This window comes from Lepus europaeus, chromosome 19 (genome assembly GCF_033115175.1).
Source record: "Lepus europaeus isolate LE1 chromosome 19, mLepTim1.pri, whole genome shotgun sequence".
NCBI lineage: Eukaryota > Metazoa > Chordata > Mammalia > Lagomorpha > Leporidae > Lepus > Lepus europaeus.
In genome coordinates, this window is record NC_084845.1 from 5,388,110 (window position 1) to 5,454,835 (window position 66,726).

At 56.9% G+C, this 66,726-nt stretch overlaps 6 protein-coding genes across 6 annotated transcripts; all 6 read left to right on the forward strand.

Moving 5' to 3' along the window:
• Positions 1-29,840: 29,840 nt before the first annotated feature.
• Positions 29,841-32,074, forward strand: LOC133747563 (sialic acid-binding Ig-like lectin 14). The gene is made up of 6 exons (XM_062175893.1): positions 29,841-29,877; positions 29,952-30,335; positions 30,521-30,799; positions 31,163-31,210; positions 31,609-31,866; positions 31,935-32,074. Exons 1-6 carry the CDS (start codon positions 29,841-29,843, stop codon positions 32,072-32,074), a joined length of 1,146 nt encoding a protein of 381 aa, XP_062031877.1.
• A 3,793-nt stretch (positions 32,075-35,867) lies between these two features.
• On the forward strand, positions 35,868-38,297 carry LOC133748035 (sialic acid-binding Ig-like lectin 14). The gene is made up of 6 exons (XM_062176558.1): positions 35,868-35,904; positions 35,976-36,359; positions 36,545-36,823; positions 37,584-37,886; positions 37,955-38,090; positions 38,216-38,297. The coding sequence occupies exons 1-6, from the start codon at positions 35,868-35,870 to the stop codon at positions 38,247-38,249; spliced, it is 1,173 nt and encodes a 390-aa protein (XP_062032542.1). The 3' UTR covers positions 38,250-38,297.
• Positions 38,298-42,395: 4,098 nt separating this feature from the next.
• On the forward strand, positions 42,396-44,835 carry LOC133748036 (sialic acid-binding Ig-like lectin 14). The gene is made up of 6 exons (XM_062176559.1): positions 42,396-42,432; positions 42,506-42,889; positions 43,075-43,353; positions 44,139-44,441; positions 44,510-44,645; positions 44,767-44,835. The coding sequence occupies exons 1-6, from the start codon at positions 42,396-42,398 to the stop codon at positions 44,798-44,800; spliced, it is 1,173 nt and encodes a 390-aa protein (XP_062032543.1). The 3' UTR covers positions 44,801-44,835.
• Positions 44,836-48,421: 3,586 nt separating this feature from the next.
• LOC133747564 (sialic acid-binding Ig-like lectin 14) lies at positions 48,422-51,521 on the forward strand. The gene is made up of 7 exons (XM_062175894.1): positions 48,422-48,454; positions 49,251-49,337; positions 49,393-49,765; positions 49,951-50,229; positions 50,601-50,648; positions 51,056-51,313; positions 51,382-51,521. Exons 1-7 carry the CDS (start codon positions 48,422-48,424, stop codon positions 51,519-51,521), a joined length of 1,218 nt encoding a protein of 405 aa, XP_062031878.1.
• Positions 51,522-55,449: 3,928 nt separating this feature from the next.
• LOC133747565 (sialic acid-binding Ig-like lectin 14) lies at positions 55,450-57,885 on the forward strand. Its single transcript, XM_062175895.1, has 6 exons — positions 55,450-55,486; positions 55,559-55,942; positions 56,128-56,406; positions 57,269-57,526; positions 57,595-57,730; positions 57,852-57,885. Exons 1-6 carry the CDS (start codon positions 55,450-55,452, stop codon positions 57,883-57,885), a joined length of 1,128 nt encoding a protein of 375 aa, XP_062031879.1.
• A 4,237-nt stretch (positions 57,886-62,122) lies between these two features.
• LOC133748468 (sialic acid-binding Ig-like lectin 14) lies at positions 62,123-64,575 on the forward strand. Its single transcript, XM_062177263.1, has 7 exons — positions 62,123-62,159; positions 62,232-62,615; positions 62,801-63,079; positions 63,428-63,478; positions 63,914-64,174; positions 64,243-64,378; positions 64,513-64,575. Exons 1-7 carry the CDS (start codon positions 62,123-62,125, stop codon positions 64,544-64,546), a joined length of 1,182 nt encoding a protein of 393 aa, XP_062033247.1. The 3' UTR covers positions 64,547-64,575.
• The last annotated feature ends 2,151 nt before the right edge of the window (positions 64,576-66,726 follow it).

Genomic DNA, 66,726 nt, shown 5'->3' on the forward strand with positions numbered 1-66,726 from the left:
CCCCTGGGACTTACAACCCACGTTCCCATCAGCCCCTGGGACTTACAACCCACGTTCCCATCAGCCCCTGGGACTTACAACCCACATTCCCATCAGCCCCTGGGACTTACAACCTGCGTTCCCATCAGCCCCTGGGACTTGCAACCCACGTTCCCATCAGCCCCTGGGACTTACAACCCATGTTCCCATCAGCCCCTGGGACTTACAACCCACATTCCCATCAGCCCCTGGGACTTGCAACCCACGTTCCCATCAGCCCCTGGGACTTACAACCTGCGTTCCCATCAGCCCCTGGGACTTGCAACCCATGTTCCCATCAGCCCCTGGGACTTGCAACCCATGTTCCCATCAGCCCCTGGGACTTACAACCCACGTTCCCATCAGCCCCTGGGACTTGCAACCCACGTTCCCATCAGCCCCTGGGACTTGAACCCACGTTCCCATCAGCCCCTGAGACTTACAACCCACCATTCCCATCAGCCCCTGGGACTTGCAACCCACGTTCCCATCAGCCCCTGGGACTTGAACCCATGTTCCCATAAGCCCCTGGGACTTACAACCCACATTCCCATCAGCCCCTGGGACTTGCAACCCACGTTCCCATCAGCCCCTGGGACTTACAACCCACGTTCCCATCAGCCCCTGGGACTTGCAACCTCACGTTCCCATCAGCCCCTGTGACTTACAACCCACGTTCCCATCAGCCCCTGGGACTTACAACCTGCGTTCCCATCAGCCCCTGGGACTTGCAACCCACGTTCCCATCAGCCCCTGGGACTTGCAACCCACGTTCCCATCAGCCCCTGGGACTTGCAACCTCACGTTCCCATCAGCCCCTGGGACTTACAACCTGCGTTCCCATCAGCCCCTGGGACTTGCAACCCACGTTCCCATCAGCCCCTGGGACTTGCAACCTCACGTTCCCATCAGCCCCTGGGACTTACAACCCACGTTCCCATCAGCCCCTGGGACTTACAACCTGCGTTCCCATCAGCCCCTGGGACTTGCAACCCATGTTCCCATCAGCCCCTGGGACTTGCAACCCATGTTCCCATCAGCCCCTGGGACTTACAACCCACGTTCCCATCAGCCCCTGGGACTTGCAACCCACGTTCCCATCAGCCCCTGGGACTTATAACCTGCGTTCCCATCAGCCCCTGGGACTTGCAACCCACGTTCCCATCAGCCCCTGAGACTTACAACCCACCATTCCCACCAATCCTGGAGACTCCCGTTCCCATCAGTCCCCTATTGGCACACGTCCATCCGCTATTGGCACACGTAACTCACACCCCTCACACACAGGAGCCACGGCTCTCCTCAGCTCTTGACACTCAAGTTCCACCACTCTCATCTATGGTTCCTTGCTTCAGCACTCTGGTAGGAATGGAAACTTCCTGTCCGCCCCAAGGCCATGCTCACGTCCCTCAGATGGGCACTGCTAGACCCGAGCACCTGCTTTGGCCCACTCTGAGTCACCTGTTTTCCTACTGTAGAAATGGAGGTGCTGGGCCATGCAGAGCGTCAAGGTAGCAAGACGCCCTCGTGAGGGAGCAGCGCCCAAATCGAGATAATCCCCAGCACCCCCAGCGCGTTCTCCCATGTGGAAGATCAACCCCGACCCCGGGAGACCCCGAGAGGGACTCTGGGTCCCTGCAGGTGGGATTATCCTCAGCACAGAAACATCAGGAGATCCAAGGCAACAGATGCTCCCGTTGTCCCATTAAGTAATCAAAACCAGTAACTTGCCCCTGGCAGAGTTGTAGGATCCAGGGACCATGTTTACACTGGGGTCTGGAGCTGGAGGGTGGGAGTGTGGGGACAGACAAATCTCGCTCCCGCTATTAACTCTTTGGGACACAGGGCGTGCGAAAATGGGTGTGGTTTCGGGGGCACGGCCTTTCTGGGCTCTGCCTGCTGTTAGTCTGATGAGTGAAGGGCATTCAGTGTTCTGTCTTTCACATCTGAGCAAAAGGCAGGGAGGCTGTTTCTGGGGTTCAAGGACACTGGAGGGGGTGCTGTCAGCTGCCATGCTCTGCCCCTGCCTCGGGTGGCTGAGTCTCTCCTTCCTGCGGGAGACCCACTCCATGTGACTCCAACAAGAACATTTCCACCACCCCTCCCTGCCTCCCCCCTCCCCTCCAAGAGTTGGTCTGCACCTAGGATGCAATGCAGACTCATGGGAAGCCAAGGTGATACACTTGACCTTGACACCTTAGTTTGGTGTCTTCTGAAAGGCACCAGCATTGTGTGTGCAGCGTCATGTTCTCCACGCACAGGATAACACCACGTTAGCCAGCCTCGGGGCCGTCTCAAGCCAGAATAGTTAGTTTGACTCGGGCTCAGCCGCTTTGCTGGCTGTGTCTCTTAAGCCTGAGTTTTGCCATCAGTAAAATGAGTAGGATAATAATAGTGCCTATAAGACAGCGTTGTGACATGAGGATTGAAGGAATTAATATACATAAAGTGCTTGAAATAGCGCCTGGCACACGCTTAAACCGCATAGGGGGATTACTTGATGATAGCCTTGCAAGTACATTCTAATTTCTTCATCCACACGCCCAGAACTTTATATAAACAAGGTAATTTCTACGAAGGGGATATTTTGACTGCTTTCCTCTTTATTCTTTGTTTACTTTAAGGGACCCCCCCCTTCCCGCCCACCCCCTAGGCGTCTCCTCTCCTGAAATCACCCATCAGGCCTGTTACGGGTTGATTTGTGCTCTTCAAGAAGATGGGCTGGAATGGAAATCTGTTCTCAGCACTTGTGAATGTGGTCTTATCTGGGTTATTTATTTTTTTTACCAATATAATCAAGTTAGGATGAGGTCCTACTGGGTTCCGGGGGGCCCTGTCCAATGCCTGTAGAGGGGGAGGTAAGTCTGTCCCTCCTTTGTTCATGGTTTCACTCTGAAGTTTCATTTGCCGCTGGTCAGCCAGCATCATCCCAGCTCCAGCATCCGTCTTCCAACAGGAGGTCAACAGCCTGATGTGACACTGCGGTGCCAGTGTCTGTGTCGCTCACGTCACTTCGGCTCATCCCACGGGCATTTTATCACCTCCCATCGTCCTAAGAATGAGGAGTGCAGCACAGTGAGAGACTCCGATTGTGAGAAAGACAGGGAGGGAGAGAGCACGGTGGCACGGCTTTGATTCCCGCATACTGCTGTGATTGTTCTACGTTAGCATCAGCTGTTGCCAATCTCTTACTGTGCCCACAATTTTAAAAAGTAAACTTTATCATAGATGTGTGTGCATTGGAAAGAACATGGTACATTAGAAAGAAGTTCATTCCAGAGAAGGTTCTGTCCCGTGCACAATTTCAGGACTCCATGCTTGGAGTCTGGGATGGTATTCACCATGGGGAAGACACAGAGGTGACGCTCTGGGAAGAGCATTGTGTGCAGGTGGGACAGGGAGGCCAGTGATGGGTCAGCCAGACAGGGAGCACTGGGCACTGTAGGCAGCCGCCAGGAGTCGCAGCAGGTAAGGGAGAAGCCTGCAGGAGGAGCCTGGCCCTGCTGCAGCTTTGACTTCCCAATGCAAGCAGTGAGGAAATAGCGTCCCCAGGAAAGCAATAGAGTCGAGGCAGTCTGTGTGCTGCGCCACGCTTGACTGCATGCTAAATCAGTGCAAACACACACACACACTGGGTTGCATTAAAATCCATCTTCAGCTTCACTATCCAATTTTTTTTCTATTTAACTGCAGCCTTGCCTCAGTCTTTTTTTAGCCAAAATATGGACTGCCAACTTGAAGGTCAATTCTGGCATCCCTGAACTCGTGTGGGCTCAGTGGACACGGGATTGATTGGGTCACCATTGTATCTAACCAAGGCAATAGCATTAGTAATAGGAGCAAATGTTGGTCCCATGTAGTGTTAAGATCTTAATAGTTATTTCTATTTTAAAAAATTCTTCAAAATATTTATTATTTACTTGAAAGGCAGAGTTACAGAGAGGGGGACACGGGGGGGGGGAGAGAATATCTTCCATCCGCTGGTTCACTCCCCTTAATGGCTGCAATGGCCAGGGCTTGTGGGGGGGGCCAGGCTAAAGCCAGGAGCCAAGAACACCATCTGGGTCTCCCATGTGGGTGGCAGGGATCCAAGCACTTGGGCCATCTTCCACTGCTTTCCTGGGAGCATTAGCAGGGAGCTGGATGGGAAGTGGAGCAGCTGGGTCTCGAACCAGCACTCATACGGGATGTGGCCATCGCAGGGGGCAGCTTCCCCTGCTGCACCACACCAGCCCCAATGGCTGCTTTCCAATTTAAGCCTTCTAATGTAATTTGGAGTGAAAATCTTGTGTGCTCAAGGCTAAAATTGTATCCGTGCGTTTAAGTATATATGTGTGTGTGTGATTACGTCATTGTAGGAGTAAGAGGTTGAAATCATGATGATTGTGAAATCTTGGAGCCTGCAGGGCGGATTTCAGGAAATCCGTTAGGGAGCTTCTGCGATGAACACTTGTAGGAGGATGAGAGAAACAGGATCCGGCAGTTGCAGGACCTGAGTTACTATGTGGGCATCACAAAGGTACGGGAAGTGCTGGCGCTGGACGGCTCCACAAAGCTGTCCTGACCTGGGACAAGGGGACTGGCCTTTATGCCGCACGTTGACGCATTCAGATAGAAACCTGTAGACAGACCAAGTTCAACAGAATTGCTTTAAGCAGAGAACAAATCGCTCGACCACAGAAAAACCAAGGAGAGATGGGACCTGATTGTCCAGCTAGGCACTGGCATTCTCTGGCCCTGGTCTGATCAGTGGGCTGTTTGTGATGAGCTGAAACCCAGCTATCTGTTGCAAAAACATATATTCTACTGTGTTAGTTGTATGGTTTGAACGGGTCCTTCCTGTAGCATATTTTAGAAACTTAATCCAAAAACGATTACTGCGTTACTATCTGAGACCTCTTCCAGAAGTTCCTGAGAAACTACTGTTACTTTATGTGAACTTTTCGTAGCACCTTTGTGCAACTAAGGAAATAAACTAAATGCTGCCATGATATGAAGTGCGCCTCAATGACTTAATTAGGTACTATTAGGAAGAATGTTATCTCCTCTTGAACCAGCCGGTGGTGGCTGTAAAAATGTAAGTAACGGCACGAGATAGAACAGCAAAGATTAGCCAAGATGGAAATCCAGAGATCACGTTTGTGATTGGCAGTTTTCGTTGTGGAATTGTTTGGTTTCTAGCATTCATATTGTGAAAGAAAATAATCTTTATAACTTTTTTATTATTTTCACTTATTTAGTTCCATCTAAGCCATACATCTGTCAAGAAAAAATGTTATTTGAAAGTTCTTCACATTTGGGATGATGAATTCTACAAAGATTGACAAGTTTGCTTATTTAAATTTCTTGAAATGGACATAAAACCCTCTGAACTCATGTATAACAACTTCTCTGGTAGATCGTCTGTGCAGACATAATAACGAGAGCAAAGAGCATGGAAAAAAAACAGGAAGATGTTGGAAATGAGGTGCCCTAAACACACTGTGTTCTCACTAATAAAACTTCAAAACAGCAGACTTCACAAGAACACTTGGAAAAGACGAATTCTTTATAGTTGGGGTCTGTTGAAGCCGAAACCTTAATTCAAAGCTGTCAAATTGACTGTGTAACCCTGTCAATCATTTTCAGAAGTAGAAGATGAAGGATTTCCAAGGTTTGCCCAAGTTATGATTCTTAAAAATTCTTTCTAGAAGACATCTTTTGAAAAAATTAGTCTGGACTGAATTAAACTATACACAGGATTTTTCTGTGTACTTCTTCTGAACCTTAGACATGAAACATTTGCACACAAACAAATCATCAGGTGTCTTTTTAAATATGATTTGTGATGAATTTAACCATATTTCTCCTCGATTGCTGAGATATTTTGGGGACTTACAAATAGTTCGCCGCATACTGAGTGTGAATTATGGAAGGGATGCAGAATGGGAAATCAGTCATTGTCATTGGTAATGGAATAAGAATGGTAAAGGTTATGAGGAATAAGAAAGTATAAGCATACCGGGAGTTGTTCGCACCTGCTAGTTGTGTGTCTAGAAATCACTAGAGCTCAGGGGAAGGATTTTCTGGCCGTATGCAGAAAGATGGTGGGACACGCTTTCAGCATCCTTCTTAGTGTATTCATACAAGGTGTTCAAACAGGTTGGCAAAACGGCTCTTGCATGTTCACGGTCCACTTCAATGAAACACAGATACAGGTCCGCACTCCGCGGACGACAGTCTCAGCACAGCAGGACTCGGGACCAAGAAGAGCTGCTCGCAGAAGAAGTGGCTTATTTCATGCAACTACTGAAGCCGCAGCCAGACCAGCCTGCTTTGAGAACGGGCATTTTTCACTTGTGAGACGTGCTGTCAGACTTTCTGTAAACGCTGAAAAATCAGCTTTCTGCTCCTGCCAAGGTGTCGAAGTGGGTGGGCAGCTGTTGAAAGTGGAGATGGAATTGGAAATTCAGATGTCATTTTTTTGCGGTGTAGGTACAGGGGTCTCCACTCCCTGGCTTTCGTGCCCCTGCATCACGGCCTCCCTTGAGAGCGCTGTGGACAAGCAGTGACTTGCTTGTAACTGATGGAATATGGCAAAGTGATGGGATGCCGCTTCCAAGATTAGATTACAAAAGATTGCGACTTCTTTCTAGCAAACTTTTTCAATTGCCTGTTCACTTTTCATTTTTAAAAATTTGATTTATTTATTTGAAAGGCAGAGACAGAGAGAGACAGAGGAGAGAGAGAGAGAGAGAGTCTTCCATCCACTGGTTCACTCTCCCAGTGGCTGCAATGGCCAGGGCCAGGCTGAAGCCAGGAGCCTGGCCCTCCCTCTGGGTCCCCCCATAGGTGTGGAGGTTCCCGGGCCATCTTCTGCTTCTTTCCCGGGCACATTAGTGGGGAGCTGGATAGGAAGTGGAGCAGCCGGCACTTGAACCAGTGGTCATATGGGATGCTAGCATGACAGGTGCTGGCTTAACCCACTGTGCTACAGTGCCAACCCCAACTTTTCCTGTACTAATGAAATTAGTGGCTTTATTTGGAGTTGCTGTTCTGTTGAGGCCCACGTGGCAAGACACTGAGGGAAGGCTGTGGCCAAGAGCCTGGCAGGACCCAAGACTCTCCTGAAGGTACTGAGCGATGCTTCAAGCCAATGAATGAGCTTGGAAGTGGTCCGTCTCCAGCAGCGCCTTCGGATGAGACCACAGACATCAGCAGGCCAGGGGGGACGCGTGACACATGGGGCCAAGCCATGGAGATGACGCAGTAAGGGGCGCATGTTTTGTTGCACTTCCTGGTTTGGGGAGTACTTCGTTGTGTACTAATAGATAATGAATGCGATTTTGACAGATGGAAAGTCAATTATCTTACTCTATTGCCATAATTTTCACCCCAAGTGGTTATGTGAAATAGCAAGTAGCAAGTACAGGCAAAAAAAAAAAAAAAAAAAAAAAAAAAAAAAAAAAAACCTCGAGAACAAACCCTTAAGAGAGGGCAGGGGTTTTCACTGGTGGCCATGGGGAGCAGCCCTTCTGCTGAACACAGCTTCGAGAGATGGCTTTGGCTCGGTGGTGGAGGTGTTGCTAGGGACACTCACGCGCCGTACTGCGGTGCCTGGCTCCAGCCCTGTTCCCACCTCTGCTTCTGATCCAGCTGCCTTCTGCTGTGCACCCTGGGAGGCAGCAGGTGATGGCTCAATCGCTTGGGTCTCTGCCACCCACGTGGAGCACCTGGATTGAGTTCTTGGTTCCCGACTGTTTCAGGCATTCAGGGAAAGAATCAGCAGGTGGAAGATCCTTCTCTCTCACTCCATGCCTGTCTCTCTGCCTTTCAAATAAAAAGAAAATAAATAATTAAGAAAATTTGTTAAGTGCTGGAAGAAATGCCAAAAAGAGTGAAAATCATGGGAGATTCACCAATCCAGTGAATTTCCCAGCTGAAATGTAGAACGTGAGACCTCCAAGAAACAAGTACCACACCCGAGGCTGCTTTCGACTCGTGAGCATTTGCTCATTTGATTATAACAACGAGCTGTGGTTTCCAGCAGTCTCCTAGGCCGGGGGGGCACAGGGATAAAAGCGAAAGGCAACTGGAGCCAGACCCATGGAGGAAGCACACTTAAACCCTCTCTGGAGGAAGCCACGCCCATTGCAGAAGGAAAAGGATCCCAGGTGAAAATCTGAGGTCCCTGAAAGCAAAATGTAGTGAGTGTGCAATGCACCAGTCGGAATCTTAATAGGAACGTGGCGGCACATTCAAGGCCTTAATTAAACAGGCCAATGAGGGGCCAGCCACAGTGACCGTATTGTATCAGCCCATCTTCCGTAACTGTAGCGGCATAGCCAAGGCTGGGCACTGTAGGAAGAAAAGAGGCTTCTTAGCCCCCAGTTTTGGAAGCAGAGCCCACATGGCGTGGCCCTGGCTCGGGTGCAGGCCCCTTGGCGTGGGTCACATCACAGCAGGTGGCATCACAATGGGACCAGGTGTGGGGAAGATGGGAGGCCAGAGGACCAGGGAGGAGCCAGGCTCACTCACTCACGACAGCCCCATTGGGGGTACTCACTCCAGGCCCTGGAGCACCACCTTAGTCCAAGGTACCTATACAACCGAGGGCAATGCTCCCAACTGGCTTGCTGATGGCCACCTTGCTCAGGACCAAGCTTCCGACCTGGGCACCTTTGGGAGACAAAGCCACACCCTGAGCACAGTGTGTAGGAGTTCAAGAAGGGCCGGCAACACAGCTAAAGGTGAGCAACTGTGGGAGCTGCCACCACCTGTCGACCTGAGGCTGCCAGAAGCGTGTGCGAACCACAGCCCAGGAGGAAGGGCCACTGAGCACGGGCGCAGCGCTGTGGCTGCAGCCACTTCCCCAGAGACAGACATGGCAGAGATCTGCACAACAGCAAAACCTCATCCTTCTTCCCATTGACATTTTTACAACAATAAGGATATCTTTTTCTTTTCTTTTCTTTCTTTTTATTTTATTTATTTATTTATTTATTTATTTATTTATTTTTTGACAGGCAGAGTGGATAGTGAGAGAGAAACAGAGAGAAAGGTCTTCCTTTTTGCCATTGGTTCACCCTCCAATGGCCACCGCGGCTGGTGCACCGCGCTGATCCGAAGCCAGGAGCCAGGTGCTTCTCCTGGTCTCCCATGGGGTGCAGGGCCCAAGCACTTGGGCCATCCTCCACTGCACTCCCTGGCCATAGCAGAGAGCTGGCCTGGAAGAGGGGCAACCGGGACAGGATCGGTGCCCCGACCGGGACTAGAACCCGGTGTGCAGGCGCTGCAAGGCAGGGGATTAGCCTCTTAAGCCACAGCGCCGGCTGATATCTTTTTCTTAATTATTTGTGCTTATATGTGACTGCCTTTTAATGTCACTGAGATGAATTTAAATCATTCACCCCAAATTTAATAATTCATAGAAAATGAATAAATATTTTGACACGATCTATTTTTAATTCCTAATGAAGCAAATATTGATATATATGACATGAGTACTCAGAAGCTTTTTGGGTTACTTGGTATCTTTTTTAATAGCAGAAAGGAGTTCCCAGACCAAACAGCTTGAGGACTTGTGTGTACTACCAGCAGATGCGTGAGCAAGAATGGTGTGAGTCATGGTCTCCATCTGCAGGCAAGCCGAGTGTCCACTGGCCATCACATGGACAAGCGCAGTATGGTGTAGCCACACAGTGGAATACTATGCAGCACTGAAAAGTAATGAGCTACCGCTACCCAGCAGCAGGGACGACCCTCACCACAGAACACTGGGTGGAGGGAGATGCAAGTTAGAAGGGAACGCAGAGAGCATTGTCCCATCCTTATAAATATGTGACCGTAAGTACAGATAAAAGGAATCTACAGCATTAAAAAGAAAAGTGAGGACACGTTTATATAGTTTTTAAACAGCTGGCATATTGCTGATTTCTGCAGAAAGGCGGGGTTGTTGTCGCAGAAGCCACCTGTAACCGCAGGACTGCTCCCTGTAGCGGTAGTCACGGGTTCGGGAATAAACAGGCTGCACGCGTCTGTATGCGCTGTACGTCTCCATGATTAGACCCAAGAGAGGCAATCTGACTTCCGGTTCTGGGACTCTGCCGAAAGAAGGTTTCTGAGGAGTAGACGGAGCTTCGGCTTGTGGTGACAGCTTTAGTGACATTACATCATCCCCTCTGACCAGACCTTCCTGGAGCGGAAGTAATCCTCTAGGTCAACAAGTTTCTATTGGTGAGGAAGCAGAAGCTAGTTCAGAGGCAGCGTCACCTTTGCCGGGATCCTTTGCTGGCACAGCGAGCGTCTATCTGGCATCAGAACTGTGCCATGCAGAGGCAAAAATGGCAGCCGAGCGTGCTGAGAGATCACTGTTCCCAAACCCACGTGTTAAAAGTAGCTGCTCTCCATGCTATTTTATTTGAAAGATTTATTGATTTATTTGAGAGGGAGACGGGGGGGGGGGTGGTATTCCATCTGCTGGTTCACTGCCTGGATGGCTGCAACAGCCAGGCTTGGGTCAGCTGAAGCCAGGAGGCAGGAACTCCTTCCGGTCTCCCACATGGGTGGTAGGGGCCCAAGTACTTGGCCCCCTACCCAGCTGCTTTCCTGGGTACATTACCAGGGGCTGGATGGAAATCAGGGCAGCGGGGACTTGAACCGGCCCTCCCTGGGGAGAGTGGCATCACGGGTGACACTTCAGCCCGCCGCACCCTCCTCCTGAGGGCTGACCATCCAGCAGGTGTTCCCCAGGGGCAGTTGACACCACAGTGGACTCTCGCGGCTCACTTCCTGGGGAGCGTCCACCCTGTTGCCTGTGTTTGCAGGTTCCGCCTTTGCTCTATAAAACTGGTGGGTACAATGGGCTCATGGTCTGGTCTCTGCCGGCTGATCCCACCTTCCCACTTTCCGCTAGGTGGAGCCCCCCTTGACTGAGCCGTCTGCCTTTGTGGCCAGCATGGCTGCTCCTGCCACTGAAACCAAGAAGAGACCAAGGAGCTGGGTGGGGATGTGGTTTGGTCTCTTGGACTAATCACCAAAAACCAACCAACCCTGCCAACTTTGATTGTGAAACCAGGAAGCAAAGGCTTAATTCTCATTTCTTAAAAAAAGTTGCAAACATAGTACAGAGAGTCCCACAAACCCTTTGCTCAACTTCCCCTAACATTAACATCTTTTATTAAACAATGTGTTGTTCCTTTTCTTTTCTATTTATTTATTTGAAAGTCAGAGTTATACAGAGAAAGAAGGAGGGGCAGAGAAAGAGAGAGAGAGAGAGAGAGAGAGAGAGAGAGGACTTCCATGTGCTGGTTCACTCCCCAAATGACCACAATGGCCAGAGCTGAGCTGATCTGAAGCCAGAAGCCAGGAGCTTCTTCCAGGTCTCGCCCAAGCACGCAAGGACCCAAGCACTTGGGCCATCCTCTACTGCTTTCCCAGGTGCATTAGCGGGGAGCTGGATTGGAAGTGAAGTGGCTGGGTCTCAAACCAGTGCCCATACAGGATGCTGGCACTGCTGTTGGCAGCTCTACCCTGCATGCCCCGATACGTGTCTTAATTTGTGCCGTGTTCAGCAGTGGAGGTGCCACAGGTTTTCAGCCAGTGTCAGCTGCGTGGGCATTCCCTCTGTTGGCAGTTTCCTGGTTTGGTTTTCCTACCATGAATTATGGTCAATTAACTCCCCTGCACTGCTGCCTTTGTCTCAGCGGGTAGATGCCCAAGACAAGATGAGTGTGGGGATGGACGGCTAGCAGATGAGGCCAGGTGGCTCCCGCATCCACGCTGCTTTCACTCTCACACTCATGTCTGGAGATTAGATAACTCATCGTCCTGAGTGACATCTTATCTTCACTGAAAACTCTGGACGTTTTGAGTCTTTGTTTCGTGTTTTTTTTTTTTTTTTTTTTTTTTTTTTGACAGGCAGAGTGGACAGTGAGAGACAGAGAGAAAGGTCTTCCTTGGTTCACCCTCCAATGGCCGCCGCGGCTGGCGTACTGTGCTGATCCGAAGCCAGGAGCCAGGTGCTTCTCCTGGTCTCCCATAGGGTGCAGGGCCCACAGCAGAGAGCTGGCCTGGAAGAGGGGCAACCGGGACAGAATCCAGTGCCCTGACCGGGACTAGAACCCGGTGTGCCGGCACCACAAGGCAGAGAATTAGCCAATTGAGCCGCGGCGCCGGCCTCGTGTTCGGTCTTTTGAACTTGCTTTTCTATGAATTTCCTAATCACGTTCCTTGCCCATTTTGTATTGGATTATTTGGTCTCCCCTCTCCTTTTTTCAGAATAGAGATTTTGAGTTTTATCTGCCACATGTGTTGATACCCTGATCTCTAGTGCCCGGATGTTGGTTTTCGTATATTTTGCCATACAAACATATTGAGATCTATGTGGATTTTCAAGGGTCCCCTTTTTCCTAGAACTGTTGAGTCTCTTGTCTTCATTAAGGAAGTTGCCGCCACAGCCACATTGCCACATAGTTTTCTTATAATCCCGCTATAACTTTTTTTATGTTTCCGTCTGGCATGCATTTGTGTATATAATGTGAGATAAGATGGGAGTCCAACTTTATATTTTTTCCAGATGGGTTGAGTTTGCCAAGCTCATTTATTAAATAAACCCTTTCTTCCCACTGAGAAGAACTCACCCTTACCATATTTAGAATTCTCTAGTATACTCTAGATGTCTTAAAATAAATTTATTTTAATTCCATTTTTTCCTTGTATTTTAAAAAGATTTACTTATCTGAGGGAGAGAGAGAAACCACATGCTTCAGGCCAGAGCTGCACCGAAACAAAGCCAGGAGCCAGGAGCTTCTTCCAGGTCTCCCACATGGGTGCAGGGGCCCAAGCACTTGGGCCATCTTCCACTGCTTTCCCGGGCCACAGCAGAGAGCTGATTGGAAGTGGAGCAGCCGGGTCTCAAACCAGCGCCCGTATGGGATGCTGGCACTGCAGGCTGGGGCTTTAACCCGCTGTGCCACAGCACTGGCACCAAAAAAGGTTTATTTGGCTCAGGACTCCGGTGGCTGGGAGATCTAACAGCACGGTGCCGGCATCCTGGCGAGGGCCCCTGGCTGCATCACAACACAGAGAAAAATTGGAAAAGCCATGGGTTGCATGCCAAGGGGTCTGGCACATGGGGTGGCCTCAACCGAAAGCAACTCGCTCCCCTGAGAACCATGCGGGGCCCAGGAGAGCTATGTTAGTCCCTGCGTGATACCTTCCACGCCACTTAAAGAGCCCAACACTGCAGCAGCAACGCACTAAGGCCCAGGTTTTCAGCTCTGGAGCCCTTGGAGCACAAACCACAGCCCAGCCACAGCGCTGTCTAAGGGCAAAGTGGAGACCGTCAGATAGAGAGAGCTGGTGTCTGCAGTGGGCGGTGAGCCATGGGGAAGGGGCAGCCAGCAGCCATGGACGCGCACACCGCCCTGTTGGCCCCTCCGTGAACTGCCGAGCGCGAAACCCTACCTTTGCTCACCTAATGGTGGGGATTGCGAACAGAGAGCAGGGTGGAAGCCTGGAGACTCCTGCCACGGAAGAGACAGGCAACCAGTACAGACCGGGAGGGAGAAAAGGTGGGAGTGTAGAAAAACACAAATCCCGCCTCCAACGTAGAGTAAAAAAAAAAAAAGTTGACAGCAGCTTAATTATGTGAGTGGGGGTAGTTTAAGATATGAAAGTTAAAAACTAGAACTGGTACCAGCGATGTGGTAAGCACACACTAAGCATCCGCCTGCAGTGCTGGCATCCCGTATGGCCACCGATTCGAGTCCTGGCTGCTCCACTTCCCATCCAGCTCTCTGCTATGCCCTGGGAAAGCAATAGAAGATGGCCCATGTCCTTGGGCCCCTGCATCCGTGTGGGAGATCCAGAAGAAACTCCTGGCTCCTGGTTCCTGGCTCCAAATTGGCACAGCTCCAACCATTGTGACCATCTAGGGAGTGAACTAGTGGATGGAAGAACTCTCTCTCTCTCTCTCTCTCTCTGCAGGCCATATGGGGAAACAAAATTTCAAAATAGTAAAATACTAAGTATAACATTATAGAACTGGTAAAATGAAGATCAAATATACATGCCCTAGGAATATGTTCGAATATGTATATAAGCAATCTCGGGGCGGGCATTCGCTCTAGTGCCGAAGATGCCCCTTGGGACAGCCATATCTGATACATGCCAATCAGAGTGCCTGGGTTTGAGTCCCGGACCCACAAACAATCCAGCTTCCTGCTGAGCTACAGCTTGGGGAGCAGCCCGGGATAGCTCAGGTAAACGGAGGCCGGGATTCGTGCCTGCCTCCTGGCTGCCGCCTGGCCCGGCTCTGGCCGGGGACGGTGCTTGGGGGTGAAACGGGGTAGAGGTCTCTGTTGGTCTGAGTCTCTGTCTCCCTGTCTAATAAATAAAACAGAGCCAACTATGATGTCAGAACATACAGTAAAGCCCGGTGTTTGCTGGGACCGTATGCCATAACAAAACAAATTGACTCAGAAAGGTTTTAAGTGCAAGGATAGGACAAGATATATCAGGAAAATGGAACGAGAAACTTTAATACACGAGAATTAAATTTAGGACAAAAAGTTATACATAAGAGAAAAATATAAAATATGCACAGGAATGTTGTAACAGCTGTAATTACCTACATACCAAATAATACAACATCACAATGTAAACAGCAAAGCCTGTAGAAAACAACGAGAAAGACACAAATATTTATCAACAATAAGAGATTCTAATTCACATCTCCCAGCCAGGGCTGATTCAATGGACAAAATAAGTGAAGATGTAGAACTTTAGCTTCTAGCATGGTGGCCACAGTAACACGGCTGCTTAAGATGGAACTAAAGTGACATCAAGTTGAGAATTCAGCTACGCAGTCACACTAGCTAAGTCACGTTTAGTTAGTGCCTAGTGTATTTAAAGATTTATTGACTGATTTCAAAGATGGGGGGAGAGAGAGAGAGAGGTCTTCCATCTGCTGGTTCACTCCTCAAATGGCCACAACAGCTGGGGCTGGGCCAGCCTCAAACCAGGAGCCAGGAGCTTCATCCGGGTCTCCCATGTGGGTGTAGGAGCCCAAGGACTTGGGCCATCTTCCACTGCTTTCCCAGGAGGATTAGCAGGGAGCTGGATCGGAAGTGGAGTGGCCAGGACTCAAATCCGTGCTCACAGGAGATGCCGGTGTCCCAGGCAGAGGAGGCTCAGCTCACTGCACTGCGATGCCACCCCATTATGATTTTCCAGGCACCGTTCTTTCAATGTAAAAAAGTTATTTATTTTTATAAATTAATTGGGTAATTACTTCAGGTAGGGGTGATTTTCCCTCCCTCCAGCAGATATTCAGCAGGGTCTGGGGACATTTTTATCTGACACACTGGGCTGGGGACAGGTGCTACTGGCATTCATTGAATAGAGGCTGGGGACCAGCAAAGCAAACACTCTCCAGCGCACAAGATGCCGCGTTACTCCCCCCACGACCAAACGTCAGCACTGCTAAATTTGAAAACTCTCGTATATAACTCGACACTTTGATGAGTTACTGCATTGCTCCTAATAATTCCTCCAGTTAATTTTTACTTTTCCAGGTATACAATCGTCTGAGTTGCAAACAAACAGGTTAGATCCTCTTACAATACTTACATCTTTTCTTTGGTTCTCTTTTCTGATTGCATTTGGCTAGCTCGCTTGCAACAATGTGTGTAGTTAGCAGCTGAACTATCCTTCCCTGGGAATCTCATGGTGCCAGGAGCTGTGGTAGAAGGTCCTACTTCCCCTCCCCCCATTAAGGACCTAAGAGCTGGGGTCAATGATGTGGTGCAGTGGGTTAAAGCCTGGACCTGCAGTGCTGGCATCCCACATGGGCGTCAGTTCAAGTCCCAGCTGCTCCACTCCCAATCCAGCTCCCTGCTGATGCACCTGGGAAAGCAGCAGAGGATGGCCCAAGTGCTTGGGCCCCTGCACCCACGTGGGAGACCTGGAAGAAGCTCCTGGCTCCTGGCTTCAGATCGATGGCCAGTGTAGCCATTTAGGGAGTGAACCAGTGGATGGAAGACCTCTCTCTCTCTCTCTCTCTCTCTCTCTCTCTCTCTGTCTCTGTGCCTCTCTGTAACTCTTTCAAATACATTTTCTTAACAATGGAGCTAAAAGCTAGGTCTTTGCTTTCCCGGAAGCCTAGCAGCTGCCGTGCAGGGATCTACGTGAGTAGCCTCACACTGGCCCCGAGAAGGACCGAGCGCTTGCTGGTGCCTCGGTGCCGGCCGCGCCTGTCCCCGGGCAAACTCGGCAGTTGTTCCGCTGTCATTGTCTGCTGGGGTTCTGACCCACTTTCTAAACTCGGCCCTTTAGCTTTCTCATCCGATCCATCAGCTGCTCAGTGTCCTATGAATGCAGTCCTTTTTTTTTTTTTTTTTTTTTGGCTGAAATTAATCCAAAGTGGTTTCCTTTGCACCAAGAATCCCACTGTCAGAATGTTACATGATGACGGGGCAGCGGGCGCTGCTGTCTCATTCCTGACTTCGCTGGACGCCGTCCCTCGCTTACGTTCACTGACCAAACTCCCAGAGTCCACGTCTTCTCCGCTGGTCCCAGCCCCGTGACCGCTCGGTCATCCTGGCTCACCTCCTTCCCTATGTGCAAACCCCTTTTCTGAGGGTAAGAAGCCAGTTTCAAATTATCCACAGGTCGCTCATCTAACGGACGCCCTCCTTCCCGGGATGTCCTCTTCTGCTCCCCACCCCGGGCAGAGAATTCCCTCACTCCCACGCCAAGCTCTGACATCCGTGGTGGGCACCTTGGTGTGTGCTCGGGGCGGGATGCCTCTCTGACATCCTTGGGCAAATGCCTCTCTCACCCCATCCTGGGCCACCTGTCTGCACAGATCTGCACTGGCTGTGTCCCAACTTAAGGCTCTAGGACTCTGTTCACCAGAGAAGGAAGAGAGGCGTGGGGAGGGGGTAGGGAGGAGGAGGGGGATGGGAGGCAGGGGGAGGAGAGAAGAGGAAGTTCTGGGTGTCTGTTGAATGTGGACTCGAGAGGGTTTCTGGCTTGATGCAGGTGTAAAGAAAGGAGGGGAGGTAAGGGGGCCTCCTTGGTCTTTGGCCTGAGCAGTTAGAAAACGGAGCTACCATGTACTGAGGTGGGGAAGGCTGTGGGGGAGCAGCTCAGGGCGGAAAACCAGAGTGAGGTTGGGACACGAGGAGTTTGACGTGCGAATTGGACGCCCAAGCAGCACGTAAGCGCGAGTCTGGAGCTCCAGAGAGGGGCCGAGGAGGAAGCGTGGAGGAGGGGTCGGCAGTGGCGGGGCTACGTTAAGCTTTAGGGGCCAGCAAATACAGCAGAGAAGGGGTGCCGGATGCAGTGCTGCCTGGGCCGGTGTGACGCTGTGCACGGGAGCATTGGACTGGCTGTGGTTTTACGTGATCGGAGAGGGAGACACAATTCTGGATTAGGGAAATAGTCTTTTTTTTTTTTTTTTTTTTTTTTTTTTTGACAGGCAGAGTGGACAGTGAGAGAGAGAGAGACAGAGAGAAAGGTCTTACTTTGCCGTTGGTTCACCCTCCAATGGCCGCCGCACCGCGCTGATCCGAAGCCAGGAGCCAGGTGCTTCTCCTGGTCTCCCATAGGGTGCAGGGCCCAAGCACTTGGGCCATCCTCCACTGCACTCCCGGGCCACAGCAGAGAGCTGGCCTGGAAGAGGGGCAATCGGGACAGAATCCGGCGCCCTGACCGGGACTAGAACCCGGTGTGCCGGCGCCGCAAGGCGGAGGATTAGCCTAGTGAGCCGCGGCCCCGGCCGGGAAATAGTCTTACACCAGCGGGTTTACGGGAGGAAAGGCGCCTGAATTTTAACAGATGCCCTTTCAGCATCTAATAAACCCGAACACAGTCTACTGCAACCTGTCTATGGGAATGTTTTTAAGTGGATTTTGCAACATTCCATCATTTCTATATTCCTAGATGATACCCATCCGGCTTTGATTTTTAGACATGCACTTGTGGTGTCTGCTGCAAATTATCTGTCTGGAATTTTCTCCATCATTACAGACAGCATGGGGCCAGCACTGTGGCACAGCAGGTTAAACCACCACCCTTGGAGCTGGCATCCCATATGAGTGCCGGTTCCAGTCCCGGCTGCTCCGTTTCTGATCCAGCTCCCTGCTAATGCACCCGGGAAAACAGCAGGAGACGGCCCAAGGGCTGGGGTCCCTGGCTGGGGTCCCTCCCACTCACATAGGAGACCAAGATATTGTTCCAGGCTCCTGACTTCGGTCTGGCTTACCTCCAGCCGTTGCGGCCATTTGGGGAGTGAAGCAGAGGATGGAAGATGTCTCTCACTCTGTAACTCTTTCAAATAAATAAATAAATCTATTTTTAAAAACGTATTGGATCCATTGTTTAAAAAACTGATTCTCAGTATGATTCACTGTAGTTTTCCCTCTGAAGGCCACTCTGTTAGCGCTTACGCTGTGTGATGCTGGCTCTGTTCGAAAAAATATGCAGCTTCTTCTTCTTCTATTTAGTGTTCTTTTAATCAGCATCGTCTATTTGCTGATAGTTTGAAACAATGTGTTTTGGTTCTGTCAACCTTTATCTGACCTGGCTAATATGTCATCTCGTTCTGAGAATACTTTTTTAATTTACATCTTAAGAAATGAATGCGTCTCAGGTTTCCTAATTGTCAGCAAGAAACTGAACAAGAATTCTGTCCACAATCTGATTCCCCCAGAACCCTCATCTTCCCACTCATCATTTCCAATCAGCGGTCCTTGCCTTACATCCTGACTTTTCTTGATCCTGGAGTCTACCACTGGGTTTTGTTTTCCGTGTGCCACTTATTTTACGCCTGTCATTAAATTTTGTTTTTCATTGCCATCTTTTCTTCCTTGGATTTTCTAGTGTTGTTTTTATCCTATGTCTCTTAAGAAAGCTTTCTTTTAAGTTGGGAAGCTACTCTCCTACCATTGTTTTGTGTCGTTGATCGTTGAAATGCTCCTTTCCATTAATTTTTTTCAGGCTATGTTACTTCTGGGTTACTTAGTCATTCGCCAGAAGTTGGGGCTGGAGCATTGGGCTCCTGGTCCCCACGACCCACCGCTGAATGTGCGACCTTGACCAGCAGGGGGCACACTTGGACTTTGCTCACGGCCTCCCCTTGAGCAGGTGTGGAAATTAAGCTGGGTGAACCTCCAGCCACAGGGGTTTTTGTTTGAGGGTCAGTGCACCTATTTTTTTTTTTTTTCAGGAATTACAAAAGCAAAAGATTTTAGAAAAAATCAGGTAAAGAAAATGTATGTGGTAGGCCTGGGGTTTGAAAAATAATGGAGTTCTTAGACTGACAAAGGGTACCTTCAGGGCCACTCAGATCAGGCAAAATAACCTTGCCAGGGCCGGCGCTGTGGCACAGTGGGTAAAGCTGCCGCCTGCAGTGCTGGCATGCCAGATGGGTGCCAGTTCGAGTCCCGGCTGCTCCTCTTCTGATCCAGCTCTCTGCTATGGCCTGGGAAAGCAGTGGAAGATGGCCCAAGTCCTTGGGCCCCTGCACCCATGTGGGAGACCTGGAAGAAGCACCTGGCTCCTGGCTTCGGATCAGCGAGATGCGCCAGCCGCAGCGGCCATTGGAGGGTGAACCAACGGCAAAAAGGAAGACCTTTCTCTCTGTCTCTCTCTCTCACTGTCCACTCTGCCTGTCTAAAATAAAAAAAAAAAAAAAAAAAGAAGCGCCTGCTCTTTCCCGAGTTTTCCTCTAGGAAGCCCACTGGGTTTGGCCCAGAAAGACCCCCTCCACACACACACACAATGCGAAATGAATCCGGAGCCTTCCCCAGGAAGCAGGCCTGTGCTCCAGGGGCAAGGGATTTACTGCAACCTCCCCCCACCTGGGGAGGGTGCTGCTCTGAACCCAGCATGCGCCAGCCTTCCCCTCCCGGCTGAACTCAATGGGAGGAATCACTTGGGAAGGCCGCAGCCGGAGGCCCTGACCCACCCAGGGGCTGAGAGTTAATCTGTGCCGGGCTGAAAATGGCCCCCAAAGACATACAGATCCCAGTGCTGAGAGCCTGTGCCTGTGGTTTACATGGCCGAAGACCCTTAAGTTAAGAGTTTTGAAATGGGAAGGGTTTTTTTTTTTTTTAAGATTTATTTTATTTATTTGAAAGACGGTAGAGACAGACAGAGAGGTCTTCCATCCGATGGTTCACTCCCCAGTTGGCTGCAATGGCTGGAGCTGTGCTGATCCAAAGCCAGGAGCCAGGAGCTTCTTCCAGGTCTCCCACATGGGTGCAGGGGCCCAAGGACTTGGGCCATCTTCCACTGCCTTCCCGGGCCATAGCAGAGAGCTGGCCTGGAAGAGGGGCAACCGGGACAGAATCTGGTGCCCCGACCGGGACTAGAACCCGGTGTGCTGGCATCGCAAGGCAGAGGATTAGCCTGTTAAGCCACGGCGCCGGCCTAGAGCAGGCGCTTCTACAACTGAAACCTCAAGGGTTTCTCCGCGCCGAGCCAGTCCACACCAGACTCCACAACCTGCCGAAGTCACCGTGTGCGTGTCTCTACCCGCCTGTGGCCCAGCAGCTTCCCCGGAGGTGCCCGGCTTTTAGCTGTAAAGTTCTGGCTGGCCAGTCTCCAGGTAGGTGGATGGCAGCTTGCTCTGTGACTACAGCTCTCTTGTCGGTTCTCAGTTTGTTCAGCTTTTTCTTCTTGTTTTTTTTTTTTTTGTTTTGTTTTATTTTTGACAGGCAGAGTGGACAGTGAGAGAGAGAGACAGAGAGAAAGGTCTTCCTTTTGCCGTTGGTTCACCCTCCAATGGCCGCCGCAGCTGGCGCACTGCGCTGATCCGAAGCCAGGAGCCAGGTGCTTCTCCTGGTCTCCAATGGGGTGCAGGGCCCAAGCACTTGGGCCATCCTCCACTGCACTCCCTGGCCACAGCAGAGAGCTGGCCTGGAATAGGGGCAACCGGGACAGGATCGGTGCCCCGACCGGGACTAGAACCCGGTGTGCCGGCGCCGCAAGGCGGAGGATTAGCCTGTTGAGCCACGGCGCCGGCCGCTTTTTCTTCTTGTACGGGTGGGGGTGGCAGCTTCTAAGCTCTTTGTATATCAGTGTGGAAACCAGCGGTCTCCAGCTACATTTCTGTTCTTCATTGGAAATTTTTATTTGAAAGGTAGCTGAGAGAGAGAGAGAGAGAGAGAGAGAGAGAGAGAGAGAGAGAGGATCGTTCCCCTGCTGGTTCACTCCCTAGCAGCCAGGGCTGGGCCAGACCTAAGCCAGGAGCCCAGAGCTCAGTCTGGGTCTCCCATATGTGTGGCAAGGACCCAGCTACTTGAGCAGTCACCTTCTCCCCCTGGGGGTGCTCAGGAGGCTGGAATTGGGAGCAGAGCAGGGGCTGAAGGCTCTGCTAGGCGATGCAGACATCCAAAGCGGCGTCTTCATGGCTCACCTAACACTTGCTCTCCTTTTCAGACATTTCTTCGGGTGCATTTTTGTTGGGTGATGGGCCATGCCCATCTGCACTTGGGGACTGTCGTCACGCTCAGCTTAGCAAGGGAAACCCGTCAGACATGCTGAGTTCACCTGGTCCAGCAGGGGGAGCCCTTGGGCTGCGGTTTCTCCCCTTTCTGCCCGTGAACTTGACCTCTGCCGGTATTCGGCTCTTTAGGTCCAGGGTTCCCAGAGCTAAATCCCTATTTATGGTAATTGAGTGAAGAAAATTACTGTATGGGAAAAAACAAATGGTGCTTGGATTTTCGCTCCAGTGGAGGGTGGGAGAGCCTATGATCCTAAACTGACCCTATGGGCAAGATGGAGCTTCCAACTTGGCAAGGAAATCTGGGCTTCCGGGTTCGTGCGATTCGTCTCCCCATGTTTCAGTGTGGGAAACCGAGTAGCTGAAATAGCCTCAAACCGTCCTCGTCAAACGCAACGCAAACAGAAGGTAAGCCCAGCCTGCTCACTGGAAGTCGAAGCGAGGGAAGACCCCCAGCATCCAGCCCAGGAACCCAACCCAGCATCTCAGCAAGCAGTCAGGCAGCCAGTGACTACCCACAGGTCACACTTGTCGGAACCAGACCGATGGCTCTGGCAGCCTGTCCAGGGAGCTACACCCTGCAGCAGGACTTAGTAAAAGCTGATGGCTTCTGAGAATTTCCTCCCTGGCTCCTACTTAGGACCAACCGGAGGAAGTCCAATGTGTCCCCCAGCCCAGTCACACAGGACTCCTGCTTCTAGCTGACCCACCCACAGCGCCCCCCCTGCCAACGGGCTCCGAGCAGGGCACACCCGAAGCCGCCCCTTGGGCCACTCAAAAGCTCTCCTGTTCCTCTGCCTGCCTTGGAGTTTTGGCCAAGACACAAATGGTGACAGCTGCTCCCTTGCTGTACCCACCTCTGAACGCACAGCCTTTGCTTGTTCTCATCTGGTTGATCTTTGCTTACTTCTACAGTCGGTTTTGGTTGTATTTTATATTAGTGGGCGTCAGCTATGTCGTTGTTAAGAAGAAGAATGGCTCTCTTTCTCTACTTCTCTCCATCTCTCTTCTCTCCTGCTCTCTCCTCTCTCTTGTCTCGCTCTCTCTTCTCTCTGCTCTCTCTCATCTCCTCTCTCATCTCCTCTCCTCTCCTCTCCTCGCTCTCTAGTCTCACTCTCTTGCTCACTCTCTGCGCTCTCTGCTCTCTCTCGACTCTCCCTAGCCTCCTCTCTTCTCTCCTCGCTAGCTCCTTTCCTCTCTCTCTCTCTTTCCTTCTCTCTGTTACACTCTCCTCTCTTTCTCCTTCTTTGCCCCTTCCCTCTGGTCTGCTGGGTTTTCCCCAATAAACCCTTTCCCTTAAAAAAATTTAAAAAAAAAGAAGAATAAAATTCTGGACTTAGCAAGGAAAGAAAAAACATTGTATGTTGAGGTTGCTAAGATCTACAATAAGCTATTGTTATTCATCTGTTACTATGTGTGATTTTTGAATTAAAACTTTAAAAAGATTTATTTATTTGAAAGATGAAGCTACACCTGCAATCCTTCACACTTGCTTTCTGGTGTTTACTGGTCATTCTTATTTTTTTAAAGATTTTTATTTATTGATTTGAGAGGTAGAGTTACAGGCAGTGAGAGGGAGAGACAGAGAGAAGGGTCTTCCATCCGCTGGTTCACTCCCCAAATCGCTGCAACGGCTGGAGCTGTGCCGATACAAAGCCAGGAGCCAGGAGCCAGGAGTTTCTTCCAGGTCTCCCACGCAGGTGTGGGGACCCAAGGGCTTGGGCCATCTTCTACTGCTTTCCCAGACCACAGCAGAGAGCTGGATCGGAAGAGGAGCAGCTGGAACTCAAACCGGCGCCCCTGTAGGATGCTGGCACTGCGGGTGGAGGATTAACCGGCGCCATGGTACTGGCCCCTGGTTATTCTTATTTTATGTTTGAGGAAGCTGAGAACTGGACCAACTGAGTGGCATGCCATTTTCCCCTTTTTTGTTAAGGTAAAGAGAACGGATTTTATGAATTCCATGTGCAGTTCTGGGGGGGGGCAGCCATCCCCCTTCACTCCCCTGCTCCCCTCGATGGCTCTCTCCCTCCCCTCTCTCCCTCCCGCATCGTGTGTTTGCAGGGACATGGCTTTGGTCCACTCCACATTCACGGACCTGGTTTGGGGGTCGTGGAATTCAACAAGTGAGGAGTGGAGGGTCCACATGCCTCAGAACTGTTTGTTCCTCATGCATTTCTCATGTTCTGCATTGGCTGCCACGTCTCAGGGCAGGTGTGTGGTGTCTGTCTCTTTGAGCTGGCTTCTTTCACTGGGCGTGGTGGTGCCCAGTGGCGTCCACTTCGTTGTACGGGACAGGGTTTCCCTGTTTTTGTTTTGTTTTGTTTTGTTTTTGTGGCTGAATAGTGTTCCATGCTGCGTAAGCGCCACATTTTCTTTGTTCAGTCATCAGCTGATGGACATCTAGGTTGATTTTTTGTCTTGGCTGTTGTGAATTGAGCTGCAATAAACACAAGGGCCCCCTCCCCAAAAGGAAGAAGTAGCATCTGTCAGAATCTTCCCCAGACGTCCACAGATGGATTGCAAACTCTGAACATTGAACACAAGTTTCCTGGGGGGGGGGGAGGGTTGGTGACTCCCAGGACTGAACCAGAGCAGACAAGGAGATGTGGACGTGGTAGTTAGGGAGAGAGGCTTTATTGGGCAGAACTCTTTGGGGTGCAGGCCACATCAGTTGGGTTTAAACTGGCTTAATGGGAAATAAAAACACCAACCATTGCCCAACTTAGCTGAAAAGCTCTGAGAAAGACTGGATTCAGGCACAGCAGTTTCTAGACTTGGCTGATGTTCCCAGAATCCCTTTCCTGGGCTAACAGCTTCCTCTGCTGGGTTTGTTCGCGGGCAGGTGCTCGCCAGGTGTTTGAGCAAATCCAGCTCCAGGCTTACATTTCCCCGATTCAGGGAGCCCGGGAGAAAGAGGGCAGCTAGTTTCCCCGAAGGTACAGCAAAAGTCCTGGAATTCCGATTCTCCGGAAGAGTAGGACGAGAGCCCATCTGTGAGCTGAAGACCGTGGCTCAGTGCTGTTGGTGATGGTTGATGTCGGGTGGTCAGTGCTGGTCCCCAGGCACCTCCAGAGCAGGAGGCAGAGCTGACCACGGTGGGAGGGGGCTCACCTGGAGGAAAGTCAAGATGGGGCCGTCAGGTGACGAGTTGGGCGATGGACAGTCAACAAAATGAATGACCAAACCAGGGCGTGGGAGGGCAGAATCACCAGGCAGCCCTGGGTTTCCCTTAATCTCAGGAAATCCAGGATTGCAGAAGTGAGGGTGAGAGCAAGCTTTCCAGTGGTTATAAGACTGATGGATGGGCTGGCACCGCAGCTCAATAGGCTAATCCTCCACCTGCAGCGCCGGCACACCGGGTTCTAGTCCCGGTCAGGGCACCGGATTCTAGTCCTGGTTGCCCCTCTTCCAGGCCAGCTCTCTGCTATGGCCCAGGAGTGCAGTGGAGAATGGCCCAAGTCCTTGGGCCCTGCACCCGCATGGGAGACCAGGAGAAGCACCTGCCTCCTGCCTTCGGATCAGCGCAGTGCGTCAGCTGCGGCGGCCATTGGAGGGTGAACCAACGGCAAAAGGAAGACCTTTCTCTCTGTCTCTCTCTTTCACTGTCCACTCTGCCTGTCAAAAAAAAAAGACTGATGATGGGTCAGACTCAGGTTTGGAGCTACCGCTCTGATCCTGAGAACCTGGCGCTGTGCTGCTTCTACATCAACTCAGATCCCTCAGAAGCCAACTGGGGGCCCGCACTGTGTTGGGCTCTTTGCTTTTTCCCTGTAGATATTATGGGAAGTCAGCCCTTTTCTGCTGAGTCAGGGTCCTTATAACTTCCAGGTTCAACTTCCTTCCTGCTCACCCATCTCGTCTATGTCCCTGCCCCTTAACTGATGAATCTGAGCACAAGGTTAGAGAAGGGGGGTGGGTTTCAGGGAAGGAGGCTGGCCCTAAGGTCCAGATTTGCTTCTTGTGTCTATGATGTCACCTGGGGCAATGGCCAGAGTGGGTGAGGCAGAAAGTCTCACCCACCGAGATGGAGCCTGGACGTGGATGGGAAGGCACATGTGGCCTCCGGCTCTGATGCCTGACACAGGCCACTTCTGCAGGACAGAGGTTTGTTCTAGCTCATGGTTCTGCAGGTTCACAGTTCAAGATTGTTCTTGCGGGGAGTCCCAGAGTCACCCAAGCAGGTCGTGGAAAGACAAGAGCTGTGTGCCTCTGTGATCTACTATAGATCCACTGTGAGCTCACTGTGCCTGTGTGATCTACTGTGACCCCCTGTATGCATCACTATGCCTCCATGATCTACTGTAACCCACTGTGTGCCTCACTGTGCCTGTGATCTACTGTGACCCACTGTGTGCCTCACTGTGCCTCTGTGATCTACTGTGACCCACTGTGTGCATCCCTGTGCCTCCATGATCTACTGTGACCCACTGTGTGCTAACTGTGCCTCCATGATCTACTGTGACCCACTGTGTGCATCCCTGTGCCTCCATAATCTAACACTGACCCACTGTGTGCCTCACTGTGGCTGTGTGATCTGCTGTGACCACCGTGTGCTTCACTGTGCCTCCATGATCTACTATAGATCCACTGTGCACCTCACTGTGCCTCCATAATCTACTGTGACCCACTGTGTGCCTCACTGTGCCTCTGTGATCTACTGTGACCCACTCTGTGCTCACTGTGCCTCCATGATCTACTGTGACCCACTGTGTGCATCCCTGTGCCTCCGTGATCTACTGTGACCCACTGTGTGCCTCACTGTGCCTCCTTGATCTACTATGACCCACGGTGTGCCTCCGTGATCTATTGTGACCTGCTGTGTGCATCCCTGTGCCTCCGTGATCTACTGTGACCCACTGTGTGCATCCCTGTGCCTCCGTGACCTACTGTGATCCACTGTGTGCATCACTGTGCCTCTGTGATCTACTGTGACCCCCTGTGTGCTCACTGTGCCTTTGTGATCTACTATGACTCACTGTGTGCATCCCTGTTCCTCTGTGATCTACTGTGACCCACTGTGTGCCTCACTGTGCCTCTGTGATCTACTATTTATCCATTGGTGAGTCTAACCCAACACAATTCCACCCAATCACCTCCCAGAGGCTCCACTTCTAAGCACCATGATTGGATTAAGAGTCCATCGTCTTAGTAGCATTAATGTAAGACATTGGGGAACCAACCCTTTAACACATGGTCAGCACCCAAAGTAGTATCCAAACCAAAGCACCAGGTAACTTTCCCTACTCCTGGCATATGTCACACTCTGATCTTCAGGTCCATGAAGCCCTAAATTCAAGCTTCCCCTGTTCAAATCCCACCCCTACTCCCAGCATGTGTGACTTTCTGGGTTTCAACACATTCTTCAATTCTGGACTGAAAATTCTTCTGTCTCTTGTCAGCCCCTCCATGATTTTAAGAGGATTTCATTTTGTCTCAAAAAAGGAAAAGTCTGGCCAACCAAATGTCTGGGTGTGCTGTGAGACACAGAGTTACTATCTGTTTTTAGTTATTTTCAGTGGAAACCTGGGTTTGATACCCAGCTCTCATAGCCCCTGGAGATGGTCCTCATCTCTTTTCCATTTTAAATCTCACATATACTGACATCACTCAGGCTCATGACTCCAAATGCCATCTGATGGTAATCACTCCAGCCAGAAGTCTTTCCTAAGCTCCAGCCTCATGGACATAACTCCCTCCACTTACTTTCCACTCTGTCTGATATGCACATCCAACCCAACATGTTCTGAAGCTGAACTCTCAGTTCTCTTCCTTAAAAACCACCTTGGTTCTCTGCTTTAAACATTAAATGCTGGGGCCAAAGACGTCGGCTTCATCCCGACCTTTCTGCTTCTCTTCTCTCGCCTATCAACACACACTGCTAGCTCCATCTGCTCCTCACCACCTCCTCTGCGTCATCACCATCTTGCCTCCAGAGTGTTGCCACAGCCTTGCCGGAGTCTCATCTCACTGCAGGAAGCAGAGTGAGCAGTGGGAGTTGATAGAAGCCTGCCCCTCCACTGCTGAGGTGCAGGACTATCTTCTCAACGCGTTGGTTGGAGGGTTCATCAAGAGTCAAGTTGATTGGGCCCCAGGACTTGCGGACACCTGGTCACTGATTATTCTGGCTGTTTCTTTGAGGGTGTTTTGCTGCTATGGGGTAAAGCTTGCATTGGCAGGTTGCCATCCCTGGGGTGGATGTGAACAGAACCCAGAGCTGTGAGCACCGGAAAGTTCTTCAGCCAGCTGCCTTCATGCTGGGACCTGAACTTCTTCCTGCCTATGGACTTGAGCTGAAACAGTGGTGTCCCCAGGGTGAAGAGCCAGGCAGCCCTTGGTCCAGAGCACCTTCAGCTGCCACAGGCAGTCTTGAGCCTCGTCAGTGTCCCTGATGACATGAGCCAATTCCTCTACCCACAGGGCACAGATTTCAAGACCCCAGAGGATTGATTTCTGGAGCCACGGAGAGTGCATGCACCAAGCGCTTTTACCTTTTCACTTGCAGGAAGCCCTTCGTGGCTTCTCTGTTGCACCAGACTCGCCGGCTCACTGCTCCCGCGCTCTGGGCCACCTGAGCACAAGCGCTGAGCCGCTGCGACCACTGATGTGACAGCAGAGTGACAACTGGGCGGCAGCCTGGAGCCCAGCAGGCATCTGCCGGGCCAGGGGTGACTCACTTCCCGGGGCAGCAGAGCAGGCAGGCCCGAGATTTCATAATGGTGCACAATTTTAAAACATGAACTGTTTCTTTCTGGGATTTTCCATTTCTCTCTCTCTCTCTCTCTTCCTCTCTCTCTCAGTTCTCCTTTTCTAGAGAACCCGGAGATGCTCGGTGAGAGTCGGCTTCTTGCGAAAGCCCCCAAATCTGTCCACCCTCTGAGCCAGGCGGCCTCCCAGAACCGCCCCTGTGTCATCACCCATCCATCGTCCCACCAAGGGGGCATCTCATGGTTTCCCCAGCTCGTCCCTTTTGCTCCCACCCTGGGACCAGAGTTGTGCCATCTGTGCATGTTCAGGGACCACTTTTGCCAATATCCAAACAGGACTCATCCCCTCACTTCCTTCGTAGCTTTATTCAAATGTCACTTTTGTGAGCGGCCATCTCCAGCTGCATTTGTAAAAATTTCAGCAGTCCCCAACAATTCCTCTTTGGTATTACAATTTTTTTTTTATCCTCAGTGGTTGCTTCTCCCCATGAGGATTTTTTGAAAATATTTATCTGTTTAAAAAGCAGAGTTACAGAAAGAGAGAGCTTCCATCTATCTGGTAGTTCACTCCCCCAAAGGGCTGCGTCAGCCCGGGCTGGGCCAGGCCAAAGCCAGGAGCCAGGAGCTTCCTCCAGGTCTCCCATGTGGGAGCAGGGGCCCAAGCACTTGGGCCATCTTCCGCTGCTTTCCCAGGCCACAGCAGAGAGCTGGATGGGAAGCGGAGCAGCCTGGAGTTGACCCGGTGGCCGTAAGGATGCTGCAGGCGGTGGTTTACCCGCTATGCCACAACACCAGCCAACACCCCGCTCCACCCAGAGAGGTTTTGATCCACCTCCCATCCTGAGAGCTTATCTCTCATTGTATCCGCAGAGCCTGGCCTGCGACAAGTGCATGGGAAGCGTTAGTGGAGGGAGTGAGTGCCCAGTGCCGGCCACTCTCTGGGCGTTCTGCACAGCAGAGTCCACTGAACCCACACAGCGTATCGGTGGCCATCTCCATGTGTCAGACGAGCAGCTGAAACACAGAGGTGCGGTCACTTCTGTAGAGCTGCAGAGCTGGTGGCTGAGGGGTCAGAGTTCCAGCATGGCTACTACACGCCCTCTGCTGCCACAGATCCAGCCGGGACGACACCGCCAGGGCTGGAGTCTGAGGCTCCCTGAGGGTGAGGGGGACGAGAGTGGCTGGGGTCAGGAGACCCTGTGCGAGTGATCTATTTGTCCCTAGGAACTGGCCTTCTATCCTGGACGATGACCCTCGGCACAGCCATACCACAGGACAGCAAATCTGCTCTTGGCTCACCCCGAGGGTCCACACTCCAGATCCCAGGGAGCTGGCATGTGGTGTAGATGGCAACACTGCTCCCGAGGGGGCCACTGCACACCTCCCAAATCTAGACTTGGAAGTCAGGACGAGCCTTCCACATGCAGGGGCTACTGGAGTAGAGTGGGAGCACAGATGGTCTCATTGTCCTCACCACACCCCCCAAACCCACATGGGGCCCAAGTTCCCCTTTGGTGGGGGCCTAAGCTCTCATTCAGCCCATGGCTTCCTGTCCAGCTGCCTTGGCCGCACCCCACATTCCGGGCACTTCCTTCCCTCAGTGGGTCCTGGACCGCAACTCTATGCTGCCCCTGCTGCTGCTGTCCCTCCTGTGGGGGGGTGAGTGGGCCGGGGGAGGGGGAGGCACAGGTGGGGGCCGGGCTGCAGCTGAGTCTCTCTGTCCCCCTGCCCAGGGTCCCTGCAGGAGGCTCCAGGGTACGAGCTCCAGGTGCAGCGGTCGGTGACGGTGCAGGAGGGGCTGTGCGTCTCCGTGCCCTGCTCCTTCTCCTACCCCATGCCCTCCTGGGCTTCCTCCAGCCCAGTCTACATCTTCTGGTTCCGGGATGGGGACCACATTTACTATGATGATCCTGTGGCCACAAACCATCCACAACGGCCAGTGAAGACGGAGGCCCAGGGCCGATTCCACGTCTCCAGCGACCTCAGGACCCCCAACTGTTCCCTGAGCATCAGAGACGCCAGGAGGGGGGACACAGGGTGGTACTTCTTCCGCGTGGAGACAGGAGGCGATGTCAAATACAACTACCCTGAAAGGAAGCTGAATGTGCATGTGACAGGTATGGCAGGGGCCCCGGGAGAGGACGGGGACGTGGCCACCCCCTAGTAGGTCAGGGACAGGGTGGGCTGGGCTGCTGAGAAGGGGTGTGGGGGCAGGACCCAGCCTAGGGCCCCAAGCCCGGGTCTCTCTCAGGGTCGCCCTGGTTCCACCACTCCGGAGCCCCATACCTGCCTCTCTGCCCAGCCCTGACCAAGAAGCCTCACATCTACCTCCTGGCGCCCCTGGAGTCCGGCCGCCCCACACAGCTGACCTGCAGCCTGCCGGGCTCCTGCCCCGGGGGGAGACTGCTCTCCTTCTCCTGGGCGGGGGAGGCCCTTGGCTCTCAGGACCCCGGGACACTGCGCTCCCCACTGCTCACCTTCACGCCGAGGCCCCAGGACCATGGCACCAGCCTCACCTGTCGGGTGAACCTCCAAGGAGCTCAGGTGACCACGGAGAGAACCGTCCAGCTCAATGTCTCCTGTGAGTGCTGGGGCAGGGGAACGGCTGGGCCCCCAAGGGCGGTGGGAGTGGGGTGTGTGCATGTGTGTGTGTGTGAGTGTGTACATGTCTGTGTACATGTGTGTGCATGTGTGTGTGCGTGTGTGTTGGTGCTTGTTTGTGGGTGTGAGAGTGTGTGCAGGTATACATGTGTGCATGTGTGTGACCGTGTGCATGTGTGTAGGAGACAGAGACAACGCTAACCTACCAAAGCTTCCGTGTGGATCTGAGCCTGGGAGTGCGGGTGTGGCGTGGGTCAGCAGACCCCAGTTCTTCCTTGGGTTCCTCCCGGGTCCACGCCCCGCCCACCCTCACCTCTGAAGCAGGGCCCTATCCCCCCAGCAGATGGTCTGCAGAACCTCACTGTCAGTGTCTTCCTGGGAAACAGCACAGGTAGAGAAACCCTGTGCTCTCTGGCTGTGCTGGGGCCCCTGCAGGAGCCCCTCCCTCCCTCCCTGCCCCACCCAGCCGCTCACCATGGTCCTGCGTTGGCAGAGGCAGCCGGAGGTTCAGCTACTTCGTCCCCTCCTCGCCCTCCCCTGCCCTGCTTTATCTCATTTCAAACCTGCTGAGCGCCCCTGGCTTCAGCGTCCAGCCCATCCCAGCCATCGCCAGAGCACAGGCCAGCAGAGTTAAGTCCAGGCACCCTGGGCTCAGCCTGCAGGCCTCCCTCCTCCTCCTCCTCCTCCTCCTCCTCCTCCTCCTCCTCCTCTCACTGCCCCTCCTCTCCTGTGGTTCAGTGGCAGGAGCCACTTCTGCTCCCAGCCCTGCTCTCCACTTCTCTCTCGCAGCCCCAAGCACCCTGAGCAATGGCACCTCACTGCCTGTCCTCAGGGGCCAGTCCCTGCGCCTGGTGTGCGTGGCCGACAGCAACCCCGCTGCCCTGCTGAGCTGGTCCAGGAAGGGCAACGCCGCGAGTCCCCCCCGGGGCTCGGCGTCTGCGGTCCTGGAGCTGCCCAAGGTGGGGGCTGCCGACGCAGGAGAATTCACCTGCTGGGCTCAGCACGAGCTGGGCTCCCAACACCTCTCCTTGAGCCTCTCTGTGCAGAGTGAGTGTCAGGGCGGGGTGGGAGGGGCCGGGGCCAGGGGCGGACCCTCAGCCTCTCCCTTTCCCCAGCAAGTCCCTCTGTCTGCACGTGTGAGCCCGAGAAGCAGGAGGGCTCCTGGCCCCTGGTCCTCACCCTCATCAGGGGCTCCCTCATGGGGGCTGGCTTCCTCCTCACCTACGGCCTCACCTGGATCTACTACTCCAGGTGAACCGCCCGGCTGCCCTGCTGCCCTGCCTGCCCCGCCCTCCCCTGCCCTGCCCTGCCTGCCTGGGGTTGGGAGCTAACGTGCCCGACTCTGATCCCAGGCTCCTGTCCGCCCTGTAGGTGCGGAGCCCCCTGTCTCAGCTCAGCGCTGACAGGAGGACGGGAGCTCAGAGCCACAGACACAGGGATGGCACTGTCAGTCTCTCCCTGGAGACCCTCCCACCCCTGCTGCTCCACCCCCACCCCTACTTCACCGGCCAATCCCCACTGGTCCTGCCCCACCCCACCCCAAGCTTCAGCTCCCACCCCTCTCCCCTCCCCACTTGGACCTCAGCGTCCAATTACCCACAGTTACCTTGTTGACAGCTGAGTCTCCGGTCTCCCTGGCCCCTCCTGGATACCCCCGGCTACACGGTGTGGTCAGGGCCACAGCATTATGTTCCAGCTCAAGACCCTACCAGGGGCAGCGCTGTGCTGTGGCAGGCTCAGCCTCTACCTGTGGTGCCGGCATCCATCATGGGCGCCGGCTCACGTCCCGGCTGCTCCTCTTCTGATCCATCTTTGTGCTGGGCCTGGGAAAGCAGTGCAGGATGGCCCAAGAGCTTTGTCCCTGCACCTGCGTAGGAGACGCGGAGGAAGCTCCTGGCTCCTGGCTTCAGATCAGCACAGCTCTCTCTCTCTCTCTCTCTCTCTCTCTGTGTGTGTGTGTGTGCGTGTGTGTGTGTGTGTGGCTTTCTCTGTATCTGCCTCTCAAATACATAAATAAATAAAGGAAGTTTGAAACATGCTTCAACACGTATGATCTAAGGACACAGGCTAAGGGAATGAGGAATCTGTGACTCTGCCCGCATGACATGTGCAGTGCAGTCAGACCCCGGGGAAGAGGGAGGGACGGTGACCTGGGGAGGATGGGGTTGGGGTCCTGGGTGCTGAGTTTTCCTGGTTGGGAGGAGAAGAAGCTCCTGGGACAGATGTGGTGATGGCTGCACAGCAAGGGAATGGATTTAACGCCACTGACCACGTCAGCCCACCCTGGGGCTGTCGCTGTCCCCAGTCCTCTTCTCCTTTCATTTTGTTTTCGTACGAAGCAGGCCAGCGTCTCCTAGACCGGAACGGGAACATTTCCTATTTCACAGTACATACCAGGCGGGATCCAATACTGGTTTTGGTTCAGATTTCTCTGTGCCCAGAAAGGCGCTGGCTGTCTGCTGTTAACCACGGCGGAGATCCCACATCTGGGCAGACGGAGCTGACCCACAGCGAGTTTCCATCGCTAGGATGGAGCAGAGCCCTGCACGCTCAGGACACTCTCCCATCTGGAGTTCCGTCTTCTCTCGGGCCGGATTCCTCCTGTGCTCACAGTGCCCGGGAACCCGGCTCCACGGGGTCCCGTGCTCACCAGGGCAGACACCAAGAGCCCTGTGGTGCTGGGCGGGGGGCACTGAGCGCATCCTCACCTTCCCGCGTTCTAACTTGGAGTGGAGCTGCCTGCCGGGATGGAGCCTCCTCGTAAGCCAGGGGCATGGATGCGTCCAAAGTCGCCATGGCCACTCTGTGTCTGAGGTCCACCCGAGGGAGGAGTGGTGTTGGGGGTGGGTGTGGTCTTTGGGGTTAAGACGGTGCTGGGGTCTCCACCCCACACCTGAGCTCCTGGCTTCCCGCTCCGGCTGCATCCTGATCCAGCCCCTGCTAACGTGTCCCCGGGAGGCAGCCGCCATGGCCCAGGTCTCGGGTCACTGCCACCCACACGGGAGACCCGGATGGAGTTCTGAGCTCCTGGCTATGGAGGGCATCTGAGGGCGCACACGCACACGGCAGCTCTCTGTCTCTGTCCCGCTGCCAATCAAACAAGATATGAAAATAACAAGGATTTAAAAGTAATATGGCTTTGGGAGAAACACACATACAACCACACACCTCTGTAAGATAAATCGAAGTTCATGGAATGCTCTTTATTTGGATTTTTTTTCACTTTTATTAGGTGGGGCCTTGTGCCCCGGGGTGGCCCAGCCTGGCCTCTTTGCTACCCTGGGGGCTGAGCTTCCCTGCTACAGGCTGTGGGGAAACCTGTCCTGTCTGTCTGTCTGTCCCTTGTGGCTTCTGGTTGCCACCACCCCTCTCCTCACCCACCCCCTGCCTTTCTCCCTCCCTACCCTAAGGATTTGCTTATTCACCAGGTCCAAGGAAAATAGCGCCGGGAGGTCTTGGCCCCCAACACACATGCCTGAGACGGGCTGGCCCACCCAGAGGAGGGCCCTGCTGTGTCACAGCCACGGGGGCCTGGCACGGGGGCTCAGCTACTTTCCATCTGGAGCCGTGGCTCTGCCATGAGAAGCACGTGCCACAGTGTTCAAGGTGGCCACCTCGAGGGGCCATGAACCCTGGGGTGCGGGAGACCCTGGCTGGGGCCAATGAAGACTGACAGGGTGCGCGGGTCACGTCTGTGATGGGAAGCTCCACCCCCCACTGGCGAGGTGACAGGGAAGTGGGTGCAGGGCCACTGGGATGAGCATCAAGGTTGTGACAACAGAGGGAGCGAGCAGGGACCCAGCCGTGAGCTCCCAAAGACAGGAAGGGGACGGTGGCCGAAGAGCACGGTGCAGTGTTGAGTGTGAGTGTGACTGTGTGAGTGTGTGAGTGTGAGTGTGTGAGAGTGAATGTGTCTGAGGGTGTAGTATGGGAGTGAGTGTATCTGTGTGTTAGTATGTGAATATGTGTGTCTTATTGTGAGTCTGCATGTGTGGGTGTGAGTGTGTGTAGTGGGGGTGGGAGGGGGCATGGGAGGATGAAAAGAGTAAGAGCTGACAACAAGGAGGGGGCGCTCACTAAACCCAATGAGGATTCTGCCGCCATCGGACTAGGCTGTGAGGAGTCTGCCGCCATCGGACTAGGCTGTGCGGAGTCCTCCGCCATCGGACTAGGCTATGAGGAGTCTGCGCCATCGGACTAGGCTGTGAGGAGTCTGCTGCCATTGGACTAGGCTGTGAGGAGTCTGCCACCATCGGACTAGGCTGTGAGGAGTCTGCCACCATCGGACTAGGCTGTGAGGAGTCCGCCGCCATCGGACTAGGCTATGAGGAGTCTGCCGCCATCGGACTAGGCTATGAGGAGTCTGCCACCATCGAACTGGGATGTGAGGAGTCTGCCATCATCGAACTGGGATGTGAGGAGTCTGCTGCCATCGGACTAGGCTGTGCAGAGTCTGCCACCTTCGGACTAGGATGTGAAGAGTCTGCCACCTTCGGACTAGGCTGTGAGGATTCTGTCGCCATCAAACTAGCCTGTGAGGAGTCTGCCACCATCAGACTAGGCTGTGAGGAGTCTGCCACCATCGAACTGGGATGTGAGGAGTCTGCCATCATCGAACTGGGATGTGAGGAGTCTGCCACCTTCGGACTCGACTGTGAGGAGTCTTCCGTCATCAGACTAGGATGTGTGGAGTCTGCCACCATTGGACTAGACTATGAGGAGTCTGCCGCCATCGGACTAGGCTGTGAGGAGTCTTCCGTCATCAGACTAGGATGTGAGGAGTCTGCTGCCATCAGACTAGGATGTGTGGAGTCTGCCGCCATTGGACGAGACTATGAGGAGTCTGCCGCCATCAGACTAGGCTGTGAGGAGTCTGCTGCCAACTATGAGGCTGGCCCAAGCACCGAGATGGCGAGGTGAGTGCTCTGACCAAGTTCCCCTTTGGTGGAGCCACAGCTCTAGCTCAGCCCCTGGCTTCCTGTCCAGCTGCCTGGGCCGCACCACGCTCCAGGCATTTCTGCCCACAGTGGGTCCTGGACTGCGACTCCATGCTGCCCCTGCTGCTGCTGTCCCTCCTGTGGGGGGGTGAGTGGCCGGGGAGGGGGAGGCACAGGTGGGGCCGGGCTGTGGCTGAGCCTCTCTGTCCCCCTGCACAGGGTCCCTGCAGGAGGCTCCAGGGTACGAGCTCCAGGTGCAGCAGTCGGTGACGGTGCAGGAGGGGCTGTGCGTCTCTGTGCCCTGCTCCTTCTCCCACCCCACGCCCTCCGGGGCTTCCTCCGGCCGAGTCTACATCTTCTGGTTCCGGGATGGGGACCACATTTACAATGATGCTCCTGTGGCCACAAACCATCCACGACGGCCAGTGAAGACGGAGGCCCAGGGCCGATTCCACGTCTCCAGCGACCTCAGGACCCCCAACTGTTCCCTGAGCATCAGAGACGCCAGGAGGGGGGACACAGGGTGGTACTTCTTCCACGTGAGGACAGGAGACGATGTCAGATACAGCTACACTGAAAGGAAGCTGAATGTGCGTGTGACAGGTATGACAGGGGCCCCGGGAGAGGACGGGGACGTGGCCACCCCATAGTAGGTCAGGGACAGGGTGGGCTGGGCTGCTGAGAAGGGGTGTGGGGGCAGGACCCAGCCTAGGGCCCCAAGCCCGGGTCTCTCTCAGGGTCGCCCTGGTCCCACCACTCCGGAGCCCCATACCTGCCTCTCTGCCCAGCCCTGACTGAGAAGCCTCACGTCCACCTCCCGGCGCCCCTGGAGTCCGGCCGCCCCACACAGCTGACCTGCAGCCTGCCGGGCTCCTGCCCCGGGGGGAGACCGCTCTCCTTCTCCTGGGCGGGGGAGGCCCTTGGCTCTCGGGACCCCGGGACACTGCGCTCCCCACTGCTCACCTTCACGCCGAGGCCCCAGGACCATGGCACCAGCCTCACCTGTCGGGTGAACCTCCAAGGAGCTCGGGTGACCACGGAGAGAACCGTGCAGCTCAATGTCTCCTGTGAGTTCTGGGGCAGGGGGACGGCTGGGCCCTCAAGGGTGGTGGGAATGGGGTGTGTGCATGTGTGTGAGTGTGTACATGTGTGTACATGTGTGTGTGCGTGTGTGTGTTGGTGCTTGTTTGTGGGTGTGAGAGTGTGTGCATGTATGCATGTGTGCATATGTGTGACCGTGTGCACGTGTGTAGGAGACAGAGACAATGCTAACCTACCAAAGCTTCCGTGTGGATCTGAGCCTGGGAGTGCGGGGGTGGCGTGGGTCAGCAGACCCCAGTTCTTCCTTGGGTTCCTCCCGGGTCCACGCCCCGCCCACCCTCACCTCTGAAGCAGGGCCCAATCCCCCGGCAGATGCTCTGCAGAACTTCACCGTCAGGGTCTTCCTGGGAAACAGCACACGTAGAGAAACCCTGTGCTCTCTGGGCTGTACTGGGAACCCTGCAGGAGCCCCTCCCTCCCTCCCTGCCCCACCCAGCCGCTCACCATGGTCCTGCGTTGGCAGAGGCAGCCGGAGGTTCAGCTGCTTCCTCCCCTCCTCGCCCTCCCCTGCCCTGCTTTATCTCATTTCAAACCTGCTGAGCGCCCCTGGCTTCAGCGTCCAGCCCATCCCAGCCATCGCCAGAGCACAGGCCAGCAGAGTTAAGTCCAGGCACCCTGGGCTCAGCCTGCAGGCCTCTCTCCTCCTCCTCCTCCTCCTCCTCCTCCTCCTCCTCCTCCTCCTCCTCCTCTCACTGCCCCTCCTCTCCTGTGGTTCAGTGGCAGGAGCCACTTCTGCTCCCCAGCCCTGCTCTCTCCACTTCTCTCTCGCAGCCCCAAGCACCCTGAGCAATGGCACCTCACTGCCTGTCCTCAGGGGCCAGTCCCTGCGCCTGGTGTGCGTGGCCGACAGCAACCCCGCTGCCCTGCTGAGCTGGTCCAGGAAGGGCAACGCCGCGAGTCCCCCCCGGGGCTCGGCGTCTGTGGTCCTGGAGCTGCCCAAGGTGGGGGCTGCCGACGCAGGAGAATTCACCTGCTGGGCTCAGCACGAGCTGGGCTCCCAACACCTCTCCTTGAGCCTCTCTGTGCAGAGTGAGTGTCAGGGTGAGGTGGGAGGGGCTGGGGCCAGGGGCGGACCCTCAGCCTCTCCTTTTCCCCAGCAAGTCCCTCTGTCTGCACGTGTGAGCCCAAGAAGCAGGAGGGCTCCTGGCCCCTGGTCCTCACCCTCATCAGGGGCTCCCTCATGGGGGCTGGCTTCCTCCTCACCTATGGCCTCACCTGGATCTACTACACCAGGTGAACCGCCCGGCTGCCATGCCTGCCCTGCCTGATCTGCCTGCCCCGCACTCCCCTGCCCTGCCTGCCTGGGGTTGGGAGCTAACGTGCCTGACTCTGATCCCAGGCTCCTGTCCGCCCTGTAGGTGCGGAGCCCCCTCCGTCTCAGCTCAGCACTGACAGGAGGACGGGAGCTCAGAGCCACAGACACAGGGATGGCACTGTCAGTCTCTCCCTGGAGACCCTCCCACCCCTGCTGCTCCACCCCCACCCCTACTTCACCCGACAATCCCCACTGGTCCTGCCCCACCCCACCCCAAGCTTCAGCTCCCACCCCTCTCCCATCCCCACTTGGACCTCAGCGCCCTGTTAGCCAGAGTTACCTTGTTGACAGCTGAGTCTCCGGTCTCCCTGGCCCCTCCTGGATACCCCCGGCTACACGGTGTGGTCAGGGCCACAGCATTATGTTCCAGCTCAAGACCCTACCAGGGGCAGCGCTGTGCTGTGGCAGGCTCAGCCTCCAGCTGTGGTGCCGGCATCCATCATGGGCGCCGGCTCACGTCCCGGCTGCTCCTCTTCTGATCCATCTTTGTGCTGGGCCTGGGAAAGCAGTGCAGGATGGCCCAAGAGCTTTGTCCCTGCACCTGTGTAGGAGACGCGGAGGAAGCTCCTGGCTCCTGGCTTCAGATCAGCACAGCTCTCTCTCTCTCTCTCTGTGTGTGTGTGTGTGTGGCTTTCTCTGTATCTGCCTCTCAAATACATAAATAAATAAAGGAAGTTTGAAACATGCTTCAACACGTATGATCTAAGGACACAGGCTAAGGGAATGAGGAATCTGTGACTCTGCCCGCATGACATGTGCAGTGCAGTCAGACCCCGGGGAAGAGGGAGGGACGGTGACCTGGGGAGGATGGGGTTGGGGTCCTGGGTGCTGAGTTTTCCTGGTTGGGAGGAGAAGAAGCTCCTGGGACAGATGTGGTGATGGCTGCACAGCAAGGGAATGGATTTAACGCCACTGACCACGTCAGCCCACCCTGGGGCTGTGGCTGTCCCCAGTCCTCTTCTCCTTTCATTTTGTTTTCGTACGAAGCAGGCCAGCGTCTCCTAGACCGGAACGGGAACATTTCCTATTTCACAGTACAAACCAGGCGGGATCAGATACTGTTTTTGGTTCAGATTTCTCTGTGCCCAGAAAGGTGCTGGCTGTCTGCTGTTAACCACGGCGGAGATCCCACATCTGGGCAGACGGAGCTGACCCACAGCGAGTTTCCATCGCTAGGATGGAGCAGAGCCCTGCACGCTCAGGACACTGTCCCATCTGGAGTTCCGTCTGCTCTCGGGCCGGCTTCCTCCTGTGCTCACAGTGCCCGGGAACCCGGCTCCACAGGGTCCCGTGCTCACCAGGGCAGACACCAAGAGCCCTGTGGTGCTGGGCGGGGGGCACTGAGCGCATCCTCACCTTCCCGCGTTCTAACTCGGAGTGGACCTGCCTGCCGGGATGGAGCACCTCGTAAGCCAGGGGCATGGATGTGTCCAAAGTCACCATGGCCACTCTGTGTCTGAGGTCCACCCGAGGGAGGAGTGGTGTTGGGGGTGGGTGTGGTCTTTGGGGTTAAGACGGTGCTGGGGTCTCCACCCCACACCTGAGCTCCTGGCTTCCCGCTCCGGCTGCATCCTGATCCAGCCCCTGCTAACGTGCCCCCGGGAGGCAGCCGCCATGGCCCAGGGCTCGGGTCACTGCCGCCCACACGGGAGACCCGGATGGAGTTCTGAGCTCCTGGCTTGGACAGGGCTGATCCCCAGCTGTTGTGGCCATCTGGGTGGGGGCACAGCTCTCTGTCTCTGTCCTACTGCCTTTCATACAATATAGGAAAATAGAAAGAATTTAAAGATAATATGGCTTTGGGAGAGATACACGTACAAACACACACACCCCTCTGAGATAAATCGAAGTTCTGGAATGTTCATTACTTTGTGGTTTTTTTTTTTTGTTTGTTTGTTTCACTATTATAGGCAGGGCCTTGTTCCCAGAGAGGCCCAGCCTGGCCTCTTTGCTGCCCTGGGGGCTGAGCTTCCCTGCTACAGGCTGTGGGGAAACCTGTCCTGTCTGTCTGTCTGTCCCTCGTGGATTCTGGTTGCCACCACCCCTCTCCTCACCCACCCCCTGCGTTTCTCCCTCCCTACCCTAAGGATTTGCTTATTCACCAGCCCCAAGGGAAATAGTGCCAGGAGGTCTTGGCCCCCAACACACACGCCTGAGACTGGCTGGCCCACCCAGAGGAGGGCCCTGGGGTGTCACGGCGACATGGGGCCTGGCCCAGGACGCTTGTGTCACGGCCATGTGGGTTATGGCACGGGGGTGCGTGTGTCATGGCCATGTGGGGCCTGGCCCAGGGACACTTGTGTCACGGCCACGTGCATCCTTGCACGGGACTCAGCTGCTTGCCATCTGGAGCCGCGGCTCTGCCATGAGAAGCACGTGCCGCGGTGTTCAAGGTGGCCGCCTCGAGGGGCCATGAACGCTGGGGTCAGGGAGACCCTGGTTTGGGTCCAGTGAAGACTGACAGGGTGCGCGGGTCACGTCTGTGATGGGAAGCTCCACCCCCCACTGGCGAGGTGATGGGGAAGTGGGTGCAGGGCCGCTGGGATGAGCATCAAGGTTGTGACAACAGAGGAAGCGAGCAGGGACCCAGCCGTGAGCTCACAAAGACAGGAAGGGGACGGTGGCCGAAGAGCACGGTGCAGTGTTGAGTGTGAGTGTGACTGTGTGAGTGTGAGTGTGTGTGAGACTGTGTGAATTTGTGTGAATGTGTGATTGTGGGTGTGTCTGTGTGTGAGTGTGTGTAATTCTGTATGTGGGTGTGAGTGTGTGTAGTGTGGGTGGGGAGGGGACGTAGGAGGATGAAAAGAGTCAGAGCTGACATCCAGAAGGGGGCGCTCTATAAACCCATTGAGGAGTTGCCGCCATCGGACTAGGCTGTGAGGAGTCTGCCGCCATCAGACTGGGCCGTGAGGAGTCTGCCACCATCGGACTGGGCTGTGAGGACTCCTCCGCCATCAGACTGGGCCATGAGGAGTCTGCCACCATCGGACTGGGCTGTGAGGAGTCTGCCGCAATCGGACTGGGCTGTGAGGACTCCTCTGCCATCAGACTGGGCTGTGAAATTCTGCCGCCATCGCACTAGGCTGGCCCCAAAGAGCAGAGGGCGCAGCTGAGAGCACTGACGTCACTGTCACCCCTAGGAGCCCACACTGCAGCTGCGCCCACAGACTCCGGGCAGGAGAAGGCACAGCACATCAGGCCCTAAACCCCGGATGCTGAGGAGTGGGGAGAGGAGACAGCCGGGAACGCGGTGTGGGCGCTGTGTGCTGACTCCGCGGTCTCCCTGCACGGCGACCCTGCTGCCTTGCTCCACACCTGCGCTGACCTCCCTGGCCGGCCTTGCCCAGGAGGACGGTTTCCTAACGCGATGTCTGCAGACACCCACGGCCGAGGTCTGGGGGTGGGTGATGGCCACGGCCTTTATCCCTGATGGTTGACCTTGACTGCACAGTCACCAGGGGAAGACGTAGCCTTTGTCTGCCCGTCGTCACACTGGGGAAGACGTTCTGAAGTCTCTCTTACAAAGGAGAAGCTGGATCATGGGTTTTCCCGGCACACTCCCTGGACTCCACGAGGTTGGGACCTAAGGACTGAGCTCCACGGTGGCCGCCTGGCTCCAGTCACCTTGGGGAACCCTGCTGGGTGGGGGAACGCCTCCCTTGGGGCAGCCCATCCCGAGTGGGCCTGAGCTTCGCAGCTGGCACACAGGACCCCCGGGCCACGAGGACCCACGTGGGCCGTGCCCTGGCCCCGGCCGTCCCCGAGGACAGAGGCCCTCACCTCCATGACACTCAGGCTGCAGACGCCCTGCTTCCGGCCAGCTGGGACTGCTGCTCAGGAGTCCAAGGTCCGGCTTCTTCCCAGCGCTCGGGCTCCTCCCTGGATGGGGGCCACGGAGCTGCCCCCTCGCCCCCACCCCCAGGACTGGCCCTAGTGTCTCCTCCCCACCTGCGTCCACCCCTTGGGGACGTCACTCTGATCTGAACATGACCTGGCTTCTCCTGCCCCGGGGACCCCGAATCTCCACCTGCAGTGTCTCTGGGGTTGGGAGGATGGCTGGAGTCAGATGACCCCCGCCTCACTCGCTGTCCCACGTGGGGCCCAGTTCCCCTTTGGCGGAGGCCACAGCTCTTGCTCAGACCCTGGCTTCCTGTCGAGCTGCCTTGGCCGCACCCCACATTCCGGGCACTTCCTTCCCGCAGTGAGTCCTGGACCGCGACTCTATGCTGCCCCTGCTGCTGCTGTCCCTCCTGTGGGGGGGTGAGTGGCCAGGGGAGGGGGAGGCACAGGTGGGAACCGGGCTGTGGCTGAGCCTCTGTGTCCCCCTGCCCAGGGTCCCTGCAGGAGGCTCCAGGGTACGAGCTCCAGGTGCAGCGGTCGGTGACGGTGCAGGAGGGGCTGTGCGTCTCCGTGCCCTGCTCCTTCTCCTACCCCACGCCCTCCTGGGCTTCCTCCAGCCCAGTCTACATCTTCTGGTTCCGGGATGGGGACCACATTTACGATGATTCTCCTGTGGCCACAAACGATCCACAACGGCCAGTGAAGACGGAGGCCCAGGGCCGATTCCAGGTCTACAGAGACCTCAGGACCCCCAACTGTTCCCTGAGCATCAGAGACGCCAGCAGGGGGGACACAGGGTGGTACTTCTTCCACGTGGAGACAGGAGGCGATGTCAGATACAGCTACACTGAAAGGAAGCTGCATGTGCGCGTGACAGGTATGACAGGGGCCCCGGGAGAGGACGGGGACGTGGCCACCCCGTAGTAGGTCAGGGACAGGGTGGGCTGGGCTGCCGAGAAGGGGTGTGGGAGCAGGACTCAGCCTCGGGCCCGAGGCCCGGGTCGCTCTCAGGGTCGCCCTGCTCCCCCACCCTGGGGCCCCAGCACCTGCCTCTCTGCCCAGCCCTGACCGAGAAGCCTCACGTCCACTTCCCGGCGCCCCTGGAGTCCGGCCGCCCCACAAAGCTGATCTGCAGCCTGCCGGGCTCCTGCCCTGGGGGGAGACCCCTCTCCTTCTCCTGGGCGGGGCATGCTCTTGGCTCTCGGGACCCCTGGACGCTGCGCTCCCCACTGCTCACCTTCACGCCGAGGCCCCAGGACCATGGCACCAGCCTCACCTGTCGGGTGAACCTCCAAGGAGCTCGGGTGACCATGGAGAGAACCGTCCAGCTCAATGTCTCCTGTGAGTGCTGGGGCAGGGGAACGGCTGGGCACCCAAGGGCGGTGAGAGTGGAATGTGTACATGTGTGTGAGTGTGTGTTTGAGTGTGTACATGTCTGTGTACATGTGTGTGCATGTGTGTGTGCATGTGTGTGTTGGTGCTTGTTTGTGGGTGTGAGAATGTGTGCATGTATGCATATGTGCATATGTGTGACCGTGTGCACGTGTGTAGGAGACAACGCTAACCTACCAAAGCTTCCGTGTGGATCTGAGCCTGGGAGTGCGGGTGTGGCGTGGGTCAGCAGACCCCAGTTCTTCCTTGGGTTCCTCCCGGGTCCACGCCCCGCCCACCCTCACCTCTGAAGCAGGGCCCTATCCCCCCGGCAGATGGTCTGCAGAACTTCACCATCAGGGTCTTCCTGGGAAACAGCACAGGTAGAGAAACCCTCTGCTCTCTGGGCTGTGCTGGGGCCCCTGCAGGAGCCCCTCCCTCCCTCCCTGCCCCACCCAGCCGCTCACCATGGTCCTGCGTTGGCAGAGGCAGCCGGAGGTTCAGCTGCTTCGTCCCCTCCTCGCCCTCCCCTGCCCTGCTTTATCTCATTTCAAACCTGCTGAGCGCCCCTGGCTTCAGCGTCCAGCCCATCCCAGCCATCGCCAGAGCACAGGCCAGCAGAGTTAAGTCCAGGCACCCTGGGCTCAGCCTGCAGGCCTCTCTCCTCCTCCTCCTCCTCCTCCTCCTCCTCCTCCTCCTCCTCCTCCTCCTCCTCCTCTCACTGCCCCTCCTCTCCTGTGGTTCAGTGGCAGGAGTCACTTCTGCTCCCCAGCCCTGCTCTCTCCACTTCTCTCCTGCAGTCCCAAGGACCCTGAGCAATGGCACCTCACTGCCTGTCCTCAGGGGCCAGTCCCTGCGCCTGGTGTGCATGGCCAACAGCAACCCCGCTGCCCTGCTGAGCTGGTCCAAGAAGGGCAACGCCGCGAGTCCCCCCCGGGTCTCGGCGTCTGCGGTCCTGGAGCTGCCCAAGGTGGGGGCTGCCGACGCAGGAGAATTCACCTGCTGGGCTCAGCACGAGCTGGGCTCCCAACACCTCTCCTTGAGCCTCTCTGTGCAGAGTGAGTGTCAGGGCGGGGTGGGAGGGGCCGGGGCCAGGGGCGGACCCTCAGCCTCTCCCTTTCCCCAGCAAGTCCCTCTGCCTGCACGTGTGAGCCCGAGAACCAGGAGGGCTCCTGGCCCCTGGTCCTCACCCTCATCAGGGGCTCCCTCATGGGGGCTGGCTTCCTCCTCACCTATGGCCTCACCTGGATCTACTACTCCAGGTGAACCGCCCGGCTGCCCTGCCCTGCCTGATCTGCCTGCCCCGCACTCCCCTGCCCTGCCTGCCTGGGGTTGGGAGCTAACGTGCCTGACTCTGATCCCAGGCTCCTGTCCGCCCTGTAGGTGCGGAGCCCCCTCCGTCTCAGCTCAGCACTGACAGGAGGACGGGAGCTCAGAGCCACAGACACAGGGATGGCACTGTCTGTCTCTCCCTGGAGACCCTCCCACCCCTGCTGCTCCACCCCCACCCCTACTTCACCGGCCAATCCCCACTGGTCCTGCCCCACCCCACCCCCAGCTTCAGCTCCCACCCCTCTCCCCTCCCCACTTGGACCTCAGCGCCCCGTTACCCAGAGTTGCCTTGCTGACAGCTGAGTCTCTGGTCTCCCTGGCCCCTCCTGGATACACCCGGCTACACGGTGTGGTCAGGGCCACAGCATTATGTTCCAGCTCAAGACCCTACCAGGGCAGCGCTGTGCTGTGGCAGGCTCAGCCTCCAGCTGTGGTGCCGGCATCCATCATGGGCGCCGGCTCACGTCCCGGCTGCTCCTCTTCTGATCCATCTTTGTGCTGGGCCTCGGAAAGCAGTGCAGGATGGCCCAAGAGCTTTGTCCCTGCACCTGCGTAGGAGACGCGGAGGAAGCTCCTGGCTCCTGGCTTCAGATCAGCGCAGCTCTGGCCATTGCAGACATTTGGGGTGTGAACCAGTGGATGGAAGACCTCTCTCTCTCTCTCTCTCTCTGTCTCTCTGCCTATCCTTCTCTCTCTGTTTAACTTGGACTTTCAAATGGATAAATCAATCTTTTTTAAAAATGAGAGACAGAGAGAGAGAGAGAGAGGTCTTCCAACCTCTGGTTTACTACCTAGAAATAGCCAGGGCGGGTTCAGGCTGAAGCCAGGAGTCAGCAGCTTCTTCCAGGTCTCCCACATGGCTGAGGGGCCCAAGCACTTGGACCATCTTCTGCTACATTTCCTAAGCCATACCAGAGAGCTGGATTGAAAGAGGAGCAGCCAGGACTCGAACCAGCACCCAAGTAGGATGCAGACATCCCAGGTGACGGCTTTACTGCTATGCCACAACACTGGTCCCTGAAATCATAAATTTTAGGAAAGCATTTTACAGACACTGGTAGTAAATCACACAGAAATGGGAGCTGGGGCTCACATTCAACGGAAGCCCCATCGCGGGGAGAGACTGCAGAGCCTGGGCCACTCCTATCCCCCTGGGAGCCCTCAGAGATCCTGCGAGGGACCTCCTGCCCCAGTGCTCACAGCAACACCCAGACCCTGGGGCTGTCGCTGTCCCCAGTCCTCTTCTCCTTTCATTTTGTTTTCGTACGAAGCAGGCCAGCGTCTCCTAGACCGGAACGGGAACATTTCCTATTTCACAGTACAAACCAGGCGGGATCAAATACTGTTTTTGGTTCAGATTTCTCTGTGCCCAGAAAGGCGCTGGCTGTCTGCGGTTAACCACGGCGGAGATCCCACATCTGGGCAGACGGAGCTGACCCACAGCGAGTTTCCATCGCTAGGATGGAGTAGAGCCCTGCACGCTCAGGACACTGTCCCATCTGGAGTTCCGTCTTCTCTCGGGCCGGCTTCCTCCTGTGCTCACAGTGCCCGGGAACCCGGCTCCACGGGGTCCCGTGCTCACCAGGGCAGACACCAAGAGCCCTGTGGTGCTGGGCGGGGGGCACTGAGCGCATCCTCACCTTCCCGCGTTCTAACTTGGAGTGGACCTGCCTGCCGGGATGGAGCCTCCTCGTAAGCCAGGGGCATGGATGCGTCCAAAGTCGCCATGGTCACTCTGTGTCTGAGGTCCACCTGAGGGAGGAGTGGTGTTGGGGGTGGGTGTGGTCTGCGGGGTTAAGACGGTGCTGGGGTCTCCACCCCACACCTGAGCTCCTGGCTTCCCGCTCCGGCTGCATCCTGATCCAGCCCCTGCTAACGTGCCCCCGGGAGGCAGCCGCCATGGCCCAGGGCTCGGGTCACTGCCGCCCACACGGGAGACCCGGATGGAGTTCTGAGCTCCTGGCTATGGAGGGCATCTGAGGGGGCACACACACACGGCAGCTCTCTGTCTCTGTCCCGCTGAATTTCAAACAAGATATGAAAATAACAAGGATTTAAAAGTAATATGGCTTTGGGAGAAACACACATACAACCACACACACCTCTGTAAGATAAATCCACGTTCATGGAATGCTCTTTATTTGGATTTTTTTTCACTTTTATTAGGTGGGGCCTTGTGCCCCGGGGTGGCCCAGCCTGGCCTCTTTGCTACCCTGGGGGCTGAGCTTCCCTGCTACAGGCTGTGGGGAAACCTGTCCTGTCTGTCTGTCTGTCCCTTGTGGCTTCTGGTTGCCACCGCCCCTCTCCTCACCCACCCCCTGCGTTTCTCCCTCCCTACCCTAAGGATTTGCTTATTCACCTGGCCCAAGGGAAATAGCGCCAGGAGGTCTTGGCCCCCAACACACATGCCTGAGCCTGGCAGGCCCAGCCAGAGGACGGCCCTGGGGTGTCACAGCCACAGGGGCCTGGCACGGGGGCTCAGCTGCTTTCCATCCGGAGCCGCAGCTCTGCCATGAGAAGCACGCGCCGCGGTGTTCAAGGTGGCCGCCTCGAGGGGCCATGAACCCTGGGGCGGGGGAGACCCTGGCTGGGTCCAGTGAAGACTGACAGGGTGCGCAGGTCACGTCTGTGATGGGAAACCCCACCCCACAGTGCCGAGGTGATGGGGAAGTGGGTGCAGGGCCGCTGGGATGAGCATCAAGGTTGTGACAACAGAGGGAGCGAGCAGGGACCCAGCCGTGAGCTCCCAAAGACAGGAAGGGGACGGTGGCCGAAGAGCACGGTGCAGTGTTGAGTGTGAGTGTGACTGTGTGAGTGTGTGAGGGTCTGTGAGTGTGTGTGAGACTGAGTGTGTGCATTTGTGTGAATGTGTGACTGTGGGTGTGTCTGTGTGAGAGTGTGTGTAATTCTGTATGTGGGTGTGAGTGTGTGTAGTGGGGGTGGGGAGGGGGTGTAGGAGGATGAAAAGAGTAAGAGCTGACATCCAGGAGGGGGCGCTCTATAAACCCACTGAGGAGTTGCCGCCATCGGACTAGGCTCTAGGAGCCTGCAGCCATCAAACTGGGCTGTGAGGAGTCTGCCGCCATCGGACTAGGCTGTGAGGAGTCTGCCGCCATCAGACTGGGCCCTGAGGAGTCTGCCACCTTTGGACTAGGCTGTGAGGAATTGCCGCCATCGGACTGGGCCGTGAGGAGTCTGCTGCATCGGACTGGGCTGTGAGGAGTTTGCCACCATCGGACTAGGCTGTGAGGAGCCTGCAGCCATCAGACTGGGCCGTGAGGACTCCTCCGCCATCAGACTGGGCTGTGAGGAGTCTGCCGCCATCAGACTGGGCCATGAGGAGTCTGTTACCATCGGACTGGGCTGTGAGGACTCCTCCGCCATCAGACTGGGCTGTTAGATTCCACCGCCATCGCACTAGGCTGGCCCCAAAGAGCTGAGGGCACAGGTGAGAGCGCTGACGTCACTGTCACCCCTAGGAGCCCACACTGCAGCTGCGCCCACAGACTCCGGGCAGGAGAAGGCACAGCACATCAGGCCCTAAACCCCGGATGCTGAGGAGTGGGGAGAGGAGACAGCCGGGAACGCGGTGTGGGCGCTGTGTGCTGACTCCGCGGTCTCCCTGCACGGCGACCCTGCTGCCTTGCTCCACACCTGCGCTGACCTCCCTGGCCGGCCCTGCCCAGGAGGACGGTTTCCTAACGCGATGTCTGCAGACACCCACGGCCGAGGTCTGCGGGTGGGTGATGGCCACGGCCTTTATCCCTGATGGTTGACCTTGACTGCTCAGTCACCAGGGGAAGACGTAGCCTTTGTCTGCCCGTCGTCACACTGGGGAAGACGTTCTGAAGTCTCTCTTACAAAGGAGAAGCCGGATCATGGGATTTCCCGGCACACTCCGTGGACTCCACGAGGTTGGGCCCTAAGGACAGAGCTCCACGGTGGCCGCTGGTTCCGGTCACCTTGGGGAACCCCGCTGGGTGGGGTAACGCCTCCCTTGGGGCAGCCCATCCCGAGTGGGTCTGAGCTTCACGGCTGGCACACAGGACCCCCGGGCCACAAGGACCCACGTGGGCCGTGCGCTGGCCCCGGTCACCGAGGACAGAGGCCCTCACCTCCATGACACTCAGGCTGCAGACGCCCTGCTTCCAGCCAGCTGGGACTGCTGCTCAGGACTCCAAGGTCCGGCTTCTTCCCAGCGCTCGGGCTCCTCCCTGGATGGGGGCCATGGAGCTGCCCCCTCGCCCCCGTCCCGGGACTGGCCCTCGTGTCTCCTCCCACCTGTGTCCTCCCCTTGGGGACGTCACTCTGATCTGAACATGACCTGGCTTCTCCCGCCCCAGGGACCCCGAATCTCCACCTGCAGTGTCTCTGGGGGTGGGAGGACGGCTGGAGTCAGATGACCCCCGCCTCACTCGCTGTCCCACGTGGGGCCCAGTTCCCCTTTGGTGGAGGCCACAGCTCTTGCTCAGACCCTGGTTTCCTGTCGAGCTGCCTTGGCCGCACCCCACATTCCGGGCACTTCCTTCCCTCAGTGGGTCCTGGACCGCGACTCTATGCTGCCCCTGCTGCTGCTGCCCCTGCTGTGGGGGGGTGAGTGGCCGGGGGAGGGGGAGGCACAGGTGGGAACCGGGCTGTGGCTGAGCCTCTCTGTCCCCCTGCACAGGGTCCCTGCAGGAGCCTCCAGGGTACGAGCTCCAGGTGCAGCAGTCGGTGACGGTGCAGGAGGGGCTGTGTGTCTCCGTGCCCTGCTCCTTCTCCTACCCCACGCCCTCCTGGGGTTCCTCCAGCCCAGTCTACATCTTCTGGTTCCGGGATGGGGACAACATTTACGATGATGAACCTGTGGCCACAAACGATCCACGACGGCCAGTGAAGACGGAGGCCCAGGGCCGATTCCACGTCTCCAGCGACCTCAGGACTCCCAACTGTTCCCTGAGCATCAGAGACGCCAGGAGGGGGGACACAGGGTGGTACTTCTTCCGCGTAGAGACAGGACACAATGTCAAATACAACTACCCTGAAAGGAAGCTGAATGTGCGTGTGACAGGTATGGCAGGGACCCTGGGAGAGGATGGGGATGTGGCCACCCCATAGTAGGTCAGGGACAGGGTGGGTTGGTCTGCTTAGAAGGGATGTGGGGGCAGGACCCAGCCTTGGGCCCGAGGCCCGGGTCGCTCTCAGGGTCACCCTGGACCCCCACCCTGGGGCCCCAGCACCTGCCTCTCTGCCCAGCCCTAACCGAGAAGCCTCACGTCCACCTCCCGGCACCCCTGGAGTCCGGCCGCCCCACACAGCTGACCTGCAGCCTGCCGGGCTCCTGCCCCGGGGGGAGACCGCTCTCCTTCTCATGGGCTGGGGAGGCCCTTGGCTCTCAGGACCCTGGGACGCTGCGCTCCCCACTGCTCACCTTCACGCCGAGGCCCCAGGACCATGGCACCAGCCTCACCTGTCGGGTGAACCTCCAAGGAGCTCGGGTGACCACGGAGAGAACCGTCCAGTTCAATGTCTCCTGTGAGTGCTGGGGCGGGGGGAACGGCTGGGCTCCCAAGGATGGTGGGAGTGGGGTGTGTGCATGTGTGTGAGTGTGTGTGAGTGTGTACATGTCTGTGTGCATGTGTGTACATGTGTGTGTGCATGTGTGTGTTGGTGCTTGTTTGTGGGTGTGAGAGTGTGTGCAGGTATGCATGTGTGCATATGTGTGACCGTGTGCATGTGTGTAGGAGACAGAGACAACGCTAACCTACCAAGCTTCCGTGTGGATCTGAGCCGGGGGGTTTGCGGGTGTGGCGTGGGTCGGCAGACCCCAGTTCTTCCTTGGGTTCCTCCCGGGTCCACGCCCCGCCCACCCTCACCTCTGAAGCAGGGCCCTATCCCCCCGGCAGATGGTCTGCAGAACTTCACCATCAGGGTCTTCCTGGGAAACAGCACAGGTAGAGAAACCCTCTGCTCTCTGGGCTGTGCTAGGGCCCCTGCAGGAGCCCCTCCCTCCCTCCCTGCCCCACCCAGCCGCTCACCATGGTCCTGCATTGGCAGAGGCAGCCGGAGGTTCAGCTGCTTCCTCCCCTCCTCGCCCTCCCCTGCCCTGCAGATCTCATTTCAAACCTGCTGAGCGCCCCTGGCTTCAGCGTCCAGCCCATCCCAGCCATCGCCAGAGCACAGGCCAGCAGAGTTAAGTCCAGGCACCCTGGGCTCAGCCTGCAGGCCTCTCTCCTCCTCCTCCTCCTCCTCCTCCTCCTCCTCCTCCTCCTCCTCCTCTCACTGCCCCTCCTCTCCTGTGGTTCAGTGGCAGGAGCCACTTCTGCTCCCCAGCCCTGCTCTCTCCACTTCTCTCTTGTAGCCCCAAGGACCCTGAGCAATGGCACCTCACTGCCTGTCCTCAGGGGCCAGTCCCTGCGCCTGGTGTGCGTGGCCGACAGCAACCCCGCTGCCCTGCTGAGCTGGTCCAGGAAGGGCAACGCCACGAGTCTCCCCCGGGGCTCGGCGTCTGCGATCCTGGAGCTGCCCAACGTAGGGACTGCTGACACAGGAGAATTCACCTGCTGGGCTCAGCACGAGCTGGGCTCCCAACACCTCTCCTTGAGCCTCTCTGTGCAGAGTGAGTGTCAGGGCGGGGTGGGAGGGGCCGGGGCCGGGGGCAGACCCTCAGCCTCTCCCTTTCCCCAGCAAGTCCCTCTGCCTGCACGTGTGAGCCCGAGAAGCAGGAGGGCTCCTGGCCCCTGGTCCTCACCCTCATCAGGGGCTTCCTCATGGGGGCTGGCTTCCTCCTCACCTATGGCCTCACCTGGATCTACTACTCCAGGTGAACCGCCCGGCTGCCCTGCCTGCCCTGCCTGATCTGCCTGCCCCGCCCTCCCCTGCCCTGCCTGCCTGGGGTTGGGAGCTAACGTGGCCGACTCTGATCCCAGGCTCCTGTCCGTCCTGTAGGTGCGGAGCCCCCTCCGTCTCAGCTCAGCACTGACAGGAGGACGGGAGCTCAGAGCCACAGACACAGGGATGGCACTGTCAGTTTCTCCCTGGAGACCCTCCCACCCCTGCTGCTCCACCCCCACCCCTACTTCACCCGACAATCCCCACTGGTCCTGCCCCACCCCACCCCAAGCTTCAGCTCCCACCCCTCTCCCCTCCCCACTTGGACCTCAGCGCCCAGTTACCCAGAGTTGCCTTGTTGACAGCTGAGTCTCCGGTCTCCCTGGCCCCTCCTGGATACCCCCGGGTACACGGTGTGGTCAGGGCCACAGCATTATGTTCCAGCTCAAGACCCTACCAGGGGCAGCGCTGTGCTGTGGCAGGCTCAGCCTCCACCTGTGGTGCCGGCATCCATCATGGGCGCCGGTTCACGTCCCGGCTGCTCCTCTTCTGATCCATCTTTGTGCTGGGCCTCGGAAAGCAGTGCAGGATAGCCCAAGAGCTTTGTCCCTGACCTGTGTAGGAGACGCGGAGGAAGCTCCTGGCTCCTGGCTTCAGATCAGCGCAGCTCTCTCTCTCTCTCTCTCTCTCTCTCTCTCTCTCTCTGTGTGTGTGTGTGTGTGTGTGTGGCTTTCTCTGTATCTGCCTCTCAAATACATAAATAAATAAAGGAAGTTTGAAACATGCTTCAACACGTATGATCTAAGGACACAGGCTAAGGGAATGAGGAATCTGTGACTCTGCCCGCATGACATGTGCAGTGCAGTCAGACCCCGGGGAAGAGGGAGGGACGGTGACCTGGGGAGGATGGGGTTGGGGTCCTGGGTGCTGAGTTTTCCTGGTTGGGAGGAGAAGAAGCTCCTGGGACAGATGTGGTGATGGCTGCACAGCAAGGGAATGGATTTAACGCCACTGACCACGTCAGCCCACCCTGGGGCTGTCGCTGTCCCCAGTCCTCTTCTCCTTTCATTTTGTTTTCGTACGAAGCAGGCCAGCGTCTCCTAGACCGGAACGGGAACATTTCCTATTTCACAGTACATACCAGGCGGGATCCAATACTGGTTTTGGTTCAGATTTCTCTGTGCCCAGAAAGGCGCTGGCTGTCTGGTGTTAACCACGGCGGAGATCCCACATCTGGGCAGACGGAGCTGACCCACAGCGAGTTTCCATCGCTAGGGTGGAGTAGAGCCCTGCACGCTCAGGACACTGTCCCAGCTGGAGTTCCGTCTTCTCTCGGGCCGGCTTCCTCCTGTGCTCACAGTGCCCGGGAACCCGGCTCCACGGGGTCCCGTGCTCACCAGGGCAGACACCAAGAGCCCTGTGGCGCTGGGCGGGGGCACTGAGCGCATCCTCACCTTCCCGCGTTCTAACTTGGAGTGGAGCTGCCTGCCGGGATGGAGCCTCCTCGTAAGCCAGGGGCATGGATGCGTCCAAAGTCGCCATGGCCACTCTGTGTCTGAGGTCCACCTGAGGGAGGAGTGGTGTTGGGGGTGGGTGTGGTCTGCGAGGTTAAGACGGTGCTGGGGTCTCCACCCCACACCTGAGCTCCTGGCTTCCCGCTCCGGCTGCATCCTGATCCAGCCCCTGCTAACGTGCCCCCGGGAGGCAGCCGCGATGGCCCAGGGCTCGGGTCACTGCCGCCCACACGGGAGACCCAGATGGAGTTCTGAGCTCCTGGCTATGGAGAGCATCTGAGGGGGCACACACACACGGCAGCTCTCTCTCTCTGTCCCGCTGCCTTTCAAACAAGATATGAAAATAACAAGGATTTAAAAGTAATATGGCTTTGGGAGAAACACACATACAACCACACACACCTCTGTAAGATAAATCCACGTTCATGGAATGCTCTTTATTTGGATTTTTTTTCACTTTTATTAGGTGGGGCCTTGTGCCCCGGGGTGGCCCAGCCTGGCCTCTTTGCTACCCTGGGGGCTGAGCTTCCCTGCTACAGGCTGTGGGGAAACCTGTCCTGTCTGTCTGTCTGTCCCTTGTGGCTTCTGGTTGCCACCACCCCTCTCCTCACCCACCCCCTGCGTTTCTCCCTCCCTACCCTAAGGATTTGCTTATTCACCTGGCCCAAGGGAAATAGCACCAGGAGGTCTTGGCCCCCAACACACACGCCTGAGACTGGCTGGCCCACCCAGAGGAGGGCCCTGCTGTGTCACAGCCACGGGGGCCTGGCACGGGGGCTCAGCTACTTTCCATCTGGAGCCGCGGCTCTGCCATGAGAAGCACATCTGCGGTGTTCAAGGTGGCCGCCTCGAGGGGCCATGAACCCTGGGGTGCGGGAGACCCTGGCTGGGGCCAGTGAAGACTGACAGGGTGCGCGGGTCACCTGTGATGGGAAGCTCCACCCCCCAGTGCCGAGGTGACAGGGAAGTGGGTGCAGGGCCACTGGGATGAGCATCAAGGTTGTGACAACAGAGGGAGCGAGCAGGGACCCAGCCGTGAGCTCCCAAAGACAGGAAGGGGACGGTGGCCGAAGAGCACGGTGCAGTGTTGAGTGTGAGTGTGTGAGTGTGTGAGGGTCTGTGAATGTGTGAGGGTCTGTGAGTGTGTGTGTGTGTGAGTGTGTGAGGGTCTATGAGTGTGTGTGAGTGTTTGAGGGTCTGTGAGTGTGTGAGAGTGTGAGTGTGTGTGTGTGAATGTGTCTGAGGGTGTGAGTATGGGAGTGAGTGTATCTGTGTGTTAGTATGTGAATATGTGTGAGTGTCTTATTGTGAGTCTGCATGTGTGGGTGTGAGTGTGTGTAGTGGGGGTGGGAGGGGGCATGGGAGGATGAAAAGAGTAAGAGCTGACAACAAGGAGGGGGCGCTCACTAAACCCAATGAGGATTCTGCCGCCATCGGACTAGGCTGTGAGGAGTCTGCCGCCATCGGACTAGGCTGTGCGGAGTCCTCCGCCATCGGACTAGGCTGTGAGGAGTCTGCCACCATCGGACTAGCCTGTGAGGAGTCTGCCACCTTCGGATTAGGCTGTGAGGATTCTGCTGCCATTGGACTAGGCTGTGAGGAGTCTGCCGCCATCGGACTAGGCTGTGAGGAGTCTGCCGCCATCGGACTAGGCTGTGAGGAGTCTGCTGCCATTGGACTAGGCTGTGAGGAGTCTGCCACCATCGGACTAGGCTGTGAGGAGTCCGCCGCCATCGGACTAGGCTGTGAGGAGTCTGCCGCCATCGGACTAGGCTATGAGGAGTCTGCTGCCATCGGACTAGGCTGTGCGGAGTCTGCCACCTTCGGACTAGGATGTGAAGAGTCTGCCACCTTCGGACTAGGCTGTGAGGATTCTGTCGCCATCGGACTAGCCTGTGAGGAGTCTGCCACCATCAGACTAGGCTGTGAGGAGTCTGCCACCATCAGACTAGGCTGTGAGGAGTCTGCCACCATCGAACTGGGATGTGAGGAGTCTGCCACCTTCGGACTCGGCTGTGAGGAGTCTTCCGTCATCAGACTAGGATGTGTGGAGTCTGCCACCATTGGACTAGACTATGAGGAGTCTGCCGCCATCGGACTAGGCTGTGAGGAGTCTTCCGTCATCAGACTAGGATGTGAGGAGTCTGCTGCCATCAGACTAGGATGTGTGGAGTCTGCCGCCATTGGACGAGACTATGAGGAGTCTGCCGCCATCAGACTAGGCTGTGAGGAGTCTGCTCCCAACATACGAGGCTGGCCCAGGCACCGAGATGGCGAGGTGAGTGCTCTGACCAAGTTCCCCTTTGGTGACGCCACAGCTCTAGCTCAGCCCCTGGCTTCCTGTCCAGCTGCCTGGGCCACACCACGCTCCAGGCATTTCTGCCCACAGTGGGTGCTGGACCGCGACTCCATGCTGCCCCTGCTGCTACTGTCCCTGCTGTGGGGGGGTGAGTGGCTGGGGGAGGGGGAGGCACAGGTGGGGCCGGGCTGTGGCTGAGCCTCTGTGTCCCCCTGCACAGGGTCCCTGCAGGAGGCTCCAGGGTACGAGCTCCAGGTGCAGCAGTCGGTGATGGTGCAGGAGGGGCTGTGTGTCTCCGTGCCCTGCTCCTTCTCCCACCCCACGCCCTCCCGGGTTTCCTCCGGCCGAGTCTACATCTTCTGGTTCCGGGATGGGGACAACATTTACAATGATGCTCCTGTGGCCACAAACCATCCACAACGGCCAGTGAAGACGGAGGCCCAGGGCCGATTCCACGTCTCCAGTGACCTCAGGACTCCCAACTGTTCCCTGAGCATCAGAGACGCCAGCAGGGGGGACACAGGGTGGTACTTCTTCCACGTGAGGACAGGAGACGATGTCAGATACAGCTACACTGAAACGAAGCTGAATGTGCGTGTGACAGGTATGACAGGGGCCCCGGGAGAGCACGGGGACGTGGCCACCCCATAGTAGGTCAGGGACAGGGTGGGCTGGGCTGCTGAGAAGGGGTGTGGGGGCAGGACCAAGCCTAGGGCCCCAAGCCCGGGTCTCTCTCAGGGTCGCCCTGGTCCCACCACTCCGGAGCCCCATACCTGCCTCTCTGCCCAGCCCTGACCGAGAAGCCTCACGTCCACCTCCCGGCGCCCCTGGAGTCCGGCCGCCCCACACAGCTGACCTGCAGCCTGCCGGGCTCCTGCCCCAGGGGGAGACCGCTCTCCTTCTCCTGGGCTGGGGAGGCCCTTGGCTCTCGGGACCCCGGGACACTGCGCTCCCCACTGCTCACCTTCACGCCGAGGCCCCAGGACCATGGCACCAGCCTCACCTGTCGGGTGAACCTCCAAGGAGCTCGGGTGACCATGGAGAGAACCATCCAGCTCAATGTCTCCTGTGAGTGCTGGGACGGGGGGACGGCTGGGCCCCCAAGGGCGGTGAGAGTGGAATGTGTGCATGTGTGTGAGTATGTGCATGTGTGTGAGTGTGTACATGTGTGTGCATGTGTGTGAGTGTGTGTGAGTGTGTACATGTGTGTGTGCATGTGTGTGCATGTGTGTGTTGGTGCTTGTTTGTGGGTGTGAGAGTGTGTGCAGGTATGCATGTGTGCATATGTGTGACCGTGTGCATGTGTGTAGGAGACAGAGACAACGCTAACCTACCAAAGCTTCCGTGTGGATCTGAGCCTGGGGAGTGCGGGGGTGGTGTGGGTCAGCAGACCCCAGTTCTTCCTTGGGTTCCTCCCGGGTCCACGCCCCGCCCACCCTCACCTCTGAAGCAGGGCCCTATCCCCCCAGCAGATGCTCTGCAGAACTTCACCGTCAGGGTCTTCCTGGGAACAGCACAGGTAGAGAAACCCTCTGCTCTCTGGGCTGTGCTGGGGCCCCTGCAGGAGCCCCTCCCTCCCTCCCTGCCCCACCCAGCCGCTCACCATGGTCCTGCATTGGCAGAGGCAGCCGGAGGTTCAGCTGCTTCCTCCCCTCCTCGCCCTCCCCTGCCCTGCTTTATCTCATTTCAAACCTGCTGAGCGCCCCTGGCTTCAGCGTCCAGCCCATCCCAGCCATTGCCAGAGCACAGGCCAGCAGAGTTAAGTCCAGGCACCCTGGGCTCAGCCTGCAGGCCTCCCTCCTCCTCCTCCTCCTCCTCCTCCTCCTCCTCCTCCTCCTCCTCCTCCTCTCACTGCCCCTCCTCTCCTGTGGTTCAATGGCAGGAGCCACTTCTGCTCCCCAGCCCTGCTCTCTCCACTTCTCTCTCGCAGCCCCAAGGACCCTGAGCAATGGCACCTCACTGCCTGTCCTCAGGGGCCAGTCCCTGCGCCTGGTGTGCGTGGCCGACAGCAACCCCGCTGCCCTGCTGAGCTGGTCCAGGAAGGGCAACGCTGCGAGTCCCCCCCGGGGCTCGGCGTCTGCGGTCCTGGAGCTGCCCAAGGTGGGGGCTGCCGACGCAGGAGAATTCACCTGCTGGGCTCAGCACGAGCTGGGCTCCCAACACCTCTCCTTGAGCCTCTCTGTGCAGAGTGAGTGTCAGGGCGGGGTGGGAGGGGCCGGGGCCAGGGGCGGACCCTCAGCCTCTCCCTTTCCCCAGCAAGTCCCTCTGCCTGCACGTGTGAGCCCGAGAAGCAGGAGGGCTCCTGGCCCCTGGTCCTCACCCTCATCAGGGGCTCCCTCATGGGGGCTGGCTTCCTCCTCACCTATGGCCTCACCTGGATCTACTACTCCAGGTGAACCGCCCTGCCTGCCCTGCTGCCCTGCCTGCCCCGCCCTCCCCTGCCCTGCCCTGCCTGCCTGGGGTTGGGAGCTAACGTGCCCGACTCTGATCCCAGGCTCCTGTCCGCCCTGTAGGTGCGGAGCCCCCTCCGTCTCAGCTCAGCACTGACAGGAGGATGGGAGCTCAGAGCCACAGACACAGGGACGGCACTGTCAGTCTCTCCCTGGAGACCCTCCCACCCCTGCTGCTCCACCCCCACCCCTACTTCACCCGACAATCCCCACTGGTCCTGCCCCACCCCACCCCAAGCTTCAGCTCCCACCCCTCTCCCCTCCCCACTTGGACCTCAGCGCCCCATTACCCAGAGTTGCCTTGTTGACAGCTGAGTCTCTGGTCTCCCTGGCCCCTCCTGGATACCCCCGGGTACACGGTGTGGTCAGGGCCACAGCATTATGTTCCAGCTCAAGACCCTACCAGGGGCAGCGCTGTGCTGTGGCAGGCTCAGCCTCCAGCTGTGGTGCCGGCATCCATCATGGGCGCCGGCTCACGTCCCGGCTGCTCCTCTTCTGATCCATCTTTGTGCTGGGCCTGGGAAAGCAGTGCAGGATGGCCCAAGAGCTTTGTCTCTGCACCTGCGTAGGAGACGCGGAGAAAGCTCCTGGCTCCTGGCTTCAGATCAACTCAGCTCTGCCCGTTTCGGCCATTTTGGGAGAGAACCAACAGATGGAAGACCTTTCTGTGTGTGTCTCTCTCGTTCTCCTCTCTCTCTCTTTCTCTCTCTTTCTGCGTGTGTGTGTGTGTGTGTCAGTATATAACTATGTCTCTCAAAACATACATAAATAAATAAAGGAAGTTTGAAACATGCTTCAACACGTATGATCTAAGACAACAGGCTAAGGGAATGAGGAATCTGTGACTCTGCCCGCATGACATGTGCAGTGCAGTCAGACCCCGGGGAAGAGGGAGGGACGGTGACCTGGGGAGGATGGGGTTGGGGTCCTGGGTGCTGAGTTTTCCTGGTTGGGAGGAGAAGAAGCTCCTGGGACAGATGTGGTGATGGCTGCACAACAAGGGAATGGATTTAACGCCACTGACCACGTCCTGCAGGATGCCTGAAATGATAAAAGAGTTTGAGATTTATTATTTAGGGGCCGGCACTGTGGCGTAGTGGGAGAAGCCGTCCCCTGCAAGCCGGCAGCCAATGTGGGCGCTGGGTCAAGACCAGGCTGCTTCACCTCGGGTCAGCTCTCTGCTATGACCTGAGAGAGCAGCAGAAGATGGCCCAAGTGCTTGGAGCCCTGCCCCTTCGTGGGAGACCCGGAGGAAGCTCCTGGCTCCTGGCTTCAGATCAGCGCAGCTCTGGCCATTGCAGACATTTGGGGTGTGAACCAGCGGGTGGAAGACCTCTCTCTCTCTCTCTCTCTCTCTCTCTCTCTCTCTCTGCCTATCCTTCTCTCTCTGTTTAACTTGGACTTTCAAATGGATAAATCAATCTTTTTTAAAAATGAGAGACAGAGAGAGAGAGAGAGAGAGAGAGAGAGAGAGAGAGGTCTTCCAACCGCTGGTTCACTACCTAGAAATAGCCAGGGCTGGGTCAGGCTGAAACCAGGAGTCAGCAGCTTCTTCCAGGTCTCCCACATGGCTGAGGGGCCCAAGCACTTGGACCATCTTCTGCTACATTTCCTAAGCCATACCAGAGAGCTGGATTGAAAGAGGAGCAGCCGGGACTCGAACCAGCACCCAAGTAGGATGCAGACATCCCGGGTGACGGCTTTACTGCTATGCCACAACACTGGTCCCTGAAATCATAAATTTTAGTAAAGCATTTTACAGACACTGGTAGTAAATCACACAGAAATGGGAGCTGGGGCTCACATTCAACGGAAGCCCCATCGCGGGGAGAGACTGCAGAGCCTGGGCCACTCCTGTCCCCCGGGAGCCCTGAGAGATCCTGCCAGGGACCTCCTGCCCCAGTGCTCACAGGAACACCCAGACCCTGGGGCTGTCGCTGTCCCCAGTCCTCTTCTCCTTTCATTTTGTTTTCGTACGAAGCAGGCCAGCGTCTCCTAGACCGGAACGGGAACATTTCCTATTTCACAGTACAAACCAGGCGGGATCCAATCCTGTTTTTGGTTCAGATTTCTCTGTGCCCAGAAAGGCGCTGGCTGTCTGCTGTTAACCACGGCGGAGATCCCACATCTGGGCAGACGGAGCTGACCCACAGCGAGTTTCCATCGCTAGGATGGAGTAGAGCCCTGCACGCTCAGGACACTGTCCCATCTGGAGTTCCGTCTTCTCTCGGGCCGGCTTCCTCCTGTGCTCACAGTGCCCGGGAACCCGGCTCCACGGGGTCCCGTGCTCACCAGGGCAGACACCAAGAGCCCTGTGGTGCTGGGCGGGGGGTACTGAGCGCATCCTCACCTTCCCGCGTTCTAACTTGGAGTGGAGCTGCCTGCCGGGATGGAGCCTCCTCGTAAGCCAGGGGCATGGATGCGTCCAAAGTCGCCAAGGCCACTCTGTGTCTGAGGTCCACCCGAGGGAGGAGTGGTGTTGGGGGTGGGTGTGGTCTGCGGGGTTAAGACGGTGCTGGGGTCTCCACCCCACACCTGAGCTCCTGGCTTCCCGCTCCGGCTGCATCCTGATCCAGCCCCTGCTGACGTGCCCCCAGGAGGCAGCCGCCATGGCCCAGGGCTCGGGTCACTGCCGCCCACACGGGAGACCCGGATGGAGTTCTGAGCTCCTGGCTGTGTTGGGCATCTGAGGGGGCACACGCACACGGCAGCTCTCTGTCTCTGTCCCGCTGCCTTTCAAACAAGATATGAAAATAACAAGGATTTAAAAGTAATGTGGCTTTGGGAGAAACACACATGCAACCACACACACCTCTGTAAGATAAATCCACGTTCATGGAATGCTCTTTATTTGGATTTTTTTTTCACTATTCTAGGCAGGGCCTTGTGCCCCGGGGTGGCCCAGCCTGGCCTCTTTGCTACCCTGGGGGCTGAGCTTCCCTGCTACAGGCTGTGGGGAAACCTGTCCTGTCTGTCTGTCTGTCTGTCCCTCGTGGCTTCTGGTTGCCACCGCCCCTCTCCCCACCCACCCTCTGTGTTTCTCCCTCCCTACCCTAAGGATTTGCTTATTCACCAGGCCCAAGGGAAATAGCGCCAGGAGGTCTTGGCCCCCAACACACACGCCTGAGCCTGGCTGGCCCACCCAGAGGAGGGCCCTGCTGTGTCACAGCCACGGGGGCCTGGCGCGGGGGCTCAGCGCTTTCCATCCGGAGCCGCGGCTCTGCCATGAGAAGCACGTGCCGCGGTGTTCAAGGTGGCCGCCTCGAGGGGCCATGAACCCTGGGGTGCGGGAGACCCTGGCTGGGGCCAATGAAGACTGACAGGGTGCGCGGGTCACGTCTGTGATGGGAAGCTCCACCCCCCAGTGCCGAGGTGACAGGGAAGTGGGTGCAGGGCCACTGGGATGAGCATCAAGGTTGTGACAACAGAGGAAGCGAGCAGGGACCCAGCCGTGAGCTCCCAAAGACAGGAAGGGGACGGTGGCCGAAGAGCACAGTGCAGTGTGTGAGTGTGTGTGTGTGAGTGTGTGAGGGTCTGTGAGTGTGTGAGGGTCTGTGAGTGTGAGTGTGTGTGTGTAAATGTGTCTGAGGGTGTAGTATGGGAGTGAGTGTATCTGTGTGTTACTATGTGAATATGTGTGAGTGTCTTATTGTGAGTCTGCATGTGTGGGTGTGAGTGTGTGTAGTGGGGGTGGGAGGGGGCATGGGAGGATGAAAAGAGTAAGAGCTGACAACAAGGAGGGGGCGCTCACTAAACCCAATGAGGATTCTGCCACCATCGGACTAGGCTGTGAGGAGTCTGCCACCTTCGGACTAGGCTATGAGGAGTCTGCCACCATCAGACTAGGCTGTGAGGAGTCTGCCACCATCAGACTAGGCTGTGAGGAGTCTGCCACCATCGAACTGGGATGTGAGGAGTCTGCCACCTTCGGACTCGGCTGTGAGGAGTCTTCCGTCATCAGACTAGGATGTGTGGAGTCTGCCACCATTGGACTAGACTATGAGGAGTCTGCCGCCATCGGACTAGGCTGTGAGGAGTCTTCCGTCATCAGACTAGGATGTGAGGAGTCTGCTGCCATCAGACTAGGATGTGTGGAGTCTGCCGCCATTGGACGAGACTATGAGGAGTCTGCCGCCATCAGACTAGGCTGTGAGGAGTCTGCTGCCAACAGAGGAGGCTGGCCCAAGCACCGAGATGGCGAGGTGAGTGCTCTGACCAAGTTGCCCTTTGGTGGAGCCACAGCTCTAGCTCAGCCCCTGGCTTCCTGTCCAGCTGCCTGGGCCACACCACGCTCCAGGCATTTCTGCCCACAGTGGGTCCTGGACCGCGACTCCATGCTGCCCCTGCTGCTGCTGCCCCTGCTGTGGGGGGGTGAGTGGCTGGGGGAGGGGGAGGCACAGGTGGGGCCGGGCTGTGGCTGAGCCTCTGTGTCCCCCTGCCCAGGGTCCCTGCAGGAGGCTCCAGGGTACGAGCTCCAGGTGCAGCAGTCGGTGACGGTGCAGGAGGGGCTGTGCGTCTCCGTGCCCTGCTCCTTCTCCCACCCCACGCCCTCCCGGGTTTCCTCCGGCCGAGTCTACATCTTCTGGTTCCGGGATGGGGACAACATTTACAATGATGCTCCTGTGGCCACAAACCATCCACAACGGCCAGTGAAGACGGAGGCCCAGGGCCGATTCCACGTCTCCAGTGACCTCAGGACTCCCAACTGTTCCCTGAGCATCAGAGACGCCAGGAGGGGGGACACAGGGTGGTACTTCTTCCACGTGAGGACAGGAGACGATGTCAGATACAGCTACACTGAAAGGAAGCTGAATGTGCGTGTGACAGGTATGTGGGGGCCCCGGGAGAGCACGGGGACGTGGCCACCCCGTAGTAGGTCAGGGACAGGGTGGGCTGGGTGGCTGAGAAGGGGTGTGGGGGCAGGACCCAGCCTAGGGCCCCAAGCCCGGGTCTCTCTCAGGGTCGCCCTGGTCCCACCACTCCGGGGCCCCAGCACCTGCCTCTCTGCCCAGCCCTGACCAAGAAGCCTCACATCCACCTCCCAGCGCCCCTGGAGTCCGGCCGCCCCACACAGCTGACCTGCAGCCTGCCGGGCTCCTGCCCCGGGGGGAGTCGGCTCTCCTTCTCCTGGGCAGGGCAGGCCCTTGGCTCTCAGGACCCCGGGACACTGCGCTCCCCACTGCTCACCTTCACGCCGAGGCCCCAGGACCATGGCACCAGCCTCACCTGTCGGGTGAACCTCCAAGGAGCTCGGGTGACCACGGAGAGAACCGTCCAGCTCAATGTCTCCTGTGAGTGCTGGGTGGGGGGACGGCTGGGCCCCCAAGGGTGGTGGGAGTGGAATGTGTGCATGTGTGTGAGTGTGTGTGAGTGTGTACATGTCTGTGTGCATGTGTGTGAGTATGTGCATGTGTGTGGGTGTGAGAGTGTGTGCATGTATGCATGTGTGCATATGTGTGACCGTGTGCATGTGTGTAGGAGACAGAGACAACGCTAACCTACCAAAGCTTCCGTGTGGATCTGAGCCTGGGAGTGCGGGTGTGGCGTGGGTCAGCAGACCCCAGTTCTTCCTTGGGTTCCTCCCGGGTCCACGCCGCGCCCACCCTCACCTCTGAAGCAGGGCCCTATCCCCCCGGCAGATGCTCTGCAGAACTTCACCATCAGGGTCTTCCTGGGAAACAGCACAGGTAGAGAAACCCTCTGCTCTCTGGGCTGTACTGGGAACCCTGCAGGAGCCCCTCCCTCCCTCCCTGCCCCACCCAGCTGCTCACCATGGTCCTGCATTGCAAGAGGCAGCCGGAGGTTCAGCTGCTTCCTCCCCTCCTCGCCCTCCCCTGCCCTGCTTTATCTCATTTCAAACCTGCTGAGCGCCCCTGGCTTCAGCGTCCAGCCCATCCCAGCCATCGCCAGAGCACAGGCCAGCAGAGTTAAGTCCAGGCATCCTGGGCTCAGCCTGCAGGCCTCCCTCCTCCTCCTCCTCCTCCTCCTCCTCCTCCTCCTCCTCCTCCTCCTCCTCCTCCTTCTCTTCCTCCTACTCCTCCTCTTCACACTGCCCCTCCTCTCCTGTGGTTCAGTGGCAGGAGCCACTTCTGCTCCCCAGCCCTGCTCTCTCCACTTCTCTCTTGCAGCCCCAAGGACCCTGAGCAATGGCACCTCACTGCCTGTCCTCAGGGGCCAGTCCCTGCGCCTGGTGTGCATGGCCGACAGCAACCCCGCTGCCCTGCTGAGCTGGTCCAGGAAGGGCAACGCCGCGAGTCCCCCCCGGGGCTCGGCGTCTGCAGTCCTGGAGCTGCCCAACGTAGAGGCTGCCGACACAGGAGAATTCACCTGCTGGGCTCAGCACGAGCTGGGCTCCCAACACCTCTCCTTGAGCCTCTCTGTGCAGAGTGAGTGTCAGGGCGGGGTGGGAGGGGCCGGGGCCAGGGGCGGACCCTCAGCCTCTCCCTTTCCCCAGCAAGTCCCTCTGTCTGCACGTGTGAGCCCGAGAAGCAGGAGGGCTCCTGGCCCCTGGTCCTCACCCTCATCAGGGGCTCCCTCATGGGGGCTGGCTTCCTCCTCACCTACGGCCTCACCTGGATCTACTACTCCAGGTGAACCGCCCTGCTGCTCTGCCTGCCCTGCTGCCCTGCCTGCCCTGCCTGCCCCGCCCTCCCCTGCCCTGCCCTGCCTGGGGTTGGGAGCTAACGTGCCCGACTCTGATCCCAGGCTCCTGTCCGCCCTGTAGGTGCGGAGCCCCCTCCGTCTCAGCTCAGCACTGACAGGAGGACGGGAGCTCAGAGCCACAGACACAGGGATGGCACTGTCAGTCTCTCCCTGGAGACCCTCCCACCCCTGCTGCTCCACCCCCACCCCTACTTCACCCGACAATCCCCACTGGTCCTGCCCCACCCCACCCCAAGCTTCAGCTCCAACCCCTCTCTCCCATCCCCACTTGGACCTCAGCGCCCTGTTACCCAGAGTTGCCTTGTTGACAGCTGAGTCTCCGGTCTCCCTGGCCCCTCCTGGATACGCCCGGGTACGGGTGTGGTCAGGGCCACAGCATTATGTTCCAGCTCAAGACCCTACCAGGGGCAGCGCTGTGCTGTGGCAGGCTCAGCCTCCACCTGTGGTGCCGGCATCCATCATGGGCGCCGGTTCACGTCCCGGCTGCTCCTCTTCTGATCCATCTTTGTGCTGGGCCTGGGAAAGCAGTGCAGGATGGCCCAAGAGCTTTGTCCCTGACCTGTGTAGGAGACGCGGAGGAAGCTCCTGGCTCCTGGCTTCAGATCAGCACAGCTCTCTCTCTCTCTCTCTCTCTCTCTCTGTGTGTGTGTGTGTGTGTGTGTGTGGCTTTCTCTGCATCTGCCTCTCAAATACATAAATAAATAAAGGAAGTTTGAAACATGCTTCAACACGTATGATCTCAGACAACAGGCTAAGGGAATGAGGAATCTGTGACTCTGCCCCCATGACATGTGCAGTGCAGTCAGATCCCGGGGAAGGGGGAGGGACGGTGACCTGGGGAGGATGGGGTTGGGGTCCTGGGTGCTGAGTTTTCCTGGTTGGGAGGAGAAGAAGCTCCTGGGACAGATGTGGTGATGGCTGCACAGCAAGGGAATGGATTTAACGCCACTGACCACGTCAGCCCACCCTGGGGCTGTCGCTGTCCCCAGTCCTCTTCTCCTTTCATTTTGTTTTCGTACGAAGCAGGCCAGCGTCTCCTAGACCGGAACGGGAACATTTCCTATTTCACAGTACAAACCAGGCGGGATCCAATACTGTTTTTGGTTCAGATTTCTCTGTGCCCAGAAAGGCGCTGGCTGTCTGCTGTTAACCACGGCGGAGATCCCACATCTGGGCAGACGGAGCTGACCCACAGCGAGTTTCCATCGCTAGGATGGAGCAGAGCCCTGCACGCTCAGGACACTGTCCCATCTGGAGTTCCATCTTCTCTCGGGCCGGCTTCCTCCTGTGCTCACAGTGCCCGGGAACCCGGCTCCTCGGGGTCCCGTGCTCACCAGGGCAGACACCAAGAGCCCTGTGGTGCTGGGCGGGGGGTACTGAGCGCATCCTCACCTTCCCGCGTTCTAACTTGGAGTGGAGCTGCCTGCCGGGATGGAGCCTCCTCGTAAGCCAGGGGCATGGATGCGTCCAAAGTCGCCATGGCCACTCTGTGTCTGAGGTCCACCCGAGGGAGGAGTGGTGTTGGGGGTGGGTGTGGTCTGCGGGGTTAAGACGGTGCTGGGGTCTCCACCCCACACCTGAGCTCCTGGCTTCCCGCTCCGGCTGCATCCTGATCCAGCCCCTGCTAACGTGCCCCCGGGAGGCAGCCGCCATGGCCCAGGGCTCGGGTCACTGCCGCCCACACGGGAGACCCGGATGGAGTTCTGAGCTCCTGGCTTGGACAGGGCTGATCTCCAGCTGTTGTGGCCATCTGGGTGGGGGGGACAGCTCTCTGTCTCTGTCCTACTGCCTTTCATACAATATAGGAAAATAGAAAGAATTTAAAAATAATATGGCTTTGGGAGAAATACACATACAAACACACACACCCCTCTGAGCTAAATCGAAGTCCTGGAATGTTCATTACTTTGGATTTGTTTCACTATTCTAGGCAGGGCCTTGTTCCCGGAGAGGCCCAGCCTGGTCTCTTTGCTGCCCTGGGGGCTGAGCTTCCCTGCTACAGGCTGTGGGGAAACCTGTCCTGTCTGTCTGTCTGTCTGTCCCTCGTGGATTCTGGTTGGCACCGCCCCTCTCCTCACAAACCCCCTGCGTTTCTCCCTCCCTACCCTAAGGATTTGCTGATTCACCTGGCCCAAGGGAAACAGCACCGGCACGTCTTGGCCCCCAACATACTCGGCTGAGACTGGCTGGCCACCAAGAAGAGGGCCCTGGGGTGTCACGGCCATGTGGGGCCTGGCCCAGGACGCTTGTGTCACGGCCATGTGGGGCATGGCAC

Bases quoted from the DNA above. Each gene is read 5' to 3' on its own strand.
- LOC133747563 (XM_062175893.1), top strand. From the start codon at position 29,841: ATGCTGCCCCTGCTGCTGCTGTCCCTCCTGTGGGGGG. The intron at 30,336-30,520 runs GTATGGCAGGGG...CTCTCTGCCCAG, and splicing joins GCTGAATGTGCATGTGACAG to CCCTGACCAAGAAGCCTCAC. The intron at 31,867-31,934 runs GTGAGTGTCAGG...CCCTTTCCCCAG, and splicing joins CTTGAGCCTCTCTGTGCAGA to CAAGTCCCTCTGTCTGCACG.
- LOC133748035 (XM_062176558.1), top strand. From the start codon at position 35,868: ATGCTGCCCCTGCTGCTGCTGTCCCTCCTGTGGGGGG. The intron at 36,360-36,544 runs GTATGACAGGGG...CTCTCTGCCCAG, and splicing joins GCTGAATGTGCGTGTGACAG to CCCTGACTGAGAAGCCTCAC. The intron at 37,887-37,954 runs GTGAGTGTCAGG...CCTTTTCCCCAG, and splicing joins CTTGAGCCTCTCTGTGCAGA to CAAGTCCCTCTGTCTGCACG.
- LOC133748036 (XM_062176559.1), top strand. From the start codon at position 42,396: ATGCTGCCCCTGCTGCTGCTGTCCCTCCTGTGGGGGG. The intron at 42,433-42,505 runs GTGAGTGGCCAG...CCCCCTGCCCAG, and splicing joins GCTGTCCCTCCTGTGGGGGG to GGTCCCTGCAGGAGGCTCCA. The intron at 43,354-44,138 runs GTGAGTGCTGGG...CAGTGGCAGGAG, and splicing joins CGTCCAGCTCAATGTCTCCT to TCACTTCTGCTCCCCAGCCC.
- LOC133747564 (XM_062175894.1), top strand. From the start codon at position 48,422: ATGTCTGCAGACACCCACGGCCGAGGTCTGCGG. The intron at 48,455-49,250 runs GTGGGTGATGGC...TCCTTCCCTCAG, and splicing joins CCCACGGCCGAGGTCTGCGG to TGGGTCCTGGACCGCGACTC. The intron at 50,649-51,055 runs GTAGAGAAACCC...TCTCTCTTGTAG, and splicing joins CTTCCTGGGAAACAGCACAG to CCCCAAGGACCCTGAGCAAT.
- LOC133747565 (XM_062175895.1), top strand. From the start codon at position 55,450: ATGCTGCCCCTGCTGCTACTGTCCCTGCTGTGGGGGG. The intron at 55,943-56,127 runs GTATGACAGGGG...CTCTCTGCCCAG, and splicing joins GCTGAATGTGCGTGTGACAG to CCCTGACCGAGAAGCCTCAC. The intron at 57,527-57,594 runs GTGAGTGTCAGG...CCCTTTCCCCAG, and splicing joins CTTGAGCCTCTCTGTGCAGA to CAAGTCCCTCTGCCTGCACG.
- LOC133748468 (XM_062177263.1), top strand. From the start codon at position 62,123: ATGCTGCCCCTGCTGCTGCTGCCCCTGCTGTGGGGGG. The intron at 62,160-62,231 runs GTGAGTGGCTGG...CCCCCTGCCCAG, and splicing joins GCTGCCCCTGCTGTGGGGGG to GGTCCCTGCAGGAGGCTCCA. The intron at 62,616-62,800 runs GTATGTGGGGGC...CTCTCTGCCCAG, and splicing joins GCTGAATGTGCGTGTGACAG to CCCTGACCAAGAAGCCTCAC.